Source organism: Lolium perenne, chromosome 4 (assembly GCF_019359855.2).
Source record: "Lolium perenne isolate Kyuss_39 chromosome 4, Kyuss_2.0, whole genome shotgun sequence".
NCBI lineage: Eukaryota > Viridiplantae > Streptophyta > Magnoliopsida > Poales > Poaceae > Lolium > Lolium perenne.
In genome coordinates, this window is record NC_067247.2 from 352,775,182 (window position 1) to 352,836,129 (window position 60,948).

Here is a 60,948-nt window from a genome sequence, read left to right on the forward strand (position 1 = left end):
CTCACCAATTTCATAATCATATCTGTAGCATATCTTCTAGTGCATATTTTGTGCTTGATGGGTAATGAGAATATGTCCAATTGTTGATACCCGTTAAGCGTTAATGTTGGTCCACGTGAACTTCTGAATGTCTGGGGTAGGAACAAGATGTTTTAATTGTTAGTACTTTGTAGCTGAATTATTTTCTGACTGTTGTGCACTTGGTTCTTCATCGTGTGATGTGAGAATTGAGATAAACCTTGGAGACCTATGCGCATCTACACAGGATTGCACCTGAGCTTTCTATGGCTCATTAGTAACAAATAGAATATGTGAAGTTTCGTAGCTGCGAAAAGGCTGTGCTAAGACAACTTCAAATTCCTTCCAGGAGATGCCGCCTCTATTTATTTAGTTGCAGTTCTTCCAGCAGATGCTAATCTGCAGAGGTGAGGCCAAGTACACAACGTTTCCTTGTTCTCCTTCCAACCTGTCGCGTGCATAGGTGATGATGGGATATTCGTCCCAGTGCTTTTACAGGACTTTGCTTGTTCGATCACAGTCGTATCTTTTGAAGGGATTCAGCAGTATTAGTCATGCTATAAGCACTGCTGTAATAATGTTGGTATAGTTTTCACTTCTGTAATTTTTATTCAACAAGCCCGTCTAGCTCAGTTGGTAGAGCGCAAGGCTCTTAACCTTGTGGTCGTGGGTTCGAGCCCCACGGTGGGCGTTTGTTTTTCCACATGCTGTACATATTTTTTGTTTTCTTCCTGACTGGGATCAGTTCACCTGTACCATACATGCGATTTATCTATCTCTTTTTTTCTCAAAAGTTTCTGCTGCTGCACATAATTTTTGCCATTTACGTTTGTACCTTATAGCACGTGGAGTTCCGATTGAAGCAATATTTTGGAGTTAATGCGGGTAAGCACATCCAAGAAGTCAAGACAGCTATGGAAGTATTGTTTACTGAATATACAGCTGAGTTTGAAGAAAATATGGAAATTTTGTCACAAGAAGGAAGTGGTGAGGAGGTTGCTTTGGCTGATAGTTCTCTCTCGGATTGGCAGGCGCATATAAAGCTTAAGGTAGCTAGATGCCGCAATGAGCTGCAACAGTACGTTGAAGAAGGGTTCCATCCTTGTACACCAGATTTCAACATCCTTAAGTGGTGGGATGTGAACTCGGAAAGGTATCCAATCCTTGGCAACATGGCTCGTGATGTGCTAGCTGTACCAGCTTCAACGGTTGCCTCAGAATCTGCGTTCAGCGCATGTGGGAGAGTAATTACAGATCACAGAAGTAGCCTAGCACCTGAAACTGTTGAGGCATTGATGTGTTATGGTGATTGGATTAGATCTCGCAGTAAGTACCTTTTTCCAGCATCTACTCTATTTCATACATTTGTATCGTGTGGCCTATTTTGACTTGTATTGCTGCAGAACCTACAAATGCTGGACAGGAAAACCGCTGTGAAGAACAAAGCCTCGATCGCTTGATCCCCCCAGCGATCGCTTTTCTTTTTGGAGCGAAATCCACGCCAACGCCCAACGGCCCATGCGCTTGGCGGGCTAAAGTGGGCCGACTGGACGCCACTTCCTATTAGAAAAATAAAAGTGCAGCAAGTGGCCTCCCGCTTTGGGCTGGCGGTCAGAGGTGGCCAAGAAGTGGTTTCCCACGGACAGGCCCACCTACAGCCTGAAGAGCTACACAGCCCGCTCTCCGCCAATGCGACAATCGATCCAGCCATGGATCCGTTCGATCGCGCCATTCTCCTCTGCGACAAGATTCTGTCCATGTTGAGCCGATGTGAGAAGCAGCCGGGGTACACAGGTTAGGAGTCGGCCAGGAGCTCGCGGATGGCTGCGACAACTCCGGCAGCAGTCCAGCTGGTGCGATGCCCGCGAACTGTTCGACGATGGGTCTCAAGTCTCAACCCAAACGTCGGCGGCGTTGGGGCCGTGGACTCGTCTAAGTAGTTGCGGATCGTCTCCACGGTCAGCCCTGGACCTGTGGGAGCACCGCCGCCTTGGACGAAGCAGCAATTCCACATTCTCGAGCCTGACAAGCATACGCTGCATACGCTGCATACGCCTACCACCTGTTCGACGGTTGTCCTCAACATGTGCTCCTATGCTATGCGATAGCCGTCTATGCGAGCCATGCAAGACACGAAGACCGTGCAGGCAGGTTTGGTGTAACACCCCTATGGCACCTGCAGCGCTCCCAGCAGCCACGTCGCTACCACACCATCCAGATCAGCTCGGGTTACTTTTGGATCGGCCACCGCCATGGCCTCTGTGGAAGACAACATGCGCGCGCCCTCCACGACGCACATATGTGCATGGCTGTTGACTGTCCTTGTGGATGAACCGGACACCACCCAGCTAGACATCAGAGCTGCACGAGCAAGCATGGGAATACAGTAGTCAAGTATGTGCAGGGCTACTTATAGCTGGCACATGCAACGAGATTCAAGTGGGTAAAGTCATGCATTTTGATACTGGAAGGAAGCTTCAGTCAAGGGTTCGAGCTTGGGTAGCAATTCCACCTGCTAGTTCTAGGATATTTCTGTTGCCTGGTTGTCTGGAGAACCATGACAAGCTCAACTTGGATGGTATTTGCAATGTTCTTCCTACAGCCGATAACCAGTAGGCCTTCAAGATTCGTTCATGGGGTATTCTCATCAATTTTCAGCAATACAAAATGCTAATAGTTGATGCCCTGGGAAGAATAGTGGCATGGAAGGTTGATGGTACTTGGCTGTACAGGGACATGAGCATAATCAATGCAATTGACATAAATCTCTCCATGTTGTCGAGTCCAGGTGAACATCTTTTCCCTTGTGAGATGCCTCGGCTGTTCTATTGCATTTATTCTCACGTGAACAACTCTAAGTGGACTGGACAAGTAACTACTGAAGATATTATGGCTGCTTCTGTACCTAGTGCAATGTGTAGCTCTGATCCTGGTGGTGTCAGCTCATATTACAAGCATATTCATAGTATTGTTTATACTTCTGGCATGGGATATACAGATCTTTTTTCACCACATAGCATCCTCTCTACGATTGTTCAGGCTGCTCATTTTAATACAGAGACTAAGATTACAGACTTGCGTGCAGCTTGTGCCACTTGTGAGAATTTATTCGCAAGGCCATTCCCTGATTTGGTGGGATTCTGTGGTAATAATAGTGGAGATCTGGTCATGTTGTCTGTCATTGTACCTTGGGACCCAGGCGTTTGCAATGAGCTGAGTACAGAGAAGTTGAGATCTGCATCTATCGAACAACAAAGTGGTGAGTTCTTGGTTGTTGCTTCATCGTGTGATTCTTTTGCTGGCTGCATGTGCGCCTGGGTGGTATACTGTGATTTTCCAGCACGACAAAGGTTCTTCCAAGCAACTATTGCCAGCACCATCAGTTATACTAGTTAGATGTTATACCAGGGGAGTGCATATGATGAGCTGTGGGCCATTACCTATACAGAGGCTTATTACTCACAAAGCACAGCTGCATGACGGTCATATTGCCAGGAACATTCTATTGAGGTTACAAGAATTGCCAATGCCATCGGCTGAAACTACATCTGGCAAGATGTTCATCTAGTCACTTGATATTAATACAGTTTATCCATGGAGCCAAAGCTTCTTTTGCTCCAGTGGTGTTGGTAGAACATGACATATGAAGTTTGAGTATCAGCGGACATATGAAGTTTGAGTATTAGCCTTCATGGCTACTCGGTGGATTTACTCCTAGAGGTACAGTTGCCAAGTCCGAGAAGTGAATACCCATAACAGTGATCCATTTTCTAGTTTGGCCATTTGGTCTTTCACTACGCCATGGGATCCAGTATGCTGTAATCATCTTGGCAAGCATCATGGAGCTCAACATCAGTACATTGTGTTGTGGCCCAAACTTTTGTTTGCTTACGAGAAAACATGGTTCCATTTTGGAAAGGATGAGCTGTTGGGTCTTGACCATCAGGTTACTTGCAAACAAACTCAGTAAAGTACAACCTATACAGCAGGCAACACTACAAGAATTATTGGTTTACCAGTCAATGGGTTTTGCTACGTGGAGAGCTCAGTTGATGTTGCTCATATTATGTCAGCATAGGCTCTCAGGCTCGTGTGCAGTTTGTTCTTTGTGGTTTGAGTTCAGACCAACTTGGAGAAATACTTACACTAGCTGCCAGATATCAGCGATCTAGTTGGCTGGGTCTGCAAGTATAACTGAATCAATACTGCTATTTGATGGGTATGCACTATGCAGTAATTTGTCATTGCCAGATGGTTTTCATTCTTGTGCACATTCATCATTTCCTCATGGAAAACTGGATAAAACTCTTTGCGCAATGTGGTGTTTCTGTTTAATCCACGGGGCTGCAGCAGAAGAGTTGACCAAGTTACAAAAGGTGCAGTCAATTGGTGTTTGGAGTGCCCCGTTGCTACATCTGCTCACACCATTGCAACAGAAGCATGATTGTTGGGTCATTCCTAGAAAAGTTTTGCTAGCAGCCCAACATCTGCCCCATTGCAGAAGTGACCTGGTACTGTGTACGGCTAGCTCGCCAATCACCATGCCAGGGTTTTTTTTTTTTTTTTTTTTTTTTTTTTTTTTTTTTTTTTTGAAATGGAACACTCGTATTCCATTTAAGACACGGCTCGACCGCCGATCACCAAACTGGTTACAGAATTAGGGTAGCTTGTCATCCATAACACATGGTCTCCGTAAGCTACGCCTACACCCAAAGCTGCTAGTTCATGAGCAGGCTTATTACAACCCCAAGGGGCATATAAAACACAAGCATCCCTAAAACACGTACCAGGTCACTTCTGCAATGGGGCACAGACTAGACAAACAAATCCTGATGCTCCATCTCAGCTATTTCTAACCTTCATCTTCACCAGGGAGCGGGAATGGAACTCACGGATGAACTCTACTTCCCAGACCTCCTTCCGTCCTTCGTCTCCTCCCGAATCCCCACTGTATGTTTGCACATTTCTCCCGTCTAATCCTGAACCTTAGCTTCCTCTCCCGAATCCTCCTTCATGTGTATCGCGCCACCGCGGACTCGTGGCACTACCTTATGTGCACTGTTGTCCGCATCACGCACCGTGCGCTGAGCCATAGCTACCGCGCCGCACCGGGATGCCCCAGCCCGGCGGCCGTCCTCCCTCCCCCCCATGCTCATCCCCGCCCGCCGCCGCTGCCGGAGGCGCCGCCGGGCAAAGCCCGTTTGGCGTGGTGGCGGCGGCGGCGGATCTCCTCAGTCGCCGGCATGGTTCGCAGCGGCGGCGCCAACTCCGGCCATCTACGGCACTGCTGCAGGCGGCGGTGGCGGCCAGGGCTCCTCGGTGATCTCCAGCGGTGGACGGCCATGGCTGCAGGTAGGCGGGCTAGATCTGAGCCCATCTGGGCTTGGTCGGGCTGTGTGCACCTACATCTCTGGCGTCCCCGTTTGGTTGTCGGCGGTGCTCCTGGGTCTGATCTGCAGCATGAGGAAGCTTGGGCGGTGGCGGTCTCCTCTTTCGTCGGAGGGGATCGGCCGGTTTCGTGGCTATTTTGGCGGGTCTCGCGATCCGTCATCTAGTCCCCAACGGCGAGACGTGGCTGCCGGTGAAAACCGGCCTTGACTGCAGTCATGGCTGACGATGGCGGCGCCTGTTCGTCGCATTCTTGTTGAAGGCATTGTTCCTGCAGCTGCGTTAGTCCCAGACGGCGGCGTGGCTGCCGGTAAAACCGTTCTTGACTGCAGTTATGGTGGACGATGGCGGCGCCTGTTCGTCGCATCCTTGTTGAAGGCATTGTTCCTGCAGCTACATTCGTCCGTCTCCGCTCCGGGAAACCCTGCACTCGGGTCTCCCGGATCGAACGATGGCGGCGCGCATCGCCGTTCTCCCTGTTGGGGGTATCGTTTTTGGAGCAGACAACGGATGGCGGTGGTGCTGAGATGGAGCGGTGTGCTCTTGCTGTGTCGGCGTCGTCGAGTCGCCAGGGCATGGTGCAGTGGTGTCTCGAGACGGATGCAGTATGAATTGTCACCCCCTTCATCCCTCGGTAGGTTTAGCGAGGTGGCTTCGAGTTTTGATCTTTTATATTGCTCTTGTAAGGGTTTGTGAATAATCTAATAAAAAAAGCCGTGTGTATCTTTTGGATGCAGAAGCTAGGACGATATTTCCCCCCATTTCGAAAAAAAAGGTGATCGACTTTTTTTTTTAAGCCACGCAGGTGATCGACTTGGGTAAGCTGGGGTTGGTTCAGGGCCTCATCGTGGACGTCGACGGCAAGGACACTAGTGTGCCATCCCGTCGTCACTGGGGCAGAGCACGCGAGACGAGCACTGTCGGATCTACATGGAGCTAGAGGGTTACACTGTACCGGGTAGAAAAAAGTTCTTTGCAAAACAGCATATTTTCACCATTTGTGCACCCTGAAAAATATTGTTTTTCTCTGTTTTGGGCTTTTGGCACCGCTAGGCACGCTATTGCCATATTCTCTAGCTCCGTCACTGCGTGCGAGTTATAGACACAGATTGACGTGCACGTGCTATACCAGCTGAAGCTGCGGGACCGGCAGCTCGTCCAGCTCCTCGTGTACATGCTACGCCGCGGCATCGGAGCACCTGATGAACGGCACAGGGGCAAAGCAGGTGATTGCATCGACACGTGCATGATGGGGGAGCCGCATTCACGCCTCCACGATGCCGACAAGGCCACCAACGTCCTCCGATCCTCGACGAGAGATGAGTCGCCAAGCTCTGATACTATCTAAGACCGGTGGAATTCGCATTGGCTAAGCGGCATGGGCTCGCAACGCGCGCACACATATGTGTACTGACATGTGCATGCCTGCTTTTCTTTCACTAGTGGACGTTGGCCGGGGATACAAAAAGGAAGTGCACGATTTGCGTTTCAGTTTGAATGCTTCGGTCTTACTAGATGTTAATTCTCCTTAGGCTTTGTTTTCCTCTAGTGTATTTTCACCTCTTAATCCTCAGTCAAAGAGTTTTGCTCCTACTATTCCTAGTGTATTTCCACCTCTTAATGCTGGGAGTAATTAGTTAATTGAAAGAATTTAATTAGTTTGGCCCACCCAAACCCATGTCTAAACCCACTATATACATGTAGGCTTCTGCTTCCATAGATCCCCAATCCTCAAAACAGAATAAACCCTCGAAGGGGTATCATACTATTGTTCAATCCAGTCGTCCTACCTCTAATATATCCCAAACATATATCATTTAATCTCAGCCATATTTGTGTTTCACTCAGAAAAACGTTTCAACCTGACCATCTAACTATCTAACCAGTGATTGCGATTAATAGGAAAACAATATTAGACTGCCACAATCTCATGCCTAATCAAACTGCTTCATCAAATTTCTATTGTCCGCCATCGCACTTCCTTGGCTGACCTCACCCTGCCCAAAGTGACTTGGGTTGCCCCCACGCCTTCGCACCGACTATCCTCTTTCTCGGCATGAACAAAACCATAAAAAGAGGGTGAAAGCAATCGCAGCAGAGATCCTCATTCGGTCAGCAGAGGTGTAAAAATTAATCAACGAATCAACCAATTAAATGATTTAATTGTTTGACTATTAATCATAAGGTTAACTATGGACAAACCAACATAGAACTATATTTTTATATCAAGGTTGGCATAAAGGTAAGCCCTATAATATATAAAATATGCAATTGCTATTGGAGAGGAGATATATATCAGAAGCAGAAAATATACCAATTGAGGAGAGGGCCAATGCCCCCCCCCCCTACCCTCCACTTACAACCATACAAAATTAGTAGTGTTATTTCAAATAATTAAGTGACTAAGCAATGGACTTGTTGTGTACACATTAGATTGTTTGCGAAAGCAAGTGTTTGCTCACCTCCTGCATGCCTTCTCTAACCCGTTGATCAGCCTGATGTTGCTCTACAGATGATTGGTCAGATAGTTGCTACTTGATGCAATTGGAAGGACATCTCTCTGTAAATTGCGCGCCAGAAGGGGCAGCTTAGGTGGCGAGAAGTACTAGGCATGAAACTTGACTGTTAGTTTGAACTATTATATATTGAGCAGGTGAGAATTATTAGGTGATGGAACTTAATTGTTACTCGATTATATGATTGAGTACATTGCTTGAAAAGGCTGAACAGAGCTGTCACTGGTGGTCTTGTATTTATTTGCCCTTTCACTCTGTAGTCCCCCCTTTTTCTCTCTCGTACCGCTACAGTACCTCACCCGCGTTGAGAGTCGCCTATGCGTCGCCGTGGTCGCCGGCCCGACCCAGAATCTTCTCCGTCGGCGCTGCCGGCCGGAGCGGAGGATGGAGAGGAGCCTGGCCGCCTGTACATAGTAGATTAGGTTGTTGCTACCATGGAAGTAGACATATATTATTCCTATCACTCATCATTATTTCCCATGATTGACTCATCATGGTCTATACTACCTTATATCACTTGTTTTTATCACTTACTATCAGTTGTTTCACAAGTTTAGATAAATTTTACTTACCCTATTACTTGTCTTGGTATACACCTTCTAGTAGGATATCTTCCTAATATACTTATCTTTATCACATGATATCATTCCTATTACAGGTCTGAATAACTCTTACTTAACCATAACATGTGTTGGTACACATCTTCCAACAGGATATCTTCCTTATGGTTGTATCCTCTCTTTGGACTACCATGTATTGTATACCAACTGTGATCTATTCATCTATTGTTTTAAGGACTTAATGATGTGCTATATGTTAGGATTAGCTAGCTAATCTTAGCTTTTAGGAAAGATAGGTAGGAAAAGTTGACTCAAGTGTGTCAGGATTATTCTCAAGTGAATACCCATCTCAAGTCATAAGAAGATTTTGGTTTAACTAAGACAACTTCCTATAGACACTACCAATCCTATAGGTCTCCTTTAAAGGGTTTTAATCCTAGGGTCAAAGCATTTGCTCTGATACCAACTGTGGTGACCCGGCATACCACTGCATGGTGTAGTATGCAAGTCTGATATAACACCAATGAAACACCGTTCCACTAGTACTATATCGCTTAGAGTGGTACAACAGAAACATATGCGGGTCCAAGGCATGTCTATAGAATTACAACACAGACTCTTTACAAAAGGTCCACACAACCTCCTACTTTACAATGAGGTAAAACTGCAAATAAACTCCAGAAGAACGACTCGTAGTCTAATCCTATCACGAACTCTATTTGTAGAGTAATTAACTAGCTATAGAGGCTAAGAATAGATTCTAGCTAAGTAGGAGCTAGGTTTAGGAAGCTAGTTCCATTCTATGGCTAAACTAGGTTTTCTCCTTGTTGGATGTGGTAACTGACTCCTCTGACAGGGTCCTGTCTCTTGAAGTAGTTGTTGACTCCTCGGCCTTCGAGTTGCACTGTAGATCCTCCTTTGATGCCTCCATATCTAAGCAGGGGATTTAAGAGTGGGATGAGTACGAGCGTACTCAACAAGTTCATTATAGGAAAGAGGTGTTTAATGCACTAGCTACAACATTAGACCAGAAAGTCTAATACCAATGCAGGTTTTCATAACCATTTCTTTAAAAGGTTGCTTTTATTCATAAGAACTATGTCCGTCAGCCTTCACCGGTTTACTAGAACTTCATGGAGCTCCTTTCCGGCCGCGTTCGCAGTTCCATATCCCGGAACAGGGAGTGACAGGTCACGATTCATTACACTCTGCAGAGGTGTGTTGCTTTACCCATAAGAGATCTTAACCTTGGTGCCAACTGGGCATATTCCCCGTCCACACTTCCTTTGGTGTGAGGCCCGGTATAAGGTCTAGCCAATGATGTTCCTCCGCTACCTCAAACACCCACCCTTTGTTGCAATTCCGACCTTGGGTCCTCGCCGGCCAGCGTATCCAAAGGATACCATCCGACCTCGACTATTACCAGGCACGACGGCCTGATACCTTCGCCGGTCGTTGCAACCCCTCATAGACCGCAATACCGTGGGGACTTAGGACTCCCCAGCCTCACCGCTTGCTCCTCGGGCGACAAGTGTACCACGGTCTCTGCTGTGGGGACTTAGGGCTCCCCAGCCTCACCACTTGCCCCTTTGGATTACAAGTGTACTACGGTAAAGCGCATCCGTTGATGAACGAGAGGTGGAAACACTTTTGACTACTCCGTCCCACTCCGGATCTTATGGTTAACACGGGTATTACGGCACAAGAATCACTGGACGACATTTGTTGTTTAATCCTAGATGGATATAAACCCTTGCAATGGAACCTCCACCATATCAACACAATCCATGGTTCCATTGCCCACCACATAGTCATATTCATAGTTATGAAAATAGTGGTTTTGCTTTTTATGCAATAGTGATAAACATAGTACTTTGCAAGTAATTTGGTAAAAATACTCAAATGACATGAGCAAACGATGAACTTGCCTTTCTTGACTGCAAGATTATGCAGGCAAGGTCTTCGATATGCAATAACTCCAAATTCTGAAATAGCATCATCGTCTGGTAAGGACGATGTTTAAAAGATTGCCAAGGATGCAATAATGCATAAGTATGAGATGCAATCGCTCTAAGCGTAACCTAACCCCGATGATTTAAGATTAGTGAGTTGATATGATTGGTTTTAGGTTGTGTTACACTTTTAGAGTGGTTCACAAACAAGGTTCTTATTAAGGTTTTGGTTGTCTTAGTATCATACACAAGTGGCATAATAAAGCATAGTAAGCAATTGAGTAAACAAGGAATGACAATTGGCATAATGTTAACATGTAAAGAACAGTTGTCAGTTTTAGTACTATATGGCATGGTTAATGATTACTTGTTATATTCTTCAAAAGAATATCTTTTGAAGAACATGTTCTTTAATAAAGAACAAGTATGACAATTGGGTTTGTGGGTTTCTATAGTTTATTCTGGTTCCCAGTAGTTTCTGGAGTAAGCATGAGATGGATCATAACAAAGGTGGATTCATCAAAAGCTAGAACTTGTAAGGTTGAGCTAAGCCTAAGCATCTTAAGCAATTAATTACACATGGGTGCTATCAGGGTTGGTTATACCTTACTGGTGATAGATGGTTATTGTCTATAGGTCCTATTAGGCAGGGTTGATGATGATTCTCTGTTTACTTCAAAAGAATAACTTTTGAAGAATATACTTCTTAAGTAATAAGAAGTATCTCAATTAGAGTTGAGGTTGACTAGGGTTTGCTGTTGGATCCACTAAGTAAGGAATGATTGGCTCCTAAATAGGATGGTTCATAATTATGAAGTATTTGTAGGGTTCAGTGGACTATGGTTATGTAATGATAAATATTGGGCATAGATGCTATTGGAGTTCATCACAATGGTGTGATGCTAAGCATGGATGAATAAGGATGATGGTTTTGGCATTAGAAACTAGGGTTTAAACTTGGTTGATCGTACTTGATCAACTAGGTTTAATGATATGCATACATGGAATACTAAATTGCTAGTGATAGGGTTTTAGGATTCACATGAAATGATAGGGTTGTAATATCATTCAATATGGAATTAGGGTTTGCTATTTATCATGTAGTTCTATGATTAATAACTTCATTTTAAAGTTGAAGTTATTAGTAACTTAAAAATAAAAATAATATTGAATTTGGTATTTTATTATTTTTAAACAATTAATAATTAGGGTAATTATTAATCAGGGTTTAAATCTCTCTAATAAAGATTTAACAAAATAACAAATAAGGAAATTTAGTTTTATTGTTTTCTTTATTTATTTACTATTTTTATTTAATTTGGGAAATTTTCCTAATTATTGAATTTTAATTGCATTTAAAATTTAAAGAAAAGACTTAATTATTTAGTTTAAATAATTAAATTTTTATTAAAAATAGAATTTTTATTTTATATTTTTATTGGATAGACTTCATTTTTAGGAACATTTTGACATCTCATTTATATTTTTCTGAGTTATAATGAATTTTCTATATTTTTGCATAGTTTCAGACAATTTCTGGAATTTTGAATTTAAACTAAATAACTAAAGTTACCCGGTTAGTTCTACCCGCAGACACAGACATGTGGGGTATAGTCCAGGTCAGCTGCCTCGTTGGCAATTGACCAGGTCAAACCAGCTATGGGGTCCCACCGCCACGTTGGCCTCGTCAACGGCTCAACGCCGGCGAGCCAGTGTACGGCGGCGACGCCGTTTTACGGCCTCCCGGGATGCGCAGTTTGCCCCTAACGCATCGCCGCGACACGCTGAGATGGATGGTGGTGGTGATCTTGTCAGAGGACCACCGGAACATCGCCGGAGATCACCACCTGCGGCGGCGGGCTCCGACCATCGATCGAATATGGGCTACATGGGTCTAAAGGACGTGAAATTAAGCTCTAAACGATCGCAAGCTCACCTTGAGGCTGGCAGAAGGCTCGACGAAGAGGATTATTGACGGAGGAGACCACACAGCCGCCGTTTCCGACGAACTACTGTGGGGGGAAACTTCAAATTGGGTCGATTCTGAGGTTCCCCAGATGCATAGCTTGGTCAGAATGAGGAAGATGTCGAGGCGCACCTCCTCGACCTAACCCTGGGCTCCGGCATGGCTCCAATCGTCGGATCCTTGCTCGACGCCGGCGGTCAGTAACCGAGGATGGTGAGAGGTACAGAGAGTTAGGAGGCGTTTGGTTTAAAGGGTAAGCGTTAGCGTGCTCCGGCTGATCTCTGAGAGAGGTTATAGCTCATGGCGAGGCTTAACGCGCCGGCTCGACGGCGTCGACTGGCCGGGATGCACGACGGTGTCATAGCTCGATTTGGGCACGAATCTTGGCGAGTTCGGATAAGCTGGACGCGAAGGAGATTATGGGCGCCTCTGGCTTGGTCACTGGCGTCCGCGCTCGTGCCTATCATCGGCGGTGAGGTGGCCAGCGAAGTGGTTCACGACTCCACCGTGTCGACCATGCGCAGGAGGAAGAAGGCGAGGCTCTCCCCTGTGAATCGGTTTGGTGGGTCGGTCCTGGGCTGTGGGTTGGCCGTGTTGTTGGGCTTCTACTGGGCTGCTGCGGCAGGTAAGGTCCAGGTGAGACTTTTCTTCTCTTTCTCTTTTCTTTAATTTCTATTTTGTATTTTCTATTTAAATCAGATTTGCATTTCCCTTTTGTTTTGCAGGATTTTAAATGTGTGAATCCCTTTGGAGTTTATAAAGATAATAATATAACTTCATATAAGCTCTTAAAATATTTTATATGTATAATGACACCCTTGTTTATTAAATGGTATTAGGGATTGGAAATAGGCATCTATATAGTCATAATTTTCAATATCAATTTAGGGTGGTCCAAACTATTTTCAAATAGGCCCTTTTAAGTACCTATTGATAGTTAGTTTTGTGTTACCTTGCAAGAAACAACTTTCAAGGCATAGCTCATTATTTAGTTTCTTATTTAAGAATATGCTCTCATGACATTATTTCATGTGATCATGGTTCTTAAGGATTTGGAAAATTGTTTAGGCTATCTTCCAATATTAATCTCATCTTCTAAACCTTTTCTTTTAAAATGGTTAAGATGGATCTTATTCCTCTCATTAGACTTCTATTTATTTGGAAACAGTAGTTAGTTGCACCTATATAGCATGGCTTGAAAAATAGTTTAAGTTGATATCTTGATTCATTTCAGGGTTGGCTAAACAATCCCCTTATTCCTATTTTAGCTTAGGCATGGTTTTAGGTTTATACTTGTGATCCCCATGTGATGCACAAACTAGGGTTGAGACATAATTCTAGGTTGTGGATATGATAGGACACCATATTGTATTTGCTAGGGTTTAATTCCCCCATCTTAAATAAGATGGTTACTTGCTTAATTGTTATTATTCTCATTTAGTTATTAAGGATCTGAGAATTGTTTCTATCTGATACCAATGGACTTTCTTTATATACTAAATCTATTATTTAAGTAACTAATTTGGTTATGGTTCTTTTTATAGTTAACTTTGGTTATAATGAAGAATGGTTTCTCACCATATAAAGTATAGAGTTTGACTCTAAGGTTTGCTTAGGTTCTTTAATTGATGAATGAATGAAATATAGATGTGGTAAGATTCTACTTATGATCACCAAGTGATTCACAAGTTAAGGTTGGGATATAAGCCTAGGATTGCTTACTAATGATCTCCTTATAATTTCATGTGGTGAATGATATCTATTTATCCTATTAGGATTTAACTTATCCTCACATAACTCAAGAGCATGATCATGGTTAGACATGATCAACTTGTTCTTGGTATCATTACCTCAAGTTCTTAGGGTTTATGATCATCACTCAATTTATAATGATCAAGGTTTGGCTTCCTAAGGATCTCTCATTAAATGGGGTTCTCACTTCCATGATCAAGCATTGTCTTGATCAATTAAGGTATAGCACTTCTATTTTACTTTCTAGGATGGACATGCTCATGGTTGTCTCAATAGTTTTATATCCCAAGAAAATGCCTGAGATATTCTGTTAGGGTTTTACTTAAGCAATGTTGATATACTCATCTGGGTATATGGATAGTTCTCTCCATCAAATTCAAGTGTTGCCTCAACTAACTTGAGTGTAGCACCATAGCTTGAGCTCTCTTTCATAGGAATAGTTGTTCTAGGGTTTATGGTGTATTCACAATATCTCAATAGGTATCTAGTCTAAAACTCCACGTGGCTATCTTGGTTGAATTAATCTCCTCCTTACTTTATCAATTCATGGATATGGTTTGATTCCATGTGATATTAGGTTATCTCACCACTCCAAGGAAAATGGTTTACAACCTAATACTTTAGTTCAAAGGTTGTCCTTTATTCTTAAATAGGTGAATCTTTGATTGATATGAATGGTCTCTCTTATTTGGGAATGACTTGAATAATACTCTAGGGTTCCTCTTGAAGATGATGTTGGGATCATATGGATATTTATATCCAAGGTTTTTCATTGCTTCCCTAAATAAAATAGGACTCTTACCTCTTTAGGTTTGATGTAAATCTATTTGGAATAGAGAAGAATATATACTTCTTGAGTGGATCTCCTTGTTGTAATTCCAATGTTGAAGTGGAATGAATACCATGAGGTTTCATGGTAGGATCAAGGATTAGTTTAAGACATGGAAAAGATAAGTCAAGAATGGTTTCTCCATTTTATTGTTACTTGGTTTGTAATTGAATTGGTGTTCATATGTTATGACAAAGATTACCATATTATAATCTTTTATAAGATCAAGCAATTGATTATTGAGTAAAGTGTTGTTGCGTTGATTATTATTTCCATTTGATCTAACCCCTTAGATTAAATCATCTCTACCCAAAACAAGGTTTTATCAAAGGTCACATTGAGGTTTATAGCACTTGACTTGATGAGCTACTTCAGTTCCACCAAGGTCAAGTGAAACTTCAGTTACTGTGACTGTTTTACTTTAAAGCGCGAAAATTCCCCAAATTTTCTATGCATGAATGCAATGCACACATCCGTTTCCTCTATTTTTGTAACCCCTTTACCTGGGATATTACAACATACATTTTTGATTTCTGCAAAACTCGTCATGTACTCCCATCGGGAGCTAAGATATTATTTGGTGAAATACATTAACCCGAAGAAATGGAGTATTCCATCATCCGAAGAAAGGAACTTGACAATATATTCTCAGAGCGAGTCCGTCGCGATAAAAAACTCTGGACGTCGTGACTTACAAAAGGGTCACGAAGGTAAGACCCTAGGATCCATCCTGTGTGGCGTGGTATCGTACCCGAATGCGCTCTCCCACATTATCCACATCCACAGACGTGAAGAAAATCCTAGCGGAAGCGTTGGGTACTCGATAAAATCGTTGGAATTCAGTTTTCGGTAAGTCCTAAAGAGGCACATACTGAATTGCACCAGTATCCCAAGTTCGAATCCAGGGACTCGAATTTGAAGTAGCTTTATGCAGATTTGCCACAAGAACAATTAACTGGTACCTGATCTATCAGATGAACCAGCCTCGTTTACCCTTATCCCTGTACAATATAGATATCAAGTAACAATTGTACATAACTCGAAAGTATTATCAAAAAGAAGAAAGATAGAGATTTTGCCCCAATCTACAACTCAAGTAAAATCTCGGGGGCTACTGACATAGGTATGCCTAAGTGGCATGTCGCATTAATACCCCTGGTCCATGATTGGAGCAGAAAGCGCATGGACTTGAAGATTCGGAAGCCCAGAAGGAAAAAGATGTTCGGATTAGGAAAGTATAGTTATTACGGAAAACTTGTAATCAATGTAAATAAAGGCCCAGCGCAGCCCGATAAATTATACTTGTACAACACGGAAAAGCCTCGGCTTCACCTCCTATATAAAGGTGAAGCCGAGGTCAAAATAAGGATCGAATCATCGCAAACCCTAGCCACCGTGATTTTTTGAGTTGGACGCATTTGTTCATCTGACAACCTTCGAGTTCTACTTGCCCTCTACTTTCCAAAAAAAAACCTAAGTTTACAATCTGTAGGCATTGATGAGTCGATAACTCGTCAGCTCCTGCTCCCACTTCTCTCGCTCGCCCTCACCCTCACCTTCCTCCATCATCCTACACCTGCACTGTGCATTGCTGATCACCCAGATGTCGGTGCCACACAACCTCAAACGTTCATCCTGGTTCTCAAGTCTCCTGCCGAGGATGGCACAAGCGAGGACGATCACCGGTGGTGGCTTGAGACTTTCATGCCATCCCCTCTCGCTGGCTCCTATGAGCCACAGCTCCTTCACACCTACACGGAGGTCTTCACCGGCCTCGCTACCAGGCTGACGGATGTCGAGCTCGACATGGTGTCCAAGAATCCTAGGTTCCTGCGTGCCTTTCCAGACCAGATCTAGCACCCTACCACCACTCACACTCCGGAGTTTCTGGGGCTGAAGAGAGGCAGTGGCTTGTGGAGGGACAAGAGCGTAATCATCGGGGTATTGGACACGGGCATCTATGCACAGAACCCTTCCTTTGATGATGCTGGCATCTCGCCACCACTGCCAAAGTGGAAGAGTTCATGCCATGGCGCTGCTCGGTGCAAGTGCAGCAACAAGCTCATCGGTGCCAAGTTCATCAGCAGAAAGGAAAATGACTTAGGCCATGCCACAGGGCATGGGACGCATACCTCGTCCACTGCTGCTGGGAATTTCGTCAATGGTGCCTCCGCCCACGGCCTTGGCAGTGGCATAGAGGTCGGGATTGCTCCAGGTGCACATCTGGCGATGCACAAGGTGTGCACAATTCATGGGTGTGCCATCGCAGACATAGTAGCTGGGTTAGAGGAAGCTGTCAAAGATGAATTCGATGTCCTATCACTCTCCCTCGGCCCCTTTTACAATGTCAACTTCAGTGGAGACCCGATCGCCATTGGTGCACTTAGTGCGGTAGCAAAGGGCATCGTTGTCGTGGCTGCAACTGGGAACAATGGACCCAAATCATTTCTTGCCAATTCTGCACCCTGGTTGCTTATAGTCGAAGCTGGCTCAGTGGACCGAAGCTTTGAGACTGTCGTGCAGCTAGGGAATGGAAATCACATCAGTGGGGAAGTTTTCAACCAGACTTCAAACTCAAGCTCCAAGACATTTCCTCTTTACGTGGACAAACACTGCAAGTCGTTGGCTGGACGAAATGTGTTCGGTAAAATTGTCATTTGCCATAACATATGATTAATGAATGAAACAGGGTCAATAGATAAGTTGGATGTTAGTGCCATCATGAGTGTCGAGGCAGCTGGAGTAGTGCTAATCAATAGGAAAGATGCTGGCTTCACTACACTCCTTGAGGACTATGGTGATGTTGTGCAATTGACCGTGTCTGTTGGCAAGAAAATCACAGACTATGGGAGAACAACAAGCAAAGTCAGTGCAAAAGTCATCTACAAAAACACAGTTGTGGGTGTCCGTCCATCTCCAATGGTTGCAGCATTCTCATCCAGTGGTTCCAGCCTAGTATTCTCAAGCCAGATGTATTAGCACCTGACCTCGATATCATTGCTGCATGGCCACCACTGTAATGACCCAGAAAAACCCTACATTAGATTTTTCTCCGATGGTTGTTTTTCCGTGTCGTTCTTAAGTCATGAGCATCATGCATCATATCATACATGTCTTCTTTTAACAAAATAAAATTATTTTTATAAACCCTAGTTATTTTATTTTCCATCTCATATGGTTCTAATAAAACCTCCTCTTCTCTTTCTTTAAAAAAATCCTGAAACCAAAGTTATAAAACAAATAAATTATTATTTTAATTATTTTATTTTCTCTCTCTCATCTCTGTTTGAATTCAAATTTTCTTTTGAATTTGAATCTTGTTTCAAACTAGTTTTCAAATAAATAAATAAATAAAAAGAATTTCAAAACCCTAACCCTTCTAACCTGAGCCTTCCTCTCTCTCTGGCCCATCTCTACCTCTCTCACCTAGCCTAGCTTGATCTTCTTTTTTCCTTACAGCCCATCAGTCGCCCGAGCAGCTCACCTCTGGCCTATACCGTTTCACCTTTTCTTCTCCATGTCCATGGAGCTCCGCCGCTCACGGCCACCTTCTCCCTCCCTCACGTGGTCCTGCCCCTCCTCCACCTTTTCCCTCTCCATAAAGCCGCTTCTAGAACCCTAGTGCTCCTCTCTTCCTCCCTCACGCGCTGTTGCCACTCTCTTCTGGCTCCCCTTCCTTTCTTTTCTTCCTCTCCCAGAGAACGACCAAACACCACCACCGTGACCACCACACCGTTGGCCGCTGCTGTAGACCACCCCTCGCCGAGCTGAGACTACCGGAAGATGCGCCACGCTGCCCTCGTCATCATCCCCAAAGGAATCGTCCACGAACTCTCCAAATCGACGGCAAAATCGCCGATTCCCTCTCCGACTCTTGCGAGATAATCGTCAATTCCGGCCGCCTCACGCCTCCTCCGAACTTTCTGACCACATCTACATGTTCAAGGTGAGATTCCACACCTCCTGTACCTCTTCCCCGTCTTTCTAACCCTCTCAATCCATCCGCCCATGTTGACCGCCTTCCTCCGCCGTAGGACCTCATCGTGGGTGACTCACCGGCGACCCCGTGGACTCTGCACCACCACTATCCGTTCCATGTTCAGGCGTAACTCCGAAGCCAACTAGCTCGTCTTGGTTCGGCCTGGAACGCGAGATCCATCCGCGACCTGACCTCCGCATGCCATGGCTGTTATGGCCCAAGCTCCGCGTCACTTTGGCTCAAAACGTTGCCTGCACACAATAGACACAGTAGCCCAGTGATTGCTTCCTTCATCCTTCATCCGCAGATCTTGTGTTCAAATCCCTACACATGCGATTTAAGCCTTCTTTCGGCTAGGTCCGGCCCAGTACGACCCCTGCCCATTTGCTCTTTGACTTTGTTTTGCAGAAAATGTTTATATCATGCAAAAAATTAAAATATAACTCAAAATAAAATGTTTTCTATATGAAAAATGATCAAAAAATTATGAGGAACATGAGTATGCCATCCATACATTTGTTTGCACCTCGCTCTTTGACTTTGTTTTGCAGAAAATGTTTATATCTTGCAAAAAATTAAAATATAACTCGAAATAAAATGTTTTCTATATGAAAAATGATCAGAAAATTATGAGGAACATGAGTATGCCATCCATACATTTGTTTGCACCTCGCATCATGTTGTTTGATGATAGTTATGCATGTTCATCTATCATATATGCGGGGTATTTCGAAACACCGACTAGGTTTCGTCGTTCCGTTTGATATTGAAGTAGTGCACCAATGCTATGTTATGCCATGCTAAACAACATTTAACTTGAACCTAATAACTGTGTGTCGGGATTCCGATTCCTCTTAGTTTGAATAAGTTGCATCGCATCATCCTTGCCATGACATCCATATCATCCTGAGTATGCCGATTCTTTTGTCGTAGTAGTAAGTCTTGCATTCATTGTTTGTTCCAACATTTGCTTCTCAAATAGGATCACGAAGTGTTGACGTGAGATACGACAAGTTCTTCGACAACGTTTCACAGGCGAGCACACCTCCTTCACCTATTCTACAGTTTTACTCTCGTTGATCTCATGCTATCCTTAAGTTGTGTTTTTGTTCAAGTCACGTTTCTTATTCCACTATTACCCATATGAGCCGTGTTACACATCCGCTACCTATCGCCGTTGTTTATTGGTTGAGCCTTGCGAGACGTATCATGTTAGGGTTCTGTTGTTTATCTCGATATGTTATAGAGATATATTGGGTTGTTGGGAGGTTATCACATGCTATATCAGTTGTTGGAGATATTCATGGTTTACTTAATGTTAACTACTAAAATTGCTAACAAGTGGCATCTGTGAGCCCCTTTGGGAAAGCATCGGATCTTTGTCTCGGTAATGTCCACTAGGACCCGAGTTCTTGTTATCTGTTCCGAGATTAAGCGCTCTACCCGTACATGGGGATTACTACTGGGACTCCTCACCCATTACCTTTTCTCAAGTCTGTTCAAAATGGGGCCACAACCTTGGTTTTATTTGCTCATATGCACGATATGCACGATTCACTTTCCGTTGCCTTCGGGTGTTTATATATAGTATTGTACTACATCTTTGCTAGACGACTTATCTAGTGCATGCCTAGACGCCTACGCAATCCTGGGTCCGTATCGGAGTACGACCGAACATCATCACGTGTAGCTTAGTGGGGGTGCCCCCTAGACTTTTTTGTTGAATTGGCAACGGTCTTGTTGTGAGACTCCGCACTTGCTAAGTGGGGTCGAGCATGCGTATGGTTACAGTTGAGCAACCCTTGAAGGGTGTACATAGTTATGGACGACTTGGAGCTGTTTAACTTGATCATAGAACAACTTACAGTGTTGTTGTTAATAATTTGCTAATAACTTGCGTAGTAATATAGTATTACTACAACTTATATCTAATAAAACTTGTCAACAGTGTGAGTGCCCTTGTTAGTACTTTTTCCTTTGCGAAGGGGAAATGCATCGATTGAGTTATGTTTGCAGAGTATAGAACTGTTAGCTTATATGCTCTCTCACCTTCTCTGTTTACATAAATATTGTAGCGTGTCTCTATTGGTTAGTACTAGCTTTGCTGCCACTAAACTCCACCATATAGCTGGGCTATTTATATTGCTCACTTGCGAGAAAAGCCATTTTAGTCTCGCTAAGTATGTGCCATGATACTTACTCTCTCCTTTCTGGCTCTTTTGTCTCCTCCCCCGTTTGTCGGCAACCCTTGGCCCGACTTTTGCAGGTTTGAGACGACGACGTTAGCAAGGTTACTCTTCCGGATTGGCCTGGGCAGGGTAATGGACGCCACTGGTTATCTTCATGATTGTTAGTAAATTAATACCTTGTCCTTAATCAAACGTATTTGATCTTCCGTATGATTCAGATCTTTGTGATATATATTTGTATTCTTAACTCATTGGAGGTCGTTGTTGTAATATATGTTTCTTGGGGGCTCTATTGTAAACCTATTGTAATGTAACTGCTCTTGGTAATTCCTCTTGCATCACATGTGTGATTCATCGCGCACGTCGTGAAGAAGGACGGCTCAGAATCAATATCGTGCAGATTTCAGCGGAATCGCTTGAATCCTCAAGTTCCGGTTTTGGGGTGTCCCAACCACTCACCCTGTTTGGTTCATTCAACATTTGAACTGGGACATCGATGTCAACTCCTCATTTCAGTGCCATCGTTGCGCTTGTCAAGTGCTCACATCCTGAGTGGTCTGCTGCTGTGATCAAGTCGGCCATCCTGACAACATCTGACATTACCGATAGCACTGGTGACCCGATCTTGGATGAGCAGCATCAGAGGGCAACCGCACATGCGATGGTGCTGGCCATGTGAATCCTACAAGAGCTACTGATCCAGTTCTAGTTTATGACCTTGGCATTACTGAATATGTCGGCTATATATGTGCTCTCCTTTGTGATCAAGCCTTGGCAGTCATTGTGCGTAACCCGAGGTTGTCCTGCAAGATGCTTCCTAAGATACCAGAACCGCAGCTCAACTACCCAACCATAACGGTGCCCCTCAGGACAAGGCCATTCACATTGAATCGAACTGTGAAAAATGTGGGTTCTTCCAACTCAGTGCAAGGCCGGTCCATAGATTTCGGGGGCCCTAGGGCGAAACGACACCAAGGTCCCCTTTTCATAGTGGCTAAACTTTTCTAGGGTAGGGGGCAATGGCCCTCCCCTACTCTGAAAAATTCCTTAAAGATATTCATTTGTGTTAAGTTTATATATCTTACTTAAAGTTTAAGCATGATTAGTTTTCTAGGCCCCTTAACGATGTCACTCAAGCTTCACCACTTTGTCACACACAAAAAAAACTAAAAAAAATATTATTCAGCAAGATAAATATTAGGGTAATGCAATAATAAACTAAATAATATTTACATTTGAAAGATCCATGGTCTTAAGAATATTGCTAAATATGTTTGAAACTATTTATTTCTATTGATCGCATGAACTATATACCATGGTTATTATTTCTACCAATAGCTACTTGTGTACATGTGTACTGTTTGCGAGAAATAGAAATAACCAGAGAAAAAATTATGAGGGTCCGTGTTGTTCTGCACATTAGAGAAGGAGTCGGAGTATAGGTACTTTAAGCTACAACTTCAACCTTCTATATTTTGTAGAATTATTCCAAACACTACTGCCTAAAGAGTATAATTATAAGTGTAGTAAGTGTACAAAAAAATCTTGGATTAGGGCCCTAACTGTTGAGGGCCCGGGGTGAGTGTCCCTCTGCCCCGCCCTATGGGTCGTCCCTGACTCAGTGTACACACTGAAGATAAAGGTTTCTGAGAGTCTTATAGTGTCTGTCTACCCAATGACATTGGGACAAAAATTTGGTGCACATGGGCACCCGTGCTTCCTTCACTTCTATTTTTTTTGAAAATTTTAAAACTTCACATTTTTTAGTTTTTTAAAATTATGACATTAAATATGTAGATAGATATGTACATGCGAAGTGTATGCAAAAATTTCCGGTAAAAATACTTTAAATTTTCGGAAATACAAAAATAAAAAATTTCTGACAAAAGAATACACTATTGTAATACTATTCTAGTACCATTTATTTTTTAGAAATTTGTCTTTTTTATATTGTTCAAAATACAAAGTATTTTTTAACGGGTCTTTTTTGTATACACCTCACACGTATATATCTATCTATATATTTAACGACATAATTTTCTAAGACTTAGAACATGAGCTTTTAAAAAAATTCAAAAATCTGATAGTGGAGAGAGCACCGGTGCCCATGTGTCAAAAATACTTTTCGGAGACATTGGTTTTTTCCAAGGCTGGACAAAAGATATCGTATACCATAACGGTGAGTAGCCATGGCAATGCCGGCAAAAAAATCATGGAGGGAAGTTTGAGCTAGGTGTCTGGGCACTATGTTGTGCGAAGTCCCATAGTTGTCGTTGCTGGTCTGCTGTTATTAGGAAGAACTAGGAAGTGTAGCGCGGCGCACGCCACACCCATATTGTCGATCATGTAGAATATGTAGTCAACAGTTAGTTCTTAGGACCTATATTTTTGTAGTTTATGGTGACCGTATGCATGTAGGGACGTGCATGTGATCAATTTCGCAAAATCAACTTGTGTGCCTCATTTCTTCTTCGCATATGTTGTTGTCTAATAATTACCGTTGAAGGATTAGTCCTCGTAGAAAAATTATTATCAAACAATTACCGTAGGGGCATTAATATTGAGGTTAGAGATTTGTGTCGAATAATTACCGGTGCGCTGATGAAGGATTAGTGTCAAATAATGAGTGTTGGCGGCAGATCTATGTCGAAAAATTACTGTCCAAGAAGTTGACAAATCACTGTCAATGTTACCGTGGTAAAATTATGTCGGGAATATTTCAAAAAACTACTACCAAAGAAAAGAAAAATAACAATGTGGGGGCACCTAATGGTGGGAAATTACCGCATAGAAGTTATCTAGAAAACTTATTATCAAAGAATAGGGAGATATTGTTGGCGAATTACTGTTACTATTGATGAACTACTGTAGGGTAACAACCGTGAAAAAATTACGGTCAGAAAAGTGATTGAAGAACCACCGTCGAATGATTGAAAAAAAAGCGATGTCACAAAAAAGTCAATGCTAGAAGGTAAGTACCGCGGGGCCGATATGTTATGTCAAAAAGTTGGCATGGTCACTAATTGGACGAAAATAATTATGTTACCGATTAGGAAAAAATAATTACAATAAAATAAGCTACGTTAAAGATTTAACATTAAAAAATATGAGGCAAAATCTTTATAAAGATTTGCAACAACTTGAGAGTTAAGACCATAAGTAGCACCCATATTTCGAATTTTATCAGTATCCATAAAAGTTTCAATGCATTCATAATCATAATTTATACCTGACTCTTTACCTTCGTTGTTCTCCCATCCTTCAGTATTCTCATGAATTCTTTTAAGAAGATCCCACCTAGATTCAACCTCCTTGCTTGTGAAAGATCCCTCCAAACAGGCATCTAGATAGTCCTTGTGATGTCCTGAAAGTCTTGCATAAAAATTATTAATAATAACATTACGGGGGAGCTCATTAATGGGACATTTGAGCATTAGTGACTTCAATCTTCCCCATGCTTGGGAAATACTCTCTCCATCACGAAGATAGAAGTTATAAATGTACTTTCTATCAGTATGCACTTCATGACGAGGATAAAATTTAGAATAAAAGAGAGGTACAATTTCCTCCCAACCAAGAGAATGACTATTCTTCAGCAATTTATACGAATGCGCCGCTTTACCAGACATCGACATAGAGAATAGTTTATTCCTCACTTCATCCATAGAGATACCTGCTGTTATCACCAGAATTTGACCGGATCAGAGGTGGGCCGCGATCAAGATTGGGCTTGAAGAATATACATGGAAAATATACGTGAATCGGCCTTGGACACGAAGTTTGGGCTAGTTTGCCCGTGTATCTGTAAATATAGTAGGATACGTGTCGGTTAGTTAGAATTTGGCTCGTGCACGGTTGGGATTATTCCCACGTTAGAAAGTCTACGGACTATAAATATGTATCTAGGGTTATTGACAAAGACAACAATCACGTTCATCACAAACCAATCTAGGCGCATCGCCAACCCCTTGTTTCGAGGGTTTCTTCCGAGTAAGCATCATACTGCCTAGATCGCATCTTGCGATCTAGGCAGTATACGTTTATTCGTTGTTCATGCGTTGCTCGTGCTGAAGCCTTGTTGATGGCGAGCAACGTAGTTATCATAGATGTGTTAGGGTTAGCATTGTTTCATCGTGTCACATGCTTTCGTCCATGCAACCCTTAGACGTCTAGCCGCCCTTACACCTATCTTAGGTGTAGGGGCGGCACCTTGCTTGATCATTATTTAGTAGATCTGATCCGTTATGATTGCTCCTTGTTCTTCAAGGATTAGTTTAATATCTGCATAGTTAGGCCTTGCAAACGGGTTGAAGGATCCAGTAGCACGTAGGGTGTAGTTTGCTAGCCCTAGATAAGATGTTTTGGGGATCAACTTCATGTTGGTTTTTAGGCCTTGTCTAGGGTTGGTTTATTATCGCCGTGTGTGGCTGCCAGACTCAATCACGCGTAGGATGTTCCGATTATGAGGTGAAAACCCTAAATCGTCGTAGGTCGTTTTAGCTGTATATTGATCAAGCAGGACCACCATGTGATCGTAGACCTCATACGAACCATGGGTGGATCGGCTCCTTGAGCCGATTCACAGAATAACCTGAGAGCCGATCGAGGCTCGTATTTAATGTTTACGTGTATGCAATGCAGGAAACTAAGCGAAGCAAATCCATCACCTTCCTGACCAGGTATAGGTCAGGTGGCACGCCCTTGCACCAGCATCGGGACGTGTGTACCAGGAGCTTTGCGGGCCGTCGCTCGGAGGGACCAGGGCCAGCCGCAGCTCTAGGTTGTTCCCGGCTCTTCGTGTTGCCAGCCGTTGCTCGCCGGTGGGTTTTGGACGCCAACACATTCTGGCACGCCCGGTGGGACCACCTTCGACATCCACTGCATCGCCATCTACATCTGAGATGGCGGAAGGTACTCCAGTCACGTACGAGGATCTGACCGAGGAGCTCAAGAAGAAGTATGACGAGGTCAAAGCTATCCTCGAAGCCGACCTCATCAGCTCGTTCCAGAGGACCCGCTCACACGGCATCAGGTGGAAAGGGTTCTCGCCTGAAGGCGTGCTTGATGGAGTGGACCTGTCTACCCCTTCAGAAGAACGCACCAGGTCTCTGCGTCAGGAGATTAATTTCATGGTAGCGCATTCGCTACACCGCTATTCTAAGAACCTGGTGAACACTTTGGAGCGTGTCGCCCTTCGGGTGATCCAGGAAATCATGAGGCATCAGTACTCTCCGTCAGGACCTGCTCTAGGGACTCACCAAGGAGAGATACCACTCCAGTCCCGACCACCGCTGCCGTTCGCGCTGGCAGCACCAGAAGTGCCGAGTTCACCGGCATTTGTCGTCCACAAGATCGGTGGGGACCCTAGTGATTACCAGTTCCTGTATGAGGCGCCTAAGGAGATCCCTCACGGATACACGTGCACATATGTGCCAGACTGCAGTAATTGGGCACTCGCGAATCAGACTACAACAGCAGGGACTTCTGGAACATCAGGGGGAGCTTCTGGCTCAGATCTTGAGAAGCAGACGTGGCTAGCTAAGTATGCCACTCCGACGAACCTCCAGAACTCAACTCCTGCAGCTGGCTCAGATCGTGAGAAGCAGACGTGGCTAGCTAAGTATGCCACTCCAACAAACCTCCAAAGCTCAACTCCTGCAGTTGGCTCAGAGCTTGAGAAGCAAGCGTGGCTGGCTAAATACGCCACTCCAGCGAATCTTCAGAGCTCGACTCCTGCAGCCAGCACCGCGGATCAGATCAGTACAATCTTGAGAGACCAGTTAGGCATGGTGCCGAAAAGGAGGGCAATCGGCTATTCCAAGACGTACCCCAACGAGTACGATTTGATCCCACTACCACCCAAATATCGGCTCCCTGAATTTTCCAAGTTTAGTGGGTCAGATGGCTCCAGTTCAATCGAGCATGTGAGCCGATATTTGGCGCAGCTGGGCACGATCTCAGCATCAGATGAACTACGTGTGAGGTTCTTCGCACAGTCCCTCACAGGATCGGCTTTCGGTTGGTACACCTCGCTGCCACCAGATTCAATCCAGACTTGGAAGCAGATGGAAGAGCAGTTCCACATGCAGTATCACTCAGAGGCTTTCGAGGCTGGCATTGCCGATCTAGCACAAGTACGGCAGAAGCGCGGAGAAACAGTGTCAGAATACATCCAGCGCTTCAGGGCCATCAGGAACCGATGCTATTCGGCTCGTTTGACTGAAAAAGAAGCAGTCGAGTTGGCGGTGGTGGGTCTCGCATCGCCGATCAAGGACATGGCTTCCCAAGCAGATTACCCTTCACTTGCGCATATGGTTCAGAAACTGTCATTATATGAATAGCGCCACCTAGAGTTGTACCAGGACAAATTCAAACGTGCGGTAGTCCTGGTTGAGACAGAAGAAGATGAAGGCTCTGCGGGAGATCAAGAGGTAGCAGTGGCTGAATGGACTCGGGGGGCAAGCCCCGTGTCCTGCAAGTGGGTTAAGCCACAAGGGCCTCCAAGAGGGTTTGACTTCGACGTGAACAAAGCTGAGCAAATTTTCGACCTCTTGCTCAAGGAGAAGCAGCTAAAGTTACCCGAAGGCCTCAAAATCCCCACAGCACAAGAGTTGAACGGAAAGCCATACTGCAAATGGCATAACACGTTCACCCATACCACCAACGACTGCAGGGTGTGGCGTCAGCAGATCCAAATGGCAATAGAGCAAGGGCGTCTAATCTTTAACCAGTACGCCATGAAAGTCGACACGCACCCCTTCCCCGCCGTTAACATGGTGGAGTGCACTTACCCTGGGAGGTGCCAGCCAGGTTTCTCGTTCAGCATCAACATGGTAGAACCTGGGCACCACTCTGGTAAGGATAGACACGAGGGCAGCCGCTCTCGTAGCAAGGTCAAAGAGGAAGCTGGTCCACGCGATCGGCTCCGACACGATGGCAAGCGCTACATCACAGAGGGAGAAGTGAAGAATGTGCGATATCAACGACCTCTCTCTGATCATCTCCTCAACAAGTATGTGAGTCAGTATGACCAACGCCGACGATACGACGACGGTGACGAAGGAGATCGTCTGGCTAGCAGGGACGCCAGGAGACATCGTCGGCACGATCGAGACGAGGAAACATATGAGCGCCATGCCAAGGACAAGTCAAGAGAGCAAGACGACGTGGAAAAGCACTGGGATTGTCCCTTCTTCAAACACTGCTGGGATTCAGGAATGAGCCGATTGCCTACAATCGGCAACTGCCCAGAATGTAGACAGAAGAAGAAGGGTGCAGGAGACGTGTCAGTGTTCAAACGTCTAGGGCCTCTCCCATCTCGGAACAAGCAGGCTGAGTCCTTTCGAGTGGAAGATCTCGAGGAGTTAGAAGATGACGGTGAAGAAGAAGAAGATAGATACCACCGGCCAAGGTGGTGCCCTGATGGACTCAGCCGTTCCCAAAAGCGTAGGGTTCAGCGACTACGTGGCTTGGAGGAAGCCGAAAGGTTATACCTCCACACGTTAAGGAAGGCGCGGCCCGATCTAGCCGCGAAAATTCAGCGAACCCTGGACGAAGAGGGTCGACCACAAAAGATGGAGTGGCGCCCCAAGCAAAGGAAAGCCGATGATGAGACATCGGCTGGTACAAACATGGTGTTCATCCTTCCAGCGGAGTTTTGTGCTCCAGGATTAGACGAAGCACCTGTGGCACAACTTGACTGCGTCCCACGGCCAGTTATCTTCGAGAAGCCACGGGAAAGAAGCTACAGGCACCTGAAGGCCCTGTACGTACGAGGTTACATCAATGGGCAGCCTGTCAACAAGATGTTGGTGGACACCGGAGCGGCAGTCAACATCATGCCATACTCCATGCTACGTCAGTTGGGACGCTCTAGCTCGGATCTGATCAAGACCAACGTTACACTGAGCGATTTCAACGGCCAAGCGTCTGAAGCACAAGGTGTTCTGAACGTGGATCTGACCGTAAGGAGGAAAACCATCCCTACGACATTCTTCATTGTCGATAGCAAGAGCACCTATGCTGTCCTGCTAGGGAGAGATTGGATCCACGCCAACTGTTGCATTCCATCCACGATGCATCAATGCTTAATACAATGGGATGGAGATGAAGTAGAGGTCGTCCACGCATATGACTCAGCCGAGATTTCAACGGCTGGCATGAACGTTTGGGAGACGGCAGGCCAAGAGCCACTCTCAGGCATCACTTTGGACGACTGCGAGCGCATCGACGTGACAAAAAATGGGGTGAGGCTGGTCTTATCCACCGGCCTGACCGCGTAACAAGAGCAAAATCTATGGATGTACGTGGCAAGGCCGATCCTTGTGATCGGCCCCAAAAAATAAAAGGTGGTGATCTTGTCTCAAGCATGTCACGTAGTCATGTGTCGATCTAACAGGTGACGGAAAGCTAGGGTACGGGTTTACATCGGCTGATGAGCTAGAAGAAGTCAACATTGGTCCTTATGGAGCCGATAAGCAAGTACAGTTCCTTGGCTAACTACAGAGCCGATATCTGCAGTTACCTGACAGATTCGGCTCGGGGGGCACCTAATCAGATGAACATGTGCGATGAACATGTGCGATACATGGGCAGTGAAATATTGGAGGGCCGATAGAAAAATCGGCCAGTAAAAAAAATGTACATGCAAGTCACAGCCGATGCACAGACATCGACTTGAGAAAATATGCGATGCAACAGTATACAAGTACAGCCGATGCAAAGGCATCAACTTCAGAATGTAAAAAGCCGATGCACAGTCATCAACTCTAGAGGTACAAGTTCAGCAAAACATTTGTCAGTTTACACAGAGAAGCTCTATTGAAGAAATGCGTTGAGGGCATGAAGGGCGTCAGCACGGATACGATCCACCTCGGCGATCTCAGCCTCATCGTCCTCGTCTTTGCCCATCACCAGCTGACTGCTCAGGGTACGGATTTCAGCCATATCGGTCTTCAGATCGGCTGTGAGGCCCTTTGCTTCCTCTTGAGAGCGGGCAATAAGGGCTTCCTTGTCTTGGATAAGCTGCTTGGTCACCCTGACCCTCTCTTCAAGGTTCTCCAGTTCCTTACGCAGGGTCTCGAGTTCGGCGCTATTGGCAGAAGTGTCAGTTTTGGCGTCTAAAGCAGCCTTTTTCTCGTTGAGCCGTTGACATCTGTCTGCAATATCGGCTCTCAACGGAAGCTGGGCGTGACGAAGGATAATTCTTTGACGAGCCGATTGCACCCTTGACTTAAAGACCGACAGAGTCACAGCTGGCCAAAGTTTCACCTATAGTGTCACTGGGAGATGAGGCTGGATGTCTTCGAGAATACCCTTTACTTCCTCGGGGTTTTCAACCAGGGTCTCGACCGAGGAGGAGAGCAAAGCCTTGAGACACTGGAGTGGACCATGGGCCATGCTAGGACTTGGCTCTTCACCTGCCTTGGAAATAGCTGGTTCGATGGATTCAGGGTCGAACGTCAGCAAGCTTGAGAGATCACAACCCTGATAGACGAACAAGAACAGCATTAGTATACAGCAAAAGAAAAGGGTAGAGCCAAGGGAGTGGAGTGTACCTCTCCCAAAGTAGGAGGAGCAGCCGATGTTGTGATAATCGGCTTTTCCGTGGACTTGGCTAGGTTAGCCACTTGGTCAGCCACGCTCGTCGAGGTGGCTAGGTCTAGCGTGGCGGATGGCATCAGTACCTCTTCAACGTCCCCGCTAGAAGTCTCATTAGTCTGCAAAAGAAATGATGAGCCGATCCAAGTAGCAATGGGACGGCATAAAATATGAACTGGTAAAGCAATTACATTTGAAACCTCCTGGCTTGACGAGGAAACTCGTGGGTCTTTGCGAGCCCTTTTGACGCATCGACGCTTCATGCGTGACCCTGTTTTGATCGGAGCTTGAGGAGCAACAGGCTCAGGAGTCGACCTTTTCCTAGAAGCCGACGCTGGCGAGTCCGTCTGGCTCTGTGTGGTGGATCTCCCGGAGTTGCCCTGGCTCGAGTCCCTTTGGCTGGACTGTGCCTCCCCGCTGGAGTTCTCTTCGGTGGAAGTCTGTAAAAAAAGTACAAGCATGTTGCAAAAGACTGGGGGGACAGATAAATTTAGCCAAGGCACGAGTCAGCTTACGTGCAGGCTTTCTTGGGCAGGAGCTTTGCGCTTCAGGGTCTTTCTGGCAGCTACTTTCCTCACTTCCTTCCTCGTCTGGATTGAGGCTCGGGGGGCAACTGGCCCCGAGGATGCTTTACTTTTGGGAGCCGATTTCGGTGAAATCGGCTGGCTCTCCATTATGACCTTCTTCAGGGGTGGCGAGCTTTGGCAGAAGAGAACCTCCGGGGCTGGTGGAAGGAATTTGAAGGGCGAGCCGTCGGCTTTCATGGGCTCTGGGCCATCTTGTTGCTGCCAAGAGATAGAGCCAGGTTACAGACAATTATCATGAGCCATTGCAAGAAATTTATAAGTAAAGGTACCTGGTCTGCAGGAACGTCATATTCGGCATCAAGTTGCTTCACCAATGGTCCTAGAGCTCTTCTGAAAGCATGGGTCCTCCACATGGACCACCAAGTTTCGAAACCATCGGTAGTGGTGGTGAAACAGAGGTTGTGACGAATTGGAATGGCCAGAGCGTCAAAAAAGGTATAGCACCTTTGGCCAGTAAGGATGTCAGGCAGTTCAGCTCTGCTTGCTGTCAGATAGTGGAGAGAGAAGTGTGGGGGCACTTGCCCGAGACCAAGCTGCCGGGCTACTACCACCGGTTGGTAAGACTCATAACCAGGTTTGATGATCCTGTTTGAGGTGCTCACGCCGACAGGAAGAAAGCAAGGACGGATCATGATGGAGTACAAATGCCGAGTGCTGGGGTCATCGGCAAAGCTGTCCAACCTGAAGGAAACTGGGTTCTCAAAGTTTTCAGATTCAGTATAAGGAAAGAACAGAGGATTATCCAGGCCTTGGAAGAAAGTCCTGAACCACTCTGATGCTTCCTTAGGGATCAGCCTACTGCCTGGGAGGCTATACAGAGCTTGGCCATAGCTAGTGCATCGGATCTCCTTCCCATTAGCATCTGGGAAGGTGCAGGTGGCCAAAGAGGGGAAGTTTGGGATCTGGTTCTGAAAGTACAGCTGGGCCCATAACTGAATAAACCACCAGGGGCCTCCTGTTTTAACTGTCTTTTGGGAGAACAGTTTGATAGACATCAGTTGAAGAGATCGATAGACCTCTCCAAGGAACAGTTTTCCAAGGCCAAGTTGAGTGCCTTTGGCAAGTTCATAGGCCAGGGAAAGGTAATTCTTGGTTGGGGCGAGTGATGGGCCACAGAATACGAAGTGCTCCAACCAGAAGTTCAGGAAGGCTGTGTGTTCTCTCTCTGTCACAGGGCCTTTGGTTTTCATATAACGATTGAGGTAGGCACCCCAGCTGGTACACTCTTTTTTAGAGGAAAGGGTGAAAGGGACCTTTGGCAGCTTGAAAGCAGAGGGGCTTGGGGATGCAATGTCTAGGCATGTGATCATGGCCACGTCCAGCAGAGTTGGTGTCATAGGGCCGTGGCCAAACATGAAGCAATTCAGTGCATCAGACCAGAAGTAGCCGATGGTTTTCAGAATATTTTCATTCTTTTCAAGAGGGGACAATGATAATGACAAGGCATCGGCTATCCCTATAGTTTCCCAGGTGGCATAATGGGTTTTTGACACTCTATTATACCATGCCACCCAACCCTCAGGAGGGTTAGGCCAGGCTCGCAGGCAGTCGGCCCAGGAAGACAGATCTAAGTTCTGGTTCACGAAGGGGATTCTGTTAGCCTCGCATGAGATTAAGTGAGCGGGACTCTCAGAAGAACGGGGACCAAGACACATAGAATTTGGAAGAGAAGAATGCGGCGGCAGGATGTCTGAAACCTAAATTAATAACGAAATAAGGCATTAATTCAGCTGATTGCTGTTAATCCTAACGTTTACTCGGATGGCAAGGGGCGGTTAAGAATTACCTTCAGACCGGAGACCATGACGTTGGCGTTGGATGATTCCGCCATTGGATGCGCTGTGGAGTTGGAACGGCGCGGTTGAGATCTGAGATTCGTGTGGCCGTGAGTTGGATCTGCTCGGGCGGCGATTTGGGGATCTGAGTTTGCTTTCTCAGACGGAAGTCGCAGGTTACCGTTTGAAGGGGCGACTGGGTTGGCCTTACTCGCGTTTTATGGTAGAGGCCGGTGCGATGCCATCGGCTCTTTTGGGGATTGTTTGACTTTGACTATCGGCAAAAAATTGATTGGGAACACTTCTTCATTAATAAAAGGGGATTCTTACAATAAAGAGCCGATCGCTCAAGAAAGGAGGAACAAAAGAAGAGCCGATTGCTCAGGAACTACTAGTCCTACAATACTAATCCTCGCTGGCCTCGTCGTCGGCATCGTAGCTGCCGTCGGCGCTGCTTCCGGAAAGTTCCTCGTCGCTGCTGCCCCAGCCCTCGGCCGGAGCCTCTTCCTCCTCGTCATCATCATCGTCTTCGCTGTCCGCCCAAGCGCGGAAGCGCTTCACCGGCGGATACCCAGCGGAGGAGGAGGAGTCCTCTTCCTCCTCTTCCTCCTCTTCTTCTTCTTCCTCCCCCTCGTCGGAGGAGGTGGGGATCGCCCAGGAGTGGAGGTCGTCCTCGCTCTCGTTCTCCAGCTCCCCTTCGATGAGGAACTGGAGGTCTTCCTCCCCATCGGTCAGGGGCAAGTCACCATCTGACCCAACGAGGGCCTCGGGTGGGCCATCTGGCACGAAGTCGAAGTCCCACTCTTGCTCTGACATCGGCTCACTCGAGGAAGAAGATTGGAAAGAAAGGCCTGATGAGACGGAGGAAGAGGAAGACATTGTTACAGGGAAAGAGGGTTTTTTGGTGCCGATGGCTAGAACAGAGCAAGGGGATGAGGAGGCGAATTGTTCGGCACAGTTAAATAAGGGGGGCATAGAGGAAATTTAATGCCATTACAGTTTCCGAGGAAGTGATGCTAAAACTATTAAATCTTGCAGAAAAGTTGAGAAGGCAAGGCATCATGATGAAGGATACTGCGACGGTTCTGCTCTGCCACGACATGACCCGACGAAGGAAAAGCAGAATGATTTTGGAATTATCAATTCCAAAACCAGGGGGCATGTGTTATCACCAGAATTTGACCGGATCAGAGGTGGGCCGCGATCAAGATTGGGCTTGAAGAATATACATGGAAAATATACGTGAATCGGCCTTGGACACGAAGTTTGGGCTAGTTTGCCCGTGTATCTGTAAATATAGTAGGATACGTGTCGGTTAGTTAGAATTTGGCTCGTGCACGGTTGGGATTATTCCCACGTTAGAAAGTCTACGGACTATAAATATGTATCTAGGGTTATTGAGAAAGACAACAATCACGTTCACCACAAACCAATCTAGGTGCATCGCCAACCCCTTGTTTCGAGGGTTTCTTCCGGGTAAGCATCATACTGCCTAGATCGCATCTTGCGATCTAGGCAGTATACGTTTATTCGTTGTTCATGCGTTGCTCGTGCTGAAGCCTTGTTGATGGTGAGCAACGTAGTTATCATAGATGTGTTAGGGTTAGCATTGTTTCATCGTGTCACATGCTTTCGTCCATGCAACCCTTAGACGTCTAGCCGCCCTTACACCTATCTTAGGTGTAGGGGCGGCACCTTGCTTGATCATTATTTAGTAGATCCGATCCGTTATGATTGCTCCTTGTTCTTCAAGGATTAGTTTAATATCTGCATAGTTAGGCCTTGCAAATGGGTTGAAGGATCCAGTAGCACGTAGGGTGTAGTTTGCTAGCCCTAGATAAGATGTTCCGGGGATCAATTTCATGTTGGTTTTTAGGCCTTGTCTAGGGTTGGTTTATTATCGCCGTGCGTGGCTGCCAGGCTCAATCACGCGTAGGATGTTCCGATTATGCGGTGAAAACCCTAAATCGTCGTAGGTCGTTTTAGCTGTATATTGATCAAGCAGGACCACCATGTGATCGTAGACCTCATACGAACCATGGGTGGATCGGCTCCTTGAGCCGATTCACAGGATAACCTGAGAGCCGATCGAGGCTCGTATTTAATGTTTACGTGTATGCCATGCAGGAAACTAAGCGAAGCAAATCCATCACCTTCCTGACCAGGTATAGGTCAGGTGGCACGCCCTTGCACCAGCATCGGGACGTGTGTACCAGGAGCTTTGCGGGCCGTCGCTCGGAGGGACCAGGGCCAGCCGCAGCTCTAGGTTGTTCCCGGCTCTTCGTGTTGCCAGCCGTTGCTCGCCGGTGGGTTTCGGACGCCAACACCTGCACACTTGAATAACCCTCATAATTCATGCAAAAACAGTAAATGATCTCCAGGATGGACAGTTCCATCCCCTTCATAGCGGTTATCCATAACACGTTCAATAATTTTCATGGGTATCTTGCAAGCAGTACTTGCAGTAGGTGGATTTAAAATATCAAAAGCATCATTAGAGTTATCGCATATGGGAGATAAAGTATTATCAGAGCAAATTTTCTCCCCTAAAGATGGGAAGCTAAAAAGATCATAAAAACTAGCTTCCCCAAGCTTAGACTTCTCCATAGCATTAGCAGTAATTGCGTTCATACTAATAACATTGCTACTAGCATGCAAATAAGGTTCCATAGGTTTTTTAATTTTCGCATCACACAATTCATGTCTTATTTCAGGAAATAGATTAAAAATCTCACTGTTGTTTTCCATTATGCCTAACTAGTGAAAAATAAAAACAAGAAACAAAAAGATGCAATTGCAGGATCTAAAGGAAATAGCTTCGAGCACTCACACACCGGCAACAGTGCTAGGAAATAGCTTAGTAGTCGGAGGATGTGAATACCTTTTACCTTACCTCCCCGGCAACGACGCCAGAAAATAGCTTGCTGTCTACTGTTGGCTTCTATTCCTGTAGACAGTGTTGTGCCTCCAAGAGCAGAGGTTTGTAGAACAGCAGCAAGTTTCCCTTAAGTGAATCACCCAAGGTTTATCGAACTCAGGGAGGAAGAGGTCAAAGATATGCCTCTCAAGCAACCCTGCAATTACGATACAAGAAGTCTCTTGTGTCCCCAACACACCTAATACACTTGTCAGATGTATAGGTGCACTAGTTCGGCGAAGAGATAGTAAGATGCAAGTGATATGGATGAATATGAGTGGTAATAGCAATCTGAAATAAATATGGCAGCAAGTAAACATGTAACAGAACTTGTTGGAAACGGTGTTTCAATGCTTAGAAACAAGGCCTAGGGATCATACTTTCACTAGTGGACACTCTCAACATTGATCACATAACTGAATAGATAAATGCTACTTTCTCTACACTCTCTTGTTGGATGACAAACACCATTCATTGTGTAGGGCTACAAGAGCTCCCTCAAGCCGGAGTAAACAAGCGCCACAACATACGGTGTTCATATTTAAGTAACCTTAGAGTGCATAATAGATCATTGCAATTTAGACCGAGTACTAACATAGCATGCACACTGTCACCATCAGCTATGAAAGGGGGAATAGATCGCATCAATACTATCATAGTAATAGTTAACTCCATAATCTACAAGAGATTACAATCATAACCTATGCCAAGTACTACATGATGCACACACTGTCAACATTACATCATGGAGGAGGAATAGACTACTTTAATAACATCACTAGAGTAGCACATAGATTAATAGTGATACAAAGCTCATCATATGAATCTCAATCATGTAAGGCAGCTCATGAGATCATTGTATTGAAGTACATGGGAGAGAGATATGAACCACATAGCTACCGGTACAACCCTTAGCCTCGAGGGAGAACTACTCCCTCCTCATCATGGGAGACAGCAGCGGCGATGAAGATGGCGGTGGTGTCGATGGAGATGCCTTCCGGGGGCAATTCCCCGTCCCGGCGGCGTGCCGGAATAGAGACTTCTGTCCCCGAATCTTGGCTTCACGATGGCGGCGGCTCTGGAAGGTTTTCCGTATCGTGGCTTATTCGTGTCGAAGTTTTAGGTCACGAGGCATCTTATAGGCGAAGAGGCGGAGTCGGAAGAGGCCTGGGGGGCCCACACAGTAGGGGGCGCGCCCCCCCTTGGCTGCGCCGCCTTGTGGGGTGGGCCCCCCTGGCTCCCCTCTGGCCCCTCTTCGGTGCTCTGGAAGCTTCCGGGAAAAATAAGATACTGGGCGTTGATTTCGTCCAATTCCGAGAATATTTCCTTTCTAGGATTTTTGAAACCAAAAACAGCAGAAAACAGGAACTAGCACTTCGGCATCTTGTTAATAGGTTAGTTCCGGAAAATACATCAAAACGATATAAAATGTGAACAAAACATGTAGGTGTTGTCATAAAACTAGCATGGAACATAAGAAATTATAGATACGTTGGAGACGTATCACTCCTCCACCTCTCCCTCAACGCTTAGCGAAGCTCCGCCGGAGATCTCCATCGCCACCGCCACCACGCCGTCGTGCTGCCGGATTCAAGGAGGAGCTACTACTTCCGCTGCCCGCTGGAACGGGGAGAAGGACGTCGTCTTCATCAACACCGAACGTGTGACCGAGTATGGAGGTGCTGCCCGATTGTGGCACCGTCAAGATCTTCTACGCGCTTTTGAAAGCGGCAAGTGATCGTCTACCGCAGCAACAAGAGCCTCATCTTGTAGGCTTTGGAAATCTTCAAGGGTGAGTCTCGTTCATCCCCTCGTTGCTCCCGTCTTCTAGATTGCATCTTGGCTTGGATTGCGTTCTCGCGGTAGGAAACTCTTTGTTTTCTATGCAACGAATCCCTACAGTGGTATCAGAGCTGTGTCTATGCATAGATGGTTGCACGAGTAGAACACAATTGTTTTATGGGCGTTGATGCTTATGTTGTCTTTAGTTTGAGTACTTTTCATCTTTGTGGCATAGTGGGATGAAGCGGCTCGGGCTAACTTTACATGACCGCGTTCATGAGATTTGCTCCACGCTCGACATGCAACTTGTATTGCACAAGTGGCTTTGCGGGTGTCTGTCTCTCCTACTATAGTGAAGATTCAATTTACTCTTCTCTTGACAACACTAGTATCACCGTTGTGGTTCATGTTCGTAGGTAGATTAGATCTCACTCGAAAACTCTAAACCACGTAAAATATGCAAACCAAATTAGAGACGTCTAACTTGTTTTTGCAAGGTTTGGTGATGTAATATGGCCATAATGTGATGATGAATATGTATGAGATGATCATTATTGTATTGTGGCAACCGGCAGGAGCCTTATGGTTGTCTTTAAATTTCATGTTGAGTAGTATTTCAAAGAAGTTGTAATAGTTGCTACATGGGAGAACAATCATGAAGACGGCGCCATTGACCTTGACGCTACGCCGACGATGATGGAGATCATGCCCGTTGATGATGGAGATCATGTCCGTGCTTTGGAGATGAAGATCAAAGGCGCAAAGACAAAGGGGCCATATCATATCACATATGAACTGCATGCGATGTTAATCCTTTTATGCATCTTATTTTTCTTAGATCGCGACGGTAGCATTATAAGATGATCCCTCTCACTAAAATATCAAGATAATAAAGTGTTCATCCTTAGTAGCACCGTTGCCAAGATTTTTCGTTTCGAAGCATCTCGTGATGATCGGGTGTGATAGAATCAACAAGTGCATACAACGGGTGCAAGACAGTTTTGCACATGCGGATACTAAGGTTGCCTTGACGAGCCTAGCATGTACAGACATGGTCTCGAAACACGTGATACCGAAAGGTAGAGCATGAATCATATGATTGATATGATGAACACTTTGAGTGTTCACCATTGAAGTTACATCTTGTCTCGTGATGATCGGACTTGGTGTGGTGGATTTGGTTCGTGTGATCACTAAGACAATTCGAGGGATATTGTTTTGAGTGGGAGTTCACCTAGTTTTTAATTTTGTTGAATTAAAATTTGAACTCAATTTGTCATAAACATTAGTCTAAACTATTGCAAATATATGTTGTAGATATGGCGTCCCCGATCAATTTTAACCAGTTCCTAGAGAAAAAAAAGCTTAAGAGCAACGGTAGCAACTTCACCGACTGGTTCCGTCATGTGAGGATTTTCCTCGCTGGTGGAAACCTGCAATATGTGCTTGATGCACCGCTAGGTGACCCTCCTGCAGAAACTAAAACCGATGAAGTAAAGAATGTTTACGCGACTCGGAAAACTCGGTACTCTCAAGTTCAGTGTGCCATCCTATGCAGTCTGGAAGCCGATCTTCAAAAACGTTTTGAGCACCACGATCCTCATGAGTTGGTCAATGAGCTGAAAGCTATCTTTGAAACTCATGCGGCCGTGGAATGCTATGAAGCATCGAAACACTTCTTCAGCTGCATGATGGAAGAAGGCAGCTCCGTTAGTGAGCACATGCTCGCCATGACCGGGCATGCGAAGAAACTCAGTGACTTGGGAATAGTGATTCCTAACAGACTGGGGATTAATCGTGTCCTTCAATCACTGCCACCTAGTTACAAGAACTTTGTGATGAACTACAATATGCAGAACATGAACAAAGAGTTACCTGAACTCTTCGCCATGCTAAAAGCTGCTGAGATTGAGATCAAGAAAGAGCACCAAGTGTTGATGGTCAACAAGACCACCAGTTTCAAGAAACAGGGCAAGTCTAAAGGTAAATTCAAGAAGGGCGGCAAGAAAGCTGCCATGCCTCCTGTGAAACCTAAGAATGGCCCTAAGCCTGATGCTGAGTGCTATTACTGCAAGGAGAAGGGACACTGGAAGCGTAATTGCTCCAAGTATTTGGCTGATCTGAAGAGCGGCCTTGTCAAGAAGAAGAAAGAAGGTATATCTGATATACATGTTATAGATGTTTATCTTACTGGTTCTCGTACTAGTACCTGGGTATTTGATACTGGTTCGGTTGCTCATATTTGTAACTCGAAATAGGAACTAAAGAATAAACGAAGACTATTGAAGGATGAAGTGACGATGCGCGTTGGAAATGGATCCAAAGTCGATGTGATCGCTGTCGGCACACTTCCTCTACATCTACCTTCGGGATTAGTTTTAAACCTCAATAATTGTTATTTTGTACCCACGTTGAGCATGAACATTATATCTGGATCTTGTTTAATGCAAGACGGTTATTCATTCAAGTCTGAGAATAATGGTTGTTCTATTTTTATGAATAATATCTTTTATGGTCGAGCACCTGAAAGGAATGGTTTATTTCTGTTAGATCTCGATAGTAGTGATACACATATTCATAACATTGATGCTAAGCGAATTAAATTGAATGATAATTCTACTTATATGTGGTACTGTCGTCTTCGTCATATTGGAGTGAAACACATGAAGAAACTCCATACCGATGGATTACTTGAATCACTTGACTTTGAGTCACTTGATAAATGTGAAGCATGTCTAATGGGAAAAATGACTAAGGCTCCATTCTCTGGTATTATGGAGCGAGCTACAGACTTATTGGAAATCATACATACCGATGTAAAAGTGACCAATGAGTGTAGCTCACAAGGTGGTTATCGTTATGTTCTAACCTTCACAGATGATCTGAGTAGATATGGGTATATCTATTTCATGAAACATAAATCCGAAACTTTCGAGAAGTTTAAGGAATTCCAAAGTGAAGTAGAAAATCAACGTAACAAGAAGATTAAATTTCTACGATCTGATCGTGGAGGTGAATATCTGAGTTATGAGTTTGGCATGCATTTAAAGAAATGTGGAATACTTTCACAATTGACACCGCCGGGAACACCACAACGAAACGGTGTGTCCGAACGTCGTAATCGAACTCTCTTAGATATGGTTCGTTCTATGATGTCTCTTACTGATTTGCCGTTATCATTTTGGAGTTATGCATTAGAGACAGCTACATTCACTTTAAATAGGGCACCATCTAAATCCGTTGAAACGACACCGTATGAATTATGGTTTAATAAGAAACCTAAGCTGTTGTTCCTTAAAGTTTGGGGTTGCGAAGCCTATGTAAAAAAAGTTACAACCGGACAAGCTAGAACCCAAAGCAGAGAAATGCGTCTTCATAGGGTACACTTTCTATCACAGATCCGAAGGCAAAATATTTGTTGCTAAGAACGGAACCTTTCTTGAGAAAGAATTTCTCACTAAAGAAGTGACTGGAAGAAAAGTAGAACTCCACGAGATTACTGAATCTTCATTCGTTGACCAGAGTAGCGCAGTACCGGAAGTTGTTCCTGTGCTGCCTACACCGACAACAGAGGAAGCTAATGATAATGATCATGAAACTTCAAATGAGATAACTACTGAACCTCGCAGATCGACAAGGGAACGTGCCACTCCTGATTGGTATGATCCTTGTCTAAATGTCATGATTGTGGACAACAATGATGAAGACCCTGCGACGTATGAAGAAGCGATGATGAGCCCAGATTCCAACAAACGGCAAGAAGCCATGAAATCCGAAATGGGATCCATGTATGATAATAAAGTGTGGACTTTGGTAGACTTACCTGATAGCCGCAAGGCTGTCGAAAATAAATGGATCTTCAAAAAAAAAAAATATGCTGATGGTATTATTACTGTCTATAAAGCTCGACTTGTCGCAAAGGGTTTCCGACAAATTCAAGGTGTTGACTACGATGAGACTTTCTCACCTGTAGCGAAGCTAAAATCTGTGAGGATTTTGTTAGCAATAGCTGCATTTTTCGATTATGAGATTTGGCAGATGGATGTCAAAACGGCGTTCCTTAATGGAGACATTGAGGAAGAGTTGTATATGGTACAACCCAAAGGTTTTGTCGATCCTAAAAATGCTGACAAGGTGTGCAAACTTCAGCGTTCAATTTATGGACTGAAGCAAGCATCAAGAAGTTGGAACCGACGTTTTGATAAGGTGATCAAAGACTTCGGGTTTATACAGTGTCATGGAGAGGCCTGTATTTACAAGAAAGTGAGTGGGAGCTCTGTAGAATTCCTGATATTATATGTAGATGACATATTATTGATTGGGAATGATATAGAACTATTAAGCAGTGTAAAAGGTTATTTGAATAATAGTTTTTCAATGAAAGACCTTGGCGAAGCATCATATATATTAGGCATCAAGATTTATAGAGATAGATCAAGACGTCTAATAAGGCTATCACAGAGTACATACCCGGACAAGATTCTAAATAAGTTTAGAATGGACGAAAGTAAGAAAGGATTCTTACCTATGTTAGCAGGCAAGGTCTTGAGTAAGACTCAAGGTCCGGCTACGGCAAGAAAGAGAAAGGATGAGTCAGATCCCCTATGCCTCGGCAGTAGGCTCTATCATGTATGCCATGCTAAGTACTAGACAGGATATAGCACATGCTGTTAGTTTGACTAGCAGATATCAAAGTGATCCAGGAATGGAACACTGGACAGCGGTCAAGAATATCCTGAAGTACTTGAAAAGAACTAAGGATATGTTTCTTTGTTATGGAGGTGACCAAGAGCTCGTTGTAACAAGTTACACCGATGCAAGTTGGAACACTGATCCTGATGACTCTAAGTCACAGTCTAGGTACGTGTTTATATTGAATGGTGTTGCAGTAAGCTGGGCAAGCTCGAAGCAGTGCACGGTGGCGAAGTCTTCAACAGAATCGGAGTACATAGCGGCTTCAGAGGCTTCATCAGAAGCGGTATGGATGAAGAGGTTCATTGTAGAGCTCGGTGTGGTTCCTAGTGCATTGGACCCACTAGTCATCTACTGTGAGAACATGGGTGCGATCGCCAATGCACAAGAACCAAGGTCACACAAGAGGCTGAAGCATATCAAGCTGCGTTATCATTCGATTCGCGAGTACATCGAAGATGGAGAAGTAAAGATTTGCAAAGTACACACTGATCTGAATGTAGCAGATCCGTTGACTAAAGCTCTCCCTAGGGCAAAGCATGACCAACACCAGAATGCCATGGGTGTTAGGTACCTTACAATGTAATCTAGATTATTGACTCTAGTGCAAGTGGGAGACTGTTGGAGATATGCCCAAGAGGCAATAATAAAAGTGGTTATTATATATCTTTATGTTTATGATAAATGTTTATATACCATGCTATAATTGTATTAACCGAAACATTGATACATGTGTGTTATGTAAACAACAATAAGTCCCTAGTAAGCCTCTTAACTAGCTTGTTGAGTAATAGATGATTATAGTTTCATAATCATGAACATTGGATGTTATTAATAACAAGGTTATATCATTATATGAATGATGTAATGGACACACCCAATTAAGCGTAGCATGAGATCACGTTATTAAGTTATTTGCTATAAGCTTTCGATACATAGTTACCTAGTCCTTTCGACCATGAGATCATGTAAATCACTTATACCGGAAAGGTACTTTGATTACATCAAACACCACTGCGTAAATGGGTGGTTATAAAGGTGGGATTAAGTATCCGGAAAGTATGAGTTGAGGCATATGGATTGATACGTCTCCAACGTATCGATAATTTCTTATGTTCCATGCTTGTTTTATGACAATACCTACATGTTTTGTTCACACTTTATGATGATTTTATGCATTTTCCGGAACTAACCTATTGATGAGATGCCGAAGTGCCAGTTCCTGTTTTCTGTTGTTTTTGGTTTCAGAATCCTAGTAAGGAAATATTCTCGGAATTGGACGAAATCAACGCCCAGCATCTTATAATTCCACGAAGCTTCCAGAACACCCGAGAGGGACCAGAGGAGGGCCACAGGGGGCCCACACATGTGGCTGGCGCGGCCCAGGAGGGGGGCGCGCCGCCCTGTTGTGTGGCGCCTCCGTAACCCTTCCGACTCCGCCTCTTCGCCTATAAGAAGCCCCCTGACCTAAATCTTCGATACGAAAAAGCCACGGTACGAGAAACCTTCCAGAGCCGCCGCCATCGCGAAGCCAAGATCTGGGGGACAGGAGTCTCTGTTCCGGCACGCCGCCAGGACGGGGAGTGCCCCCGGAAGGCATCTCCATCGACACCACCGCCATCTTCATCAACGCTACTATCTCCCATGAGGAGGTGGTAGTTCTCCATCGAGGCTAAGGGCTGTACCGGTAGCTATGTGGTTAATCACTCTCCCATGTACTTCAATACAATGATCTCATGAGCTGCCTTACATGATTGAGATTCATATGAGCTTTGTATCACTATTCATCTATGTCCTACTCTAGTGATGTTATTAAAGTAGTCTATTCCTCCTCCATGATGTAATGTTGACAGTGTGTGCATCATGAAGTACTTGGTATATGCTATGATTGTGATCTCTTGTAGATTATGAAGTTAACTATTACTATGATTGTATTGATGTGATCTATTCCTCCTTTCATAGTGTGATGGTAACAGTGTGCATGCTATGTTAGTACTTGGTATAATTGTGTTGATCTATCATGCACTCTAAGGTTATTTAAATATGAATATCAAATGTTGTGGAGCTTGTTAACTCCGGCATTTTTTGAGGTGCTCTTGTAGCCCTACGCAATTAGCGGTGTTCATCATCCAACAAGAGAGTGTAGAGTATAACATTTATCTATTAATTTATGTGATCAATGTTGAGAGTGTCCACTAGTGAAAGTATGATCTCTAGGCCTTGTTTCCAAATACTGCAATCATCGCTTGTTTACTGTTCTACTGCATCTGTACTTCCTGCAATATTACCACCATCAACCACACGCCAGTTGTAGCAGCCAGCTATTTTCTGGTGCCGTTACTACTGCTCATATTCATTCATACCAACTGTATTTCACTATCTCTTCGCCGAACTAGTGCACCTATACATCTTGAAGGAGATATGCCCTAGAGGCAATAATAAAGTGGTTATTATTATATATATCTTTATGTTTATGATAAATGTTTATATATCATGCTATAATTGTATTAACCGAAACATTAGTACATGTGTGATATGTAGACAAACAGAGAGTCCCTAGTATGCATCTTAACTAGCTTGTTGATTAATAGATGATTAGTTTCATAATCATGAACATTGGATGTTATTAATAACAAGGTTATATCATTGTATGAATGATGTAATGGACACACCCAATTAAGCGTAGCATAAGATCTCGTCATTAAGTTATTTGCTATAAGCTTTCGATACATAGTTACCTAGTCCTTATAACCATGAGATCATGTAAATCACTTATACCGGAAAGGTACTTTGATTACACCAAACTCCACTGCGTAAATGGGTGGTTATAAAGGTGGGATTAAGTATCCGGAAAGTATGAGTTGAGGCATATGGATCAACAGTGGGATTTGTCCATCCCGATGACGGATAGATATACTCTGGGCCCTCTCGGTGGAATGTCGTCTAATGTCTTGCAAGCATATGAATAAGTTCATAAGAGACCACATACCACGGTACGAGTAAAGAGTACTTGTTAGGAGACGAGGTTGAACAAGGTATAGAGTGATACCGATGATCAAACCTCGGACAAGTAAAATATCGCGTGACAAAGGGAATTGGTATCGTATGTGAATGGTTCATTCGATCACTAAAGTCATCGTTGAATATGTGGGAGCCATTAAGGATCTCCAGATCCCGCTATTGGTTATTGGTCGGAGTGAGTACTCAACCATGTCCGCATAGTTCGCGAACCGTAGGGTGACACACTTAAAGTTGGATGTTGAAATGGTAGAAATTGAATATGGAATGGAGTTCGAATATTTGTTCGGAGTCCCGGATGAGATCCCAGACATCATGAGGAGTTCCGGAATGGTCCGGAGAATAAGATTCATATATAGGAAGTCATTTTATGTGATTTAAAATGATCCGGAAGGTTCTATGGAAGGTTCTAGAAGGTTCTAGAAAATTCCAGAAGAAACCACCAAGGAAAGTGGAGTCCCGGAGGGACTCCACCTCCATGGCCGGCCAACCCTAGAGGGGGAGGAGTCCCAAGTGGACTCCCCCTATGGGGGCCGGCCACCCCCCCACATGGAAGGGGGGAATCCCACCCCAAGTGGGATTCCCACCTTGGGTAGGTTTCCCTATCACATGGAAGGTTTTGGGTTCGGGTCTTATTCGGAGACTTGTAGTCCAACACTTGGGGCTTCCACCTATATAATGAGGGGCCAAGGGGAGGGGGCCGGCCACCCAAGAACCACCAAGGTGGCCGCACCCCTTAGTGGCCGGCGCCCCCCTCTCCCAAACCCTAGCGGCCTCTCTCCTCCACCACATCCCGCACGCTTAGCGAAGCTCCGCCGGATTTCTCCACCACCACCGACACCACGCCGTCGTGCTGTCGGATTCAAGAGGAGCTACTATTTCCGCTGCCCGCTGGAACGGGAGGTGGACGCCGTCTTCATCAACAACCGAACGTGTGACCGAGTACGGAGGTGCTGCCCGTTCGTGGCGCCGTGATCAAGATCTTCTACGCGCTTTTGCAAGAGGCAAGTGAACGTCTACCACAGCAACAAGAGCCTCATCTTGTAGGCTTTGGAATCTCTTCAAGGGTGAGACTCGATAATCCCCTCGTTGCTACCGTCTTCTAGATTGCATCTTGGCTTGGATTGCGTGTTCGCGGTAGGAAAATTTTTGTTTTCTATGCAACGTTATCCTACAGTGGTATCAGAGCCGTGTCTATGCATAGATGGTTGCACGAGTAGAACACAATGGTTTTGTGGGCGTTGATGCTCTTGTTATCTTTAGTTTGAGTACTTTGCATCTTTGTGGCATAGTGGGATGAAGCGGCTCAGACTAACTTTACGTGACCGCGTTCATGAGACTTGTTCCTCGTTCGACATGCAACTTGTATTGCATAAGAGGCTTTGCGGGTGTCTGTCTCTCCTACTATAGTGAAGATTCAATTTACTCTTCTATTGAAAACATTAGTATCAACGTTGTGGTTCATGTTCGTAGGTAGATTAGATCTCTCTCGAAAACCCTAAACCACGTAAAATATGCAAACCAAATTAGAGACGTCTAACTTGTTTTTGCAGGGTTTGGTGATGTGATATGGCCATAATGCGATGATGAATATGTATGAGATGATCATTATTGTATTGTGGCAACCGGCAGGAGCCTTATGGTTGTCTTTAAATTTCATGTTGAGTAGTATTTCAAAGTAGTTGTAATAGTTGCTACATGGAGGACAATCATGAAGACGGCGCCATTGACCTTGACGCTACGCCGACGATGATGGAGATCATGCCCGAAGATGATGGAGATCATGTCCGTGCTTTGGAGATGAAGATCAAAGGCGCAAAGACAAAAGGGCCATATCATATCACATATGAACTGCATGTGATGTTAATCCTTTTATGCATCTTATTTTGCTTAGATCGCGACGGTAGCATTATAAGATGATCCCTCACTAAAATCTCAAGATAATGAAGTGTTCATCCTTAGTAGCACCATTGCCAAGACTTGTCGTTTCGAAGCATCTCGTGATGATCGGGTGTGATAGAATCAACAAGTGCATACAACGGGTGCAAGACAGTTTTGCACATGCAGATACTAAGGTGGCCTTGACGAGCCTAGCATGTACAGACATGGTCTCGGAACACGTGATACCGAAAGGTAGAGCATGAATCATATGGTTGATATGATGAACACTTTTGAGTGTTCGCCATTGAAATCACACCTTGTCTCATGATGATCGGACTTAGGTGCGGTGGATTTGGTTCGTGTGATCACTAAGACAATGCGAGGGATATTGTTTTGAGTGGGAGTTCACCTAGATTTTTAATTATGTTGAATTAAAATTTGAACTCAATTTGTCATAAACTTAGTCTAAACTTTTGCAAATATATGTTGTAGAGATGGCGTCCCCAATCAATTTTAACCAGTTCCTAGAGAAAGAAAACTTAAGAGCAACGGTAGCAACTTCACCGATTGGTTCCGTCATGTGAGGATCTTCCTCTCGGCGGAAATCTGCAATATGTGCTTGATGCACCGCTAGGTGACCCTCCCGTAAACTCGAAACCGATGAAGTAAAAGCTGTTTACGAGACTCGGAAAACTCGGTACTCTCAAGTTCGGTGTGCCATCCCGTGCGGTGCCTGGAATCCGATCTTCAAAAACGTTTTGAGCACCACGATCCTCATGAGTTGATGAAAGAGCTGAAAGCTATTTTTGAGACTCATGCGGCCGTGGAATGCTATGAAGCATCGAAACATTTCTTCACTCGTATGATGGAAGAAGGCAGCTCCGTTAGTGAGCACATGCTCGCCATGACCGGGCATGCGAATAAACTCGTTGACTTGGGAATAGTGATTCCTAACAGACCGGGGATTAATCGTGTCCTTCAATCACTCGCCACCAAGTTACAAGAACTTTGTGATGAACTACAATATGCAGAACATGAACAAAGAGTTACCTGAACTCTTTGGCATGCTAAAAAGCTGAGATTGAGATCAAGAAAGAGCACCAAGTGTTGATGGTCAACAAGACCACCAGCTTTCGAGAAACAGGGCAAGTCTAAGGGAAAATTCAAGAAGGGTGGCAAGAAAGCTGCCACGCCTCCTATGAAACCTAAGAACGGCCCTAAGCCCGATCTTGAGTGCTATTATCGCAAGGAGAAGGGACACTGGAAGCATAATTGCTCCAAGTATCTGGCTGATCTGAAGAGCGGCCTGGTCAAGAAGAAGAAAGAAGGTATATCTGATATACATGTTATAGATGTTTATCTCACTGGTTCTCGTTCTAGTACACTGGTATTTGATACTGGTTCGGTTGCTCATATTTGTAACTCGAAACAGGAACTAAAGAATAAACGAAGACTACTGAAAGATGAAGTGACGATGCGCGTTGGAAACGGATCCAAAGTCGATGTGATCGCTGTCGGCACACTTCCTCTACATCTACCTTCGGGATTAGTTTTAAGCCTAAATAATTGTTATTTTGTACCTGCGTTGAGCATGAACATTATATCTAGATCTTGTTTAATGCAAGACGGTTATTCATTCAAGTCTGAGAATAATGGTTGTTCTATTTTTATGAATAATATCTTTTATGGTCGAGCACCAGAAAAGAATGGCTTATTTCTGTTAGATCTCGATAGTAGTGATACGCATATACATAACATTGATGCTAAGCGAATTAAATTGAATGATAATTCTACTTATATGTGGCACTGTCGTCTTGGTCATATTGGAGTGAAACGCATGAAGAAACTCCATACCGATGGATTACTTGAATCACTTGACTTTGAGTCACTTGATAGATGCGAAGCATGTCTAATGGGTAAAATGACTAAGACTCCATTTTCTGGTATGATGGAGCGAGCTACAGACTTATTGGAAATCATACATACCGATGTGTGCGGACCAATGAGTGTAGCATCGCGCGGTGGTTATCATTATGTTCTAACCTTCACAGATGATCTGAGTAGATATGGGTATATCTATTTCATGAAACATAAATCCGAAACTTTCGAGAAGTTTAAGGAATTCCAAAGTGAAGTAGAAAATCAACCTAATAAGAAGATTAAATTTCTACGATCTGATCATGGAGGAGAATATCTGAGTTATGAGTTTGTCATGCATTTAAAGAAATGCGGAATACTTTCACAATTGACACCGCCGGGAACACCACAACGAAACGGCGTGTCCGAACGTCGTAATCGAACTCTCTTAGATATGGTTCGTTCTATGATGTCTCTTACTGATTTGCCGTTACCATTTTGGAGTTATGCATTAGAGACAGCCGCATTCACTTTAAATAGAGCACCATCAAAATCCGTAGAAACGACACCGTATGAATTATGGTTTAATAAGAAACCTAAGTTGTCGTTCCTGAAAGTTTGGGGCTGCGAAGCCTATGTAAAGAAGTTACAACCGGACAAGCTAGAACCCAAAGCGGAGAAATGCGTCTTCATAGGATACCCTAAGGAAACTATAGGGTATACTTTCTATCACAGATCCGAAGGCAAAATCTTTGTTGCTAAGAACGGAACCTTTCTTGAGAAAGAATTTCTCACTAAAGAAGTGACTGGAAGAAAAATAGAACTCGATGAGATTGATGAATTTATACTCGTTGATCAGAGTAGCGCAGTACCGGAAACTGTTCCTGTACCGCCTGCACCGGCAACAGAGGAAGCTAATGATAATGATCATGAAACTTCGAACGAGGAAACTACTGAACCTCGCAGATCGACAAGGGAACGTGCCACTCCTGATTGGTATGATCCTTGTCTAAATGTCATGATTGTGGATAACAATGATGAGGACCCTGCGACGTATGAAGAAGCGATGACGAGCCCAGATTCCAACAAATGGCAAGAAGCCATGAAATCCGAAATGGGATCCATGTATGATAACAAAGTATGGACTTTAGTAGACTTACCTGATAGCCGAAAGGCTGTCGAGAATAAATGGATCTTCAAGAGAAAAACAGATGCTGATGGTAATATTACTGTCTATAAAGCTCGACTTGTCGCAAAGGGTTTCCGACAAATTCAAGGAGTTGACTACGATGAGACTTTCTCACCTGTAGCGAAGCTAAAATCTGTGAGGATTTTGTTAGCAATAGCTGCATTTTTCGATTATGAGATTTGGCAGATGGATGTCAAAACAGCGTTCCTTAATGGAGACATTGAGGAAGAGTTGTATATGGTACAACCCAAAGGTTTTGTCGATCCTAAAAATGCTGACAAAGTATGCAAACTTCAGCGTTCAATCTATGGACTAAAGCAAGCATCAAGAAGTTGGAACCGACGCTTTGATAAGGTGATCAAAGACTTCGGGTTTATACAGTGTCATGGAGAGGCTTGTATTTACAAGAAAGTGAGTGGGAGCTCTGTAGCATTCCTGATATTATATGTAGATGACATATTATTGATCGGGAATGATATAGAACTATTAAGCAGTGTTAAAGGTTATTTGAATAATAGTTTTTCAATGAAAGACCTTGGTGAAGCATCGTATATATTAGGCATCAAGATTTATAGAGATAGATCAAGACGCCTAATAGGGCTATCACAGAGTACATATCTGGACAAGATTCTAAAGAAGTTTAGAATGGACGAAAGTAAGAAAGGGTTCTTACCTATGTTACAGTGCAAGGTCTTGAGTAAGACTCAAGGACCGGCTACGGCAGAAGAAAGAGAAAGGATGAGTAATATCCCCTATGCCTCGGCAGTAGGGATCTATCATGTATGCCATGCTATGTACTAGACCGGATATAGCACATGCTTTGTTAGTTTGACTAGCAGATATCAAAGTGATCCAGGAATGGAACATCGGATACGGTCAAGAATATCCTGAAGTACTTGAAAAGAACTAAGGATATGTTTCTTTGTTATGGAGGTGACCAAGAGCTTGTTGTAAGCGGTTACACCGATGCAAGTTGGAACACTGATCCTGATGACTCTAAGTCACAGTCTGGGTACGTGTTTATATTGAATGGTGCTGCAGTAAGCTGGGCAAGCTCGAAGCAGTGCACGGTGGAGAAGTCTTCAACAGAATCAGAGTACATAGCGGCTTCAGAGGCTTCATCAGAAGCGGTATGGATGAAGAGTTTCATTGTAGAGCTCGGTGTGGTTCCTAGTGCATTGGACCCATTAATCATTTACTGTGATAACATGGGTGCCATCGCCAATGCACAAGAGCCAAGGTCACACAAGAGGCTGAAGCATATCAAGCTGCGTTACCACTCGATTCGCGAGTACATCAAAGATGGAGAAGTAAAGATTTGCAAAGTACACACTGATCTGAATGTAGCAGATCCGTTGACTAAAGCTCTCCCTAGGGCAAAGCATGACCAACACCAGAATGCCATGGGTGTTAGGTATATTACAATGTAATCTAGATTATTGACTCTAGTGCAAGTGGGAGACTGAAGGAGATATGCCCTAGAGGCAATAATAAAGTGGTTATTATTATATATATCTTTATGTTTATGATAAATGTTTATATATCATGCTATAATTGTATTAACCGAAACATTAGTACATGTGTGATATGTAGACAAACAGAGAGTCCCTAGTATGCCTCTTAACTAGCTTGTTGATTAATAGATGATTAGTTTCATAATCATGAACATTGGATGTTATTAATAACAAGGTTATATCATTGTATGAATGATGTAATGGACACACCCAATTAAGCGTAGCATAAGATCTCGTCATTAAGTTATTTGCTATAAGCTTTCGATACATAGTTACCTAGTCCTTATAACCATGAGATCATGTAAATCACTTATACCGGAAAGGTACTTTGATTACACCAAACGCCACTGCGTAAATGGGTGGTTATAAAGGTGGGATTAAGTATCCGGAAAGTATGAGTTGAGGCATATGGATCAACAGTGGGATTTGTCCATCCCGATGACGGATAGATATACTTTGGGCCCTCTCGGTGGAATGTCGTCTAATGTCTTGCAAGCATATGAATAAGTTCATAAGAGACCACATACCACGGTACAAGTAAAGAGTACTTGTCAGGAGACGAGGTTGAACAAGGTATAGAGTGATACCGATGATCAAACCTCGGACAAGTAAAATATCGCGTGACAAAGGGAATTGGTATCGTATGTGAATGGTTCATTCGATCACTAAAGTCATCGTTGAATATGTGGGAGCCATTAAGGATCTCCAGATCCCGCTATTGGTTATTGGTCGGAGTGAGTACTCAACCATGTCCGCATAGTTCGCGAACCGTAGGGTGACACACTTAAAGTTGGATGTTGAAATGGTAGAACTTGAATATGGAATGGAGTTCAAATATTTGTTCGGAGTCCCGGATGAGATCCCGGACATCACGAGGAGTTCCGGAATGGTCCGGAGATTAAGATTCATATATAGGAAGTCATTTTATGTGATTTAAAATTATCCGGAAGGTTCTATGGAAGGTTCTAGAAGGTTCTAGAAAAGTCCAGAAGAAACCACCAAGGAAAGTGGAGTCCCGTAGGGACTCCACCTCCATGGCCGGCCAACCCTAGAGGGGGAGGAGTCCCAAGTGGACTCCCCCTATGGGGGCCGGCCACCCTCCCACATGGAAGGGGGAATCCCACCCCAAGTGGGATTCCCACCTTGGGTAGGTTTCCCTATCACATGGAAGGTTTTGGGTTCGGGTCTTATTCGGAGACTTGTAGTCCAACACTTGGGGCTTCCACCTATATAATGAGGGGCCAAGGGGAGGGGGCCGGCCACCCAAGAACCACCAAGGTGGCCGCACCCCTTAGTGGTCGGCGCCCCCCTCTCCCAAACCCTAGCAGCCTCTCTCCTCCACCACATCCCGCACGCTTAGCGAAGCTCCGCCGGATTTCTCCACCACCACCGACACCACGCCGTCGTGCTGTCGGATTCAAGAGGAGCTACTACTTCTGCTGCCCGCTGGAACGGGAGGTAGACGTCGTCTTCATCAACAACCGAACGTGTGACCGAGTACGGAGGTGCTGCCTGTTCGTGGCGCCGTGATCAAGATCTTCTACGCGCTTTTGCAAGAGGCAAGTGAACGTCTACCGCAGCAACAAGAGCCTCATCTTGTAGGCTTTGGAATCTCTTCAAGGGTGAGACTCGATAATCCCCTCGTTGCTACCGTCTTCTAGATTGCATCTTGGCTTGGATTGCGTGTTCGCGGTAGGAAATTTTTTGTTTTCTATGCAACGTTATCCTACACATCTGACAAGTGTATTAGGTGTGTTGGGGACAGAAGAGACTTCTTGTATTGTGATCGCAGGGTTGCTTGAGAGGGATATCTTTGACCTCTTCCTCCCTGAGTTCGATAAACCTTGGGTGATCCACTTAAGGGAAAACTTGCTGCTGTTCTACAAACCTCTGCTCTTGGAGGCCCAACACTGTCTACAGGAAAAGAAGCGTGCGTAGACATCAAGCTATTTTCTGGCGCCGTTACCGGGGAACGAAGGAAAGCTACACCATTTCCTCCCTCGTCAACCACGCGCCAGTCCTGGACAGCATCATGGATCAACAGTGGGATTTGTCCATCCCGATGACGGATAGATATACTCTGGGGCCTCTCGGTGGAATGTCATCTAAATAGCTTGCAAGCATATGAATAGTTCATAAGAGACCACATACCATGGTACGAGTAAAGAGTACTTGTCAAGAGACGAGGTTGAACAAGGTATAGAGAGATAACGATGATCAAACCTCGGACAAGTAAAATATCGCGTGACAAAGGGAATTGGTATCGTATGTGAATGGTTCATTCGATCACTAAGTCATTGTTGAATATGTGGGAGCCATTATGGATCTCCAGATCCCGCTATTGGTTATTGGTCGGAGAGAAGTCTCAACCATGTCTACATAGTTCGCGAACCGTACGGTGACACACTTAAGGTTTGATGTTGTATTAGTAGAACTTGAATATGGAATGGAGTTCGAAGTTTTGTTCAGAGTCTCGGATGAGATCCCGGACATCACGAGGAGTTCCGGAATGGTCCGGAGAATAAGATTCATATATAGGAAGTCATTTTATAAGTTTGAAAATGATCCGGTGCATTTATGGAAGGTTCTAGAAGGTTCTAGAAAAGTCCGGTAGAAATCACTTTGGAAGGCGGAGTCCCGGAGGGACTCCACCTCCCATTGCCGGCCAACCCTAGAGGGGTGGAGTCCTAGGTGGACTCCACCAAGGGGGCCGGCCAACCCCCCTCATGGAAGGGTGGGAGTCCCACTTGAGGTGGGAATCCCACCTTGGGTAGGTTTCCCTACACATGGAAGGTTTTGGGTTGGGGTCTTATTCGAAGACTTGTAGTCCAGCACTTGGGGGTTCCACCTATATAATGAGGGGCAAGGGGAGGGGGCCGGCCACCACAAGACCACCACCTTGGCCGCACCCCTTGGAGGCCGGCCACCCCCTCTCCCCAAACCCTAGCCGCCCCACTCCTCCACCTCTCCCGCAACGCTTAGCGAAGCTCCGCCGGAGATCTCCATCGCCACCGCCACCATGTCGTCGTGCTGCCGGATTCAAGGAGGAGCTACTACTTCTGCTGCCCGCTGGAACGGGGAGAAGGACGTCGTCTTTATCAACACCGAACGTGTGACTGAGTACGGAGGTGCTGCCCGATTGTGGCACCGTCAAGATCTTCTACGCGCTTTTGAAAGCGGCAAGTGATCGTCTACCGCAGAAACAAGAGCCTCATCTTGTAGGCTTTGGAAATCTTCAAGGGTGAGTCTCGTTCATCCCCTCGTTTCTCCCGTCTTCTAGATTGCATCTTGGCTTGGATTGCGTTCTCGCGGTAGGAAATTTTTTGTTTTCTATGCAACGAATCCCCACATTCCTCTCCCTGTTCCAGCAGTCAGCTGAGGTGGTAGATCCCCTCGGAATCCCAGCAGCACGACGGCGTGGTGGTGGAGGTGGAGGAGAAATTCCTGCAGGGCTTCGCCAGGCCTGCGCAGGAAGAAGGAGGAGGGAGAGACTGGCGACTAAGATTTGGGGAATCATGTGCTGCGCCCCAACCCTCCCCTCCCTCTTATATAGGCGTGGGGGGCTGCCTTTGCCCCTCCTCCAAGCCCTAGGGTCGGCCAAAACAAGGGGGGAAACTTCCCCCCAAGTTAAGTCCCTATTTTCAAGGGATTTGATCTTATCCACTTGATCCATCCACATGGGCCTTGGGGGCCTATGCGACCCCTCCGGCCCATGTTGGTCGTCCGGGATAGGTGGGCCCACTATGGTACCCTACGGAACCTTCTAGAACATCCAGTACAATACCGAAAAATCCTGAACTTTTCCGGTAACCCTAAAAATGACTTCCCATATATGACTCTTATTCTCCGGACTATTCTGGACCTCCTCGTGATGTCTTGGATCCCATCTGAGACTCCGAACAACATTCGGCCTCCATCTCATATTCCATATCTACTATACAACATCGAACCTTAAGTGTGTCACCCTAAGTTTCATGAACTATGCAGACATGATCGAGACTCCTCTCCGATCAATAACCAATAGCAGGACCTGGAGATTCATAATGACTCCCACATATTCAACGATAACTTAGTGATCAAATGAACCATTAACATACGATACCGATTCCCTTTGTCGCGCGATACTTTACTTATCCGAGGTTTGATTATCGATATCTCTATACCTAGTTCAACCTCGTTACTGGCAAGTACTCTTTAATCGTATCATGGTATGTCATCTCTTGTGACTTTGTCACATGCTTGCAAGCTAATTAGATGACATTCGACCGAGAGGGCCTAGAGCATATCTATCCGTCATCAGGATAGACGAATCCCACTCTTGATCCATATGACTCAACTCATACTTTCCGAATACTCAATCTCATCTTTATAACCACTCATTTACGCAGTGGCGTTTTATGTAATCAAAGTACCCATACGGTGTAAGTGATTTACATGATCTCACGGTCGAATGACTAGGTTACTATGTATCGAAAGCTTATAGAAAGTTGAACTTAATGACTTGATCTTATGCTATGCTTACTATGGGTGTGTGTCTATCACATCATTCACCTAATGATATGATCTTGTTATTAATAATATCCAATGTTGATGATCAGGAAATTATGATCATCTATTAATCAACAAGCTAGTTAAACGAGAGGTTTACCAGGGACTCTGGTTGTTTACACAACACACATGTATTAATGTTTCCGATTAATACAATTATAGCATGGGGTGTAAACATTTATTATGAACACTAAGATATAACAATCGAAAAAATTGATTTTAGTTTCAGGAAAAATTGAAAAAAAAATACATAGGCGTAGAGAATATTGAAATCTATCAAATTATAAATTTTCAGATTGAAATACGTTGTATTTTGCCCTCAATAAAAATGAAAAAATCTCACAAAATGACAAAATCTAGATTATAGTGTACTGTTTATTACTATACCAATAACGAAATCAAGATTTTTTTATTTTTGCTCCGACCATAAGACAACGAATTTTAGACTGATTTTTTGCACACTAGTAGACTTTATTATTATCTACATCAAGAACTTTTGTTCCTAGTTTTTGAAACTTTGAAATGCCTTTGCCAAATTTCTCCAAAAATGAGCTACATGTAGCTCGTGAGCTATTTAGCCACTCTCGGCTAGTTTTTGTTTGCTCAAAAAAAGGCTATAAAAGTTTTGTTTACTCACTCCTTTACTACTTATAAAAGTTTTTGCAATGTTTGAACACGTGTTTAGGATATCAGTTCACGTGAAAAATAGTGGAACTGATACATAAAAATTGAGCAAAATATGTTAAACGATTTTTTCGCACAATTCAAAAATGTTCGTGACCCTTAAAATGTTGGTACAGTTCAAAAGAATAGTTTGCGAGGTTTAACAATTGTTCGTGACAAATGTTTGTACAATTCAAATAAAGTTGTGAGGTTTCAAAAATGTTTGTGAGCCTTAAAAGTGTAAGTACAGTTCAAAAAGTTGTTTGCCAGGTTTAAAAAATTGTTCACGATATTCAATAAATTTTCTTACAACTCAAATAAAGTACTGATGTTTCAAAAATGTTTGTGAGCCTTAAAATGTTCGCATGCTACTTTGCGAATTGTTCGTCAGATTCAAAACAAAAAAGATAATACAATTCAGAAAAATAGTGAAGTAACAAAAAAATTTGCGGGACTCACAAATGTTCGTACGTCTCAAAAAATAGTTTGCAAGGTTTAAAATAGCGTCCACTAGACTCAGAAAATGTTCGTATAATTCAAATAAAATCGTGAAGTTTAAAAAAAATTGTGAGGCTTAGAATTGTTTGCGAGGTTTAACAAAGTGTTCACATGATTCAAAAAAAGTTTGTGTAATTCAAATCAAATCACGAGGTTTCAAAGATGTTCGCGAGATTTAGAATTGTTCCTATGATTAAAAAAAGATTGTGAGATTTAAGAAAAATCACATAATTCAAAAATATATAATTCAAGTAAATCATTGTGTTTAAAAAAAATTACGAGCCTTAAAAATGCACATTTCCTTTTAATATCACAATAAAAAGGTAAAATAAGAAATACTGGAAAAAATATTCTAAAAAATGTTCATGTGAGAGAGGAAAAAATTTACGCCTACAAAATATTTACTCACGAGGTCTAAATCGTGTTCATAGCTCACGTGATGTATTACATATGTATCAAAAGAAAAACAAAAACAAAAAATAAACTCAATAAAAAAGGAAGGTAAACACAGCAAATAAAAAACGAAAATGAAAAAGGAAAGAAAGAGAAAAGAAAAAAAAAGAGAAAAGACACACACAGAGAACGTGCACGGTGCACCGTGGTCGCTTTGTACAGTTGCTAAACAGTACTCAGACACTGGTTAGTCTTAGAGAGTGCCCCCACTCAAATATAGAAATAGGAGTAGACAGCCTGTACTTTTGCAAAACAGAAACTACTCCACTCGCGTCTTGCCTTCTCTTTCCCATGCGTGCATTATAAAATCTAGACAAAAATGATGGAAAAGTAAAATGCGTATCCACCACCTTCTTTTTCTACAAAAGTAGTATGGATGGATGTAAAAAAAAATACATATAAATTTTGTGAGAACCTAGATCTGGAGAAACATGATAGGAGTATTTTCCATCCAAGATGTAGAAAAAGGGAAAAAAATCCTAGATGTAGAAAAAGGAAAAACATACATCAACCACTGTCATATTTTGGTTTTCATCTGATTCTTATTCTACTGACCTCTTAAGATCAAATGAAATGTATTATCATATTGACCGTTATTTTTTACCGTCCTTGTATAAAATGAACATCGGCGCAACCTCCATGGGACCGTGCGCCAAGGCCTCGGACTCCGTCGCCAGGTAGCTGTTGCTTCCCCGAAGCTATCCCTCACTAGGATGACGGCTCTGGCCCCGTTGGCTGGCCCGTCGCATCGCCGCTCGACCACCAGCTATTTGGCAGCCTATCCGGGATGTAGAGGGGCGTCATCTCTTAGGAACCGCCCCAACGTTACTCACACAACGATGACCATGCCACCCATGTACTGCATGTTGGCCAGCAACGGCGCAGCCGAAGGAATGTTTTCTTCCTCCTCTCTGTGCTGGAATGGAGCAAGAGTTTTCCTTTTTTTTAAAATTTCAGTGGCGAGCTCTAATTTTGTTAATCTTTCTGCTCAGAATATTATTTCCTTTTGTTCTCCTTTTTATAATTGTACTTGAATATTCAGATGTAGCTTTTTAGGATGAAAATCGGGTTTTATTTATTTATAATAAGAATATTTAGATGTACTCCCTTCAGTTGGATTTAATCGACGCGAAGGGAGAGCTGCCCATGCATGTCATTAGCGGAGTGGGTGCGGCAATTAATTACGTCCCGAGATAGTAGTTGGATCGTTGCAAAATGAAAAGTAGCCGGCAGAGGTACAAACATTGCTGCGATAAAGCTTGAATTCATTCAGATAAATGGGAGGTTCAACCCATTCGTGCAACCTTATGATCAAACCAATCGATAAAATAGCTCAATATGCTGTTTTTAATCGACATACAAAATGAGATGTTTTATTTGGTGCTTCTGCCTTTCCTCCTACCGTATTTTCCTCCAAGGTGTATTTTTTAACCAAGAAAATTCTATTGTTTTTATACAAAGTGTGCATCGGCGTGAGCTTCACGGGATCGTGCGCCAAGGCGCACATCTAAATCTAGTGTAATATACTTCTCCAGGTGAAAGAGGCACCCTTAGGGCACCTTGCATCTAGAAAGTTACTATTCTTGCAGTAGCGAGCTCTCAGAACCTTCGAACATAAAAGACTCAGGATTAGTGAGTATCCTCCACGATTGTTTCTGATATGTAGGACCTATCTTTCTCGATAAAGGAGCATAGCCCCAGCCTCTGCATCAATAGATGCACACGGCTGCTTTATTAAAGAAGTATCAAGTCACAATAGTTCCAACATCTCTTATTACACTCATGGAAAAGCTAGGGTCGATACATGAATCAACCAACTGAAAATATGGCAAATAGAAACCTATCTGGGCTAACTTGTCAACAGAAAACGCCACATCGGCATGTTTAATTAATAAAAATGCCACCTAGACACGTTTGACTTCTTCCTCTCTCTTCCCTATCAAATCCCGCCTCCACCGACCGCCCGTGAGCTCAGCCGTCACTCCCTGATCTCCCAAGGTCGCGAGCATGTTCAAGTGCGCCTCTAGCCTTCCACCCCGTCTGCCTCTCCTTAGCACCAGCCGGCGGTGGCGCCGGACGGCGGCGAGGAGGAGCTCATCCCGCCTAGAGCGTCAGGGCAAACTGTTGTACGATGCGGTACACAGCTTTGTCGCGGAGGCGGTTCCTGGGCGCGCCACTACGCGCGTCGCGGACGCGCTCCTGAAACCGGACGACCTCGGCGCTGACCGGCGCGGGCTCTATGATGGCAAGGTACTAGCGCGGAACGCTTCCACGTCTTACCGGAGGCATTGGAGCTCGGCCGGCGCAGGCTCCATGTTGGCTGTCCTCGAGTGAGATCTCGATTTGATGCTTGAACAGGCCGTGGAATGTTGTCGCCAGCGGCGCGATGCAGGCAGAGTGGGAGGGGATAATAGATCGGGGAGCGAATGGAGCCACGAAGGAGAAGGATCAGCACCACCTGCCATGTCGTGGCCTGCTACTTTTTTCCTCCCGGAGGCACCACAACCAAGCCACCTGCACACGAATTGGGGAAAGACAGAGGAAGAAGAAGGTAAGAAGGAAGAAAGAAAATGGGGGGCTGACAGTTGGGCCACACATGCACCTGAGCTTCTTCTCCACTTGTGCTGCCAACTCAGCCTTACAAATGGGCTCCACTAGTAAGATTTGTAATCAGGTCTGTGTCAAACGACGTTTAGTGCAACTAGTAAAATGCCCGTGCGCCACGGATAACAAAAACATGTAAATAAACATAAAATACTAGTTAAAATATAAATATTAATCAACACTGAACACCACAAATAGATGACATAGAACTTGGTCTCAAG

General features: G+C 44.4%; 1 protein-coding gene, 1 non-coding gene and 1 pseudogene across 6 annotated transcripts in view; all 3 read left to right on the forward strand.

The window, feature by feature from the left end:
• The window catches only part of LOC127296962 (zinc finger BED domain-containing protein RICESLEEPER 3), a 5,021-nt gene extending 766 nt beyond the window's left edge, over positions 1–4,255 (forward strand). For 2 of the 5 annotated variants that reach the window (XM_051327212.2, XM_051327211.2), the window contains 2 exons: positions 861–1,344; positions 1,422–4,255. In XM_051327212.2, the coding sequence (XP_051183172.1) occupies positions 861–1,344; positions 1,422–1,585 (648 nt within the window). In that variant the 3' untranslated portion in view covers positions 1,586–4,255. The remainder of the gene's footprint in view (positions 1–860; positions 1,345–1,421) is intronic. The other 3 variants (XR_011743961.1, XR_007848817.2, XM_051327213.2) reach the window with 3 other exon arrangements.
• TRNAK-CUU (transfer RNA lysine (anticodon CUU)) lies at positions 637–709 on the forward strand. The gene has a single exon. It is a non-coding gene; the product is annotated as a tRNA-Lys (tRNA).
• An 8,490-nt stretch (positions 4,256–12,745) lies between the features above and the next one.
• On the forward strand, positions 12,746–60,457 carry LOC127347994 (subtilisin-like protease; annotated as a pseudogene).
• Positions 60,458–60,948: the final 491 nt, after the last annotated feature.